Source organism: Eurytemora carolleeae, unplaced genomic scaffold (assembly GCF_000591075.1).
Source record: "Eurytemora carolleeae unplaced genomic scaffold, Eaff_2.0 scaffold513, whole genome shotgun sequence".
Taxonomy (NCBI): domain Eukaryota; kingdom Metazoa; phylum Arthropoda; class Copepoda; order Calanoida; family Temoridae; genus Eurytemora; species Eurytemora carolleeae.
The window spans coordinates 105,221-177,309 of record NW_019396987.1 but is presented as its reverse complement, the minus strand read 5'-3'; the positions used below and the strand labels follow the sequence as shown (position 1 = coordinate 177,309).

At 31.4% G+C, this 72,089-nt stretch overlaps 2 protein-coding genes and 1 long non-coding RNA gene across 3 annotated transcripts in view; 1 reads left to right on the top strand and 2 right to left on the bottom strand.

Annotated features, from left to right (window-relative positions):
• Positions 1-601, bottom strand: part of LOC111710810 (uncharacterized) — a 3,007-nt gene extending 2,406 nt beyond the window's left edge. Inside the window, exon 1 of the mRNA XM_023484954.1 lies at positions 378-601. The gene's annotated coding sequence lies outside the window, so the exon portion shown is untranslated. The remainder of the gene's footprint in view (positions 1-377) is intronic.
• Positions 602-13,679: 13,078 nt separating this feature from the next.
• LOC111710808 (lachesin) lies at positions 13,680-62,302 on the top strand. Its single transcript, XM_023484953.1, has 11 exons — positions 13,680-13,939; positions 20,625-20,710; positions 25,831-25,967; positions 33,845-33,887; positions 37,952-38,025; positions 41,259-41,364; positions 45,418-45,536; positions 47,285-47,377; positions 56,869-56,953; positions 61,949-62,000; positions 62,054-62,302. Exons 2-11 carry the CDS (start codon positions 20,644-20,646, stop codon positions 62,103-62,105), a joined length of 828 nt encoding a protein of 275 aa, XP_023340721.1. The 5' UTR covers positions 13,680-13,939; positions 20,625-20,643; the 3' UTR covers positions 62,106-62,302.
• On the bottom strand, positions 41,396-44,576 carry LOC111710809 (uncharacterized). Its single transcript, XR_002767135.1, has 3 exons — positions 43,200-44,576; positions 42,457-42,493; positions 41,396-41,465 (listed from the first exon to the last, which is right to left on the bottom strand). It is a non-coding gene; the product is annotated as an uncharacterized LOC111710809 (long non-coding RNA).
• Positions 62,303-72,089: the final 9,787 nt, after the last annotated feature.

Here is a 72,089-nt window from a genome sequence, read left to right as displayed (position 1 = left end):
GAGGTACTTCGAGATAAATATTGATTCCTGGCTCCGCATGAATTCTCTCATTTTCAATGCATCAATTAATCAAACTTGCAAAATTATCAGTTTTCGGCTTCAAGATCGGAGAGAAATTGGTTATAGAACGGAATCAGACTACGAAACAGCCTCTGAGGGTTTACGCTCGGCTTGAGAAGCACGGATCGACCATCCAAAAATCTAAACATGTAGTGGCCGTAGTCCGAGTGTTCTGTAACCAATCTCGTCCTATCTTTACGCCTGACCGTCAAATGATGGCTATTATGGGCTAGAGGGCAATAAATGCGAGGTATTTTCTTTGAAAAACTGATGAACTAAAGCTATTGATAATTCTGATAGCAAATCTGATCACTAACCCCGTAATTAACTGTAATAAATTCAGTCCTTGTTCCTCTGCTCCTCGCTTTTAGATAACTGCGGTTTCAACCGGAAAAAGTACTTTGAGAGCTAGGAGCTGCAGTGAAAATTGACCGCGGCAAACTGCGCAAACCGGAAAAAGAACTTTTGGGGTGATTGCGGGGAAAGCATATTTGGACATTGATTTAATGACGAAAAAGAATTGCTGGGCAATAATTGGCAGTTTTTGAGTGCTGTCGTTTGCTTAATTTCACATTGATGGAATTGTTCGAATTCAAACTTCGCCTGAGAATCGATATATAAATTTGTACAGAGTACAAATATACTTGCCGCAAACCTTTATATCAAATGTACTGTATGTCAGTAGCTAGTCCATATATAGCTAAATTGCTATTTTCAATTTCAACTGTAACCCTCCGATATGGTGAAGACGACATGAACAATCTATTCTAATTTATCTAGGGTCCGACGTTTGTACCAATCCGACTGTTGTACTAGTCCGACGTTTGTTCCAGTCTGACGTTTGTACTAGTCCGACATTTGTACCAATCCGACTGTTGTACTAGTCCGACGTTTGTTCCAGTCCGACGTTTGTACTAGTCCGACGTTTGTACCAATCCGACTGTTGTACTAGTCCGACGTTTGTTCCAGTCCGACGTTTGTACTAGTCCGACGTTTGTACGGGTCCCACATTTGTACTGGTCCCACGTTTATGCGTCCGACGTTTGTACTGTACGACGTTTGTGCGTCCGACGTTTGTACTAGTACCATATATTTGTATGAGAAACCCCTTTTTCAGTTTCTAAGAGGAATGTTAGCACACCTAGTTCTACTGTAAAGGGACTATAATCGATATTTCAAGGGATCCTCCATGGAAATAAGTCAATGACCGATTAACAACAAAACCCTTGTGCAAATATTTAAAATTTAAAAAATGACTATTTTTATTCGTGGTTTCTCTACAAAATAGACTAGCACATTTCTTCTGTAGGGAAACATATAGAAATATAAAAATCAAACACGTTTTAACCTAGAAAACAACAATATCTTCCACATTATTGATCAGATAAAGGTTTAAGTCACTTTAGCAGAGGTATAAAAAATAATAGTTATCAGTTCAAAGAAACAAAAACATGGATATGTAATTCATACTTAATCAGACTTTTAGGGGTACCAATGTAAATCGGCCAATATCATCTTAGAATGGGGAGTCACTTGAAATTACCATTCGAACTGAAAGCTGAATTTAGTGTGAATATTCTTCCTTGATAAGACTAGCTACATACAGGGTGTCCCAAAAAACATGGGAATTCAGTGACGAAATAGATATCGTCTTTGTTATGAATTAGCATTGTAATACCTAATTTCAAAAGCCATAATATTATTATGTCTGCTAGAATTTATTTAATGAAAAGGGTAAACGACTGCAAAGATGTGTCTATAATGTCTCCGCAAGATGAACAGTGAATACGGACAAGTTTACTCTGTTTGTATACTGTAATTTTCTTGTTTTACTAAGTACAACCGGTTGCAGTCAAAACATAAACAAACAAAATGTAAACATAGCAGACGAAACTCTTACCGATTACAGCTTTCTCAGTAGGTATCACTATACTAAATCAAAGAATTATTTGAAAAGACGATATCGAATTCGTCACTGAATTCCCATGTTTTTTGGGACACCCTGTAGATCAGTAAAACATAAATTGTGTTATTGTTTTATATTCATGCCTAATCTATTTCTTAATTCAGCTTTTTTGTTTTTTCATCAAGTCTTCATCTGAACAGAAAGAAACTTACAAAAAGATTGCTATGTAAACTTTTCAAAAACAACAACAAGCATTTAATGAGTTTTGGAATTAACTTCAATGGACTCTCCTTTATTAAGCATTTACAATGATACGGATAATTTCAAGAAAGAATCGTCTGTTTATTTATCTGCTGCAAAATCTAAATTTGAAAGGATCCATTTTCAAATAATAGGCAAGGATGTTGCCATCTTTTTTATCTAAAGCGTACGGTTGTATTTTGGCATGGGACTTAAATAAATCCTAAAAAATTTATCCACAATAATCCACTCTCAGTTCAACTTCCATACATTGCCTTTAGAGAATACCTCAAACGGCTGAACCGATTGGGACCGGATTTTGTAAGCCCTGACATGGTTATTGCCAGATAAATGCATTGCTTCCCATAATACTGTATTTTTGCAAGAAAATGTTTTGATTTGATCCTGCACAGTTGCAACATTTTTGGGATCAACATTTGTTTCTAATAACTTTCACAAGCTAAAGGGGGGGGGGGTAACATGTTTCCCCTTTTCAAGTTGCCTCTTCACAATTTTAAAAGGAATCTGAAAAAATCTTGTTTTATTGCCAAAAGATCTGTAAACGTAACTTCAAATGACCTTCTATTTAAAGAAGAACATCCCTGATTAAAAAAAAACTAATTATGGAGACCAGTGAAAGCAGTGTTTATATATCTCTTAATTGCTGTGTCAAATGTGGTATAAATACAATGGACGCTAGGGTGTCGTCAAAGGAATTGAGTTTTTGCAACAAACTTAAATTTTCTAACCCCTATATCTTTGCAACCTGATGGCGTAAACCTTTGATATTTCAAACTTAGACTATCTGATATACCAGAATTACTAGTTTGAAATATCAAAGGTCTAGGAAAACGGGTTGCTAAGTTATAATAATTAGAAAATCTGAGTTTGTGGCAAAAACTCAATTCCTTTATTGCTGGAAAATGTTTAAAAATTCAAATGAAAATATTTATATTATGCTGGCCACTCCTAGAAAGTAAATATTAATATTTCTAAAATTTAAAACAGCTTTCAAATATAGTGTTCAACAAGTGTAAGGGTTTCTGTAGATAAATAAGGAAAATATTGTCATCCTTGATCAGTCAAAGGTTTCCATGTGAATATAGGATACCACTCTTCAGATGAAATGTCACTTTAAATTGGACTTACAGTCCCTTTAAATGCTATTTATTCTATTGTAAATTTTTAGTTTTGCGTGTTTTTGTTCTGTCAAGAAATAATATTTTGTAGTTTTATATTTCCAAGTATCGTACACTTCCGGTTTACATTCTAATTGAGTATCCGATTATAGTACCCAAGTATCGTACACTTCCGGTTTACATTCTAATACTATTTGCATGAGAGATAAGCACACAGAGTTCTCTGATTCGCATTATAGTACCCAATTATCGTACACTTCCGGTTTACATTCTAATACTATTTGCATGAGAGATAAGCACACAGAGTTCTCTGGTTTCAATGATCAGTCAAAAATTTAAAAAGGTTGAGGAAACCCTCGAAAGAAGATTATAAAATTCGCAGATCAGTAGCGTCGGATTCTGGAACCAGAGAATACCTACTCATCTTCCTCTAATTTAATACGCTCGTTATTCATTGTGTATTTGTATCAGAAGCAATATATGTACATCTAAAGGGTACTGTTAAAGTCGGGTATTGTCATCTTTAAAAACATGGTCACCAGAAATTACACTTACAGGCCCTTTAATTTCTTCGATGTTCTAAAATTGCTGAATAATTAATTGCTAAAGTACGCATGTTGTGTGTACTGTGCACTGTATGGAGTGTGTTTAGTGAATTTATAAAAAAAAACATTTAAAAACTTTAACTAAAGAAGTTTCTTTATTAAAATATATTAAGTTTAATGTAAGTAAGTAAACGTGGTTAATTAAAAGATAACAAACTCATAAACTTGAAATTATCTGGCTGTAATAAATGCCTTACTCCAATATTTCTCTCAGTGTATATTTTACCCACACACAAAGCTATCGAACTCTATCCCCTCTACCGAACACTGGTGGGTCAAAGTGTGTATTTATCCACAAACAAAGCTATCAAACACTATCCTCTCTACCGAACACTGGTAGGTCTAAGTGTATATCTGTCTACACACAAAGCTATCAATCTCTATCCCCTCTACCGAACACTGGTGGGTCTAATGTGTATTTACCCACACATAAAGCTATCAAACACTATCCCCTCTACCGAACACTTGTAGGTATAAGTTTGTATTTATCCACACAAAGCTATCGAACTCTATCCCCTATACCAAACACTGGTAGGTCTAAGTGTACTCTCTACCGAGCAATGGTAGTTCTATAAACCGTCCGTAAATAGCGTCTATATTCAACTAACTATATTTAGGTATAAAGGTACAAGGGTACAGGTAAAGATTATAGGTTAAGGTTAAGGTTTGAAAGATAAGGGGGTTGTTACCAAGGCACTAATGCAAGGAAAGTTAATTGCGGTCGCGTATACTCTGCGTATATATTGAAACCAGTTCTTTCTGGGCGGAATTTGTAAACAAGAATAGATCCATCAGTGTTCGTCTAGTATCCGGGGAGGATAAAAGCTTTTAATTTTGATAATTTTGAAAATTCACATAATAGTTTCCTTTGACCAGAATATTTCATAGTTTATTTTTGTGAAAATGGATTCCACGTCAGGCTGTGACATCCGTCTTGTTTACTTTTCCGCCCAAAGACAGTACACTGCAGTCCAAAAAAGGTGTGCACCTCTGAAATAACTTTCCTTGTATTAGTACCTTGGTTGTTACTATATTTATTACATAGCTGATACAGGGGGAGCCACAAAGAATGAGACTTCAGAGAAGACGCGATTGTCTTCAGTCTTTTTTCTTACACTCACCATAGTTCCTGTTTCTTTCTTTGCTAAATAATTATGTATGTATTTATATTGTATACACTGAAACAATATACAATTGTACAATGAAACAATGAAAACTGTACAGTAAAACAATGAACAATTGTACAATAAAACACTGAACAGTGTACAATGAAACAATCAACATTTGTACAATGAAACAATTAACATTTGTACAATGAAACAATTAACATTTGTACAATGAAACAATTAACATTTGTACAATGAAACAATTACCATTTATACAATGAAACAATGAAAATTTGTACAATAAAACAGTTATCACATTTGTACAATGGAACAATTAACACATTTGTACAATGAAACAATGAAATAAAACTAGCTGAATTCTCGTACATATTTGCAATTTGATGGTGTAAACCTTTAATATTTCATATTTCAAACCTAGACCATTTGATCTTATATAATTAATAATTTGAAATATCAAGATAACGTGTGTTTAGGACCAATATCGACCTTTTTATCTATAGTTTTGGGTCGACATTATAAACTCATCTTTACTGGGTACCCTTAATTCTTGAGAATATAAACATATTACAGAATTTGAAAACACTTCATTTTCAGGAAGTACATTAAGAGTGCAGAACAGTTTTCTATCTAAACCAAACAGGTTCCTTTCCTCTTGAAGGATTAATAAAAACAGGTTCCTTTCCTCTTGAAGGATTAATAAAAAAATTACTAAACATTTAATAAATAAATTCTGGATTTGGCGATTTTTACGTCGGAACTGATTATTCGCCTCAAACTTTTCTAAACTTAATATTCAAAAATTAGATAAATTTACTTATAAGATAAGCATTCTTATCTATTGAAGAAAACTTATTTTAATGAAATTTTAAATCCTTGCTCTATGAAAATGTTTTTTTTTTTTGAATATTTATTAAGGCCAAGCAGAAAAAGGTTGATTGAAAAATGACTAGTTTTAATGTTTGCTAAAGATTACATTTTCGGATTTAACAAAACATTTAAAACATTTGGTTATTCAAAACAAGATTATTCCAGCCATAAGATATACCACGTTGCAAACTAGATACATGTAAATCCAAATCATAAGACAAGCCAGGCGGATATTGGAGAAAATAACTTTTTTAATGTCGTACTTTTCCTGAAATATTGAAATATAGCCAACCATGAGGCAGATTTTCCCCGTTTAGTACGAGTCCGATATGGTCGGTTTGGTTAGCAATTAGTAGAAATCTGTCTGTGCTCTGTTCAGTTTACTCGCCTGATTTTTATGTACTGTATGTACACTTTAACTTTAACCCTGCAGCACCCAAACCTTCACATTTTCATCACTTAATCTGATTGCTAAATAAAATTTGTCTTGCTAGTGAGAGCAAACATTTATTATTAAGATTATTTTATAGAGTGTGTATGTGAAACATTTTGACAACCCCTTCAATACCTAGAATAAATGAAAAGTTGCTTTCTTCCTGCATCAGAGCTATCATGCATTTGACACTAAATACTAGTATTGAGCTTTTTATTTTCAGCTTTACTGCAGCATGTAATTAACAGAAAGCCTTGTATAGTTATAGGTTATTAAGTCAATCAAATTACCCCCCCCCCCTCCAACACCAATCAAATTACTCCCCCCCCCAACACCAATCAGCGTCACTGAACTCAATCAATCTTACGGAGTAATTAGAAAATAAGCGGGAAAAGTAGAGAAAACCATTTTTTTAGGTTCCCATCATTAGAATAGGGTCCCATCAGTCTAGAATAGGTTCCCATCAGTCTAGAATAGGTTCCCATCAGACCATTAGACATATTAATCATACAACACAACAAAGAATAAAAATTGAATAGTTTTTATTATTTTTTACGTTTTAATGACACACTGGTCTCTAGCTGTAATATAAAATGTTTAGATATATCATGCATTAATCTATCTCTATATATATACGAAGAAAGATTATATAAACTATATATAATACTTTGCTTGTATGTTCTGGAGTCTGTTTTATTGTTTGTATCCAAAAAACGTCAAAACGGCTGAACTAGTAGGGTCCAAAACTTGCATGGAATGAAGGTTAATTGTTTATTAACATTATTATTTTGGCATCTAACATGACCCCGGGATTATCTTAACAGTCAAATCCATGAAGCGTACTAAAAGCCTAGTATACATATATAAATATATGTAATATATTCGATCATTTATACTAGCTGTATATCGTGTGAATAAATTTTATAAAAAAAAACTAAAATAACTGAAACTTAATTAGCTTATTTCTGTTTCTGTAACTACCATCATTAGCACCCTGTATTTTAATTTATCTCTACATAAAAATCCCGCTGATCTCACCCTGCCACAGATCACCTGACAATCTCCTTCCTTCCAATCAACTCCTTACCTATCCAAAAACATCTCTTGATATGTGTAACCAATTATATTCAGTATCGTTAATTAGCTTCGGGCCAACCACTCAAAACAACCAACCCTGGTTAGGCGGATCCAAACTGCATAGCAAATTGTGATTGCTTTTTTGTAATATCTCATGCTTTGTAGTTGAATAAATATATGAATAAAATATATTAATACTTATTTTTCTATTATAAAGATTTCGTCAATATGCATTAAACACTTTATTTCTAAATAAAACCTTAAGTGAATTGGTAGATTTTCTAGTTTTAATGTTTATGAGCATTCTTTTGTACTTCTCATTATCTCTTGAAAAAGAGGAGCTTTATAGTTATTGAAATAAAAACGTTAGATCTACTCTAACTCGACGTGAATACATGTAATAAGTACATTGTTGTGTTTTCACTGTATGAAGAACTAATCATACCGTTTCTGCAACTTTGTCCTGCCTTCGTAATTCTCAGGATCTATTTTTATATACAATTGGCTTGTCTATTTTACAAATAAAACGTGAAACGAATAAAACGATTAGAAAAATCTGAACAAAATATTCCGCAAAATCGTTTTATGAAGAATGAATGGCGGCTAGAAAAGCAGTATATGAAAAGTTGAAATGTTTATTAAAAAAACCTAGCATTCTCTATAAAGCTCAAGATAGTTCTTTTTTATTTAATATTTTTTATTTATCTATTAAGTATTCTGCTTTAAATTTATTAACACTAAAGAATATTCCAATTTTTATATTTTTCCCAAGGAAGATGCATTTTCTTCATTATTTATTCATTAAAAATAGAATAATTATTCGCGAGGAGTAATTATAGAAGAGTGTTGAGAAAGCGAACTTGTGCTTGACATACATAAATAATAATATTAATGAAAATGAAGGAACTGAGTTTTTGCAACAAACTCTGATTTTATAATTCTTTTATTTTTTCAATTAGATGTTGTAGACCCTGATATTTCAAACTTTATATTCTGTTAGATAAAATATTCTAAGATAGAAAAACTAAAGGTTTTTACCATCAGGTTGCAAAGATGTTTGAATTATAAAATTTGAATTTGTAAATTGTTAATTTCACACATTTTCGTTCTTTTTTATGACCGTGATAAAAATAACTTCTTAGTGGATTTTCTTAAACAATCAAGTAAAATTAAACAAAGAGTATAAATCGTAAGACCTCACTTCATTATTGATTTAGTATAGTCACTTCAATTTCCTAAAAGCATGATTTGATTTGATTTGATTTGTAATCCTTTATTCAATATTTGTATTTTTATAAAGTAGTAACCTCTGTTTGGGGGCCTGCAGTTGGTTTGTATGTCCGATCATAACTCAGAACCCCTTTTACCGATTCATCTCAAATTTTAGATTGGGATCTCGGTAGAACCACGGAAATATATTTAGCTTGGTTGACAAATTCTAAGTTGGGAATTTTCCTTTTACAGACAAAGCCGGGTGTCCAACGATTACGTTGGTAACATGCAAAGGAATTGAGTCTTTGTCACAAACCCCGATTTTCTAATCGTTATATCTTTGCGAAGATATAGGGATTTGAAAATTTTAGTTTGTGGCAAAGACTCAATTCCTTTGACACAAATTTATGATTACTTGATTATGTGATTAAATGACCAATTTACAAAGGTTCTTTTCAACAATTTCCTAAGAAACAATTTAAAATATTATTGGTTTCCTATCTGGGATTTTTTAAATTCTGGTCAATCTATCTCTTTTGCCTCTACTGCATTAAACTGCAAGCCACTTCTATTGAGAAACTGCAATTGAAAACAATAAATTTTCAGATAGTATCTTATCTCATGTTTACACAGACATGGTTTAAACTATAAAAGGGACCTTTGCAAATTAGATATCTACATTTTTAAATAACTAGGCACTAGGCAGAGAGCACTTCGCGTCCATCTTTCAACTTTTGATTGTTGCTCTATTTCTGAGCATTATCTATTCAAACATATAAAACAAAAATATAAAAGAATTGCTTTCGTGTATTTTCAAAATAAATTTTTTTGAGTGAGAGATGTTTAAAAACTAGGAAACAAATCCCAATTTTCTAATACCTATATCTACAACCAAATTATGTAAACCTTAGATATTTCTAACTTTGATTGTTTTATATAACAGAAGTCATAGTTTGAAATATCTAAGGTCATCAACATTGGGTTGTTAAAATATCGGGATTTGATAACTAAGAGTTTGTGGCAAATACTCAATTCCTTTGGCGGCTAAAAAACAACATTAAGAAAGCTAAAATTTCTACCAAGAAAATAAACCTTTTTCAAACATACATTAAAATTTCTTAGAAAATATATAATCGGTTATTGAATTTTTATATTTTTTCCTTCTATATTCTATCCTACTTTTTATAATGCATGAGAGTCAATAATTCCCAAATGAAATTCATATTGTTTTATTGATGATTAATTCTTTCTATAGATTAAACAAATCATGCAAAGAACTAGGATCATTAACAAAAATCATTATTTCATGGATTTTAGACAGTTTCATGCTCACAGGCAAAATCAGTTTTTTTTTCAAAGAAAGAAGGAAAGTTAAAATTTTCTAGATTAAAAAAACAATTTTTTGTTCAAAAATTATCATTCTTGCTTTTTTTGAATTATTCAACTTTAGAGCCAAATTTTTCAAAATTGTAAAATTTCAAAAATCAAATTACTCTACTTAACCAACAATTGTTTGATATTGATCGATATAAATGTTCTAGAGAGCCGGTTAGCAGTGTCGAACGAGTACATTAGAAATGCTTTACAAAATTTTTTATTTCCTTTTGAAAAATCAGCAACTGCAGATGCTTTTTAAAAAGTTTATAAAAATTAAAACAACAGAATTGACGTAAGCAGCAATGATAAGAATTTTAACTTTAAATAAGTTTATGAATGCAATTTCCTGGTTTGATATTTTCCTTTCATTAATCACATGTTTACAGAAGGGTGAGGAATATATTGACTTGAATGCATGAAACAATCTGAAGAATATTCTGGAAAAGTGTGAAATGTGTGAAAACTTTTTGCATTTTCTTCTCCTGTTTCCCGGATTTTCAGGCTGAATAAAGAATATCTTGTAATTGGCAGAAAAATGGCCAAACTCTGCCAACTGGGGCTTTCAACCTACAACTAACCTTAGTCTAACGGAAAATTACAAATTGAATTTTCAAGATTAAAAGGAAAATAGGTCAACTGAATATTCTTTAACCTGGCCTCTGGGTTCAAACATTCTCATTTTTATATTTCTCTTTTTCTTGGATCCTTTCAAACCTTTTTGTCATTTTTTCTTTCCAATCTGTAAACATAAAAGGCTGCTTATCATGTTTATATCTTCACATGTTCATAACCCATTTTTTCAAGGCCTCCTGACAAAAAAACTCCTAAGCTCCTTATCTTCTAATTTCCTATAATCTCCAAATATCCTAATCTCCTAATCTCCTAATCTCCTAATCTCCTGATCTCCCAATCTCCTAATCTTCCAATCTCCTAATCTGTTAATCTCCCAATCGCCTAATCTGCTAATCTGCTAATATCCTAATATCCTAATCTGCTAATCTGCTAATCTGCTAATCTGCTAATCTGCTAATCTGCTAATCTGCTAATCTGCTAATCTCCTAATCTCCTAATCTCCTAATCTCCTAATCTCCTAATCTCCTAATCTCCTAATCTCCTGGTTCCTCGACTATCTCCAATATTCCTAGTAGATCATTTTTGCATAATCTCCTAATCTCCTAATTATTTAATCTCCTAATCTCCTAGTCTCCTAATCTCTTAATCTCCTAATCTTCTAATCTCCTAATCTCCTAATATTTTAATCTTTTAATCTCCTAGTATCCTAATCTCCTAATATCCTAGTATCCTAATCTCCTAATCTTCTAATCTTCTAATCTCCTAATCTCCTAATCTCCTGATCTCCTGGTTCCTCGACTATCTCCAATATTCATAGTAGATCATTTTTGCATAATCTCCTAATCTCCTAATTATTTAATCTCCTAATCTCGCAGTCTCCTAATCTCCTAATCTCTTAATCTCCAAATCTGCTAATCTCCTAATCTTCTAATCTTCTAATCTCATAATCTCCTAATCTCCGAATCTCCTAATCTCCGAATCTCCTAATCTCATAATCTCCTAATCTCATAATCTTCTAATGTCCTACTTTCCTACTTTCTTACTTTCCTAATCTCTTAATCTCTCAATCTCCTAGTATCATAAGCTCCTAATCTTCTAATCTCCTATACTCCTAATCTCCTAATCTCTTAATCTTCTAATCTGCTTATCTCCTAATCTCATAATCTCTTAATCTCATAATCTCTTAATCTCATAATCTCTTAATCTCATAATCTCCTAATATCCTAATATCCTAATCTCGTAATCTCGTAATCTCCTAATCTCATAATCTAAATTTCTTAATCTCCTAATCTTCTAATTATTTAATCTCCTAATCTCCTAGTCTCCTAATCTCTTAATCTCCTAATCTTCTAATCTCCTAATCTCCTAATATTTTAATCTGTTAATCTCCTAGTATCCTAATCTCCTAATATCCTAGTATCCTAATCTCCTAATCTTCTAATCTTCTAATCTCCTAATCTCCTAATCTCCTAATCTCCTAATCTCCTAATCTCCTAATCTCCTAATCTCCTAATCTCCTAATCTCCTAATCTCCTAATCTCCTGGTTCCTCGACTATCTCCAATATTCCTAGTAGATCATTTTTGCATAATCTCCTAATCTCCTAATTATTTAATCTCCTAATCTCGTAGTCTCCTAATCTCTTAATCTCCTAATCTTCTAATCTCCTAATTTCCTAATAATTTAATCTGTTAATCTGCTTATCTCCTAATCTCCTAATCTCCTAATCTCCTAATCTCCTAATCTCCTAATCTCCTAATCTCCTAATCTCCTAAACTTCTAATCTCCTAATCTCCTAATCTCCTACTCTCCTAATCTCCCAATCTCCTGGTTCCCCGACTATCTCCTATATTTCTAGTTTGCCTAGAGCTTTATAGATCATTGTTGCATAATCTCCACTTTACATAATGTGTCTTGTATCTACAGAACAAGAATATATGGTCTTCCCTCTCGCATACATTTTTCTTTTACGTAAACCAGAATAATATCCAAACCTTGTTCTTCATTTTTAATTTAAAAATGAATATTTTTGCCTTTCATGCTTTTATGAAAATAATAAATTTTGTCGTGGAATTTAACTTTTTGAAAATCAGCAATTTTAACGGTATCCAACTTTCAGTTTTAAAATAGGGGCAATAAGGTGAGAGGGAGGGAGGTATTGATTAGATTCTAAAGGGGGGGGGGGGTCAAAAAGAAGTTGCATTGTAATTGTAACTCAATGTGGATTGCACGAGATATAAACAACTCTGAATGTCAGCCATCAACTTTTCAACCTAGATTTTTTAGCGTCTCAACACCTTGGCCCTTGGTTTTACCTCAACCATCTTACTTTTTTACTTTTTTGTATCCCTAGGTATATGCATTTTTAAAAGTCAATGCGAATGTATCCAGCTCAAGTTTAAATAGAGTAATTGGCAAAATACTGCTTAGTTTTATTGGGAGAGCGTGCACAACTTGGTTTGCAGTGATTGGACGTTTGTAAAAAATAAAACATTCTTTTATAATTTTTTAAAAAATTTGCATAAAGAAATTGAGTCTTTGCCACAAACACTCATTTTCTAATCCCTATATCTTTGCAACCCAATGTCGTAGACCTTAGATATATCCATTTATGAATTCTTGTAGATCAAATAATCTAAGTTTGAAAACAGCTGTTTTCAAAAGAATGTCATAACTTGCATTGGTTTATCATTGGATTTCTTTGGGAGTTTATTTTTCCATTGCTTATTTTTTTTGAGAATAAATGATACATTCCAAGTTTTTATTTGTAAGAAAAAATATTAATGTAATTGCGCATTTTTTTGACATCTCCAGACAGAAAAATGGAGTGTTGTTTTTTTTGGTTACTTTTAATAACACATAATTGTTTAAAAAACGCCTTTGTTCTAATTTAATTCATTTTTATTAAAAAAATTTTACAATTTTTTGTTGTTGTTGATAATGTTTGTTGAACTGAGCCTGGTATCGAGGATAGTATCCGAGGTTTGAGAGCGTGGAAACGGTCTATCCAAGTATCCAAGCAGAGCCTTGATACCGAGACCCGTCCTTCAGTTCTCTAGATATTCCCAGCGGAGAAACCCGTCCTTCAAGTTCCGAATCCGGGGAGTCTAGTTTACACCATTTAATTCAAGCAGAGAACTAAATATAAGTGTTTTTGTATTATTTAGCCAGGCATTGATTGAAATGTATCTGTAGTGTATTGTATACTGTGAAAATATGGTTTCTCTTAAGCCTATAGTTTAAAGACGGTTCTGCATAGTTGTGGGATTAATCAAAATCAAACTTCTCCAACATCAAGATAGATCCTTAGTTTCAAACTTTAAGGTAACTGGGGTTTCTCAAAGTAAAAGTTTTGCATCAATGTATTTCATGTATTTGATATAATACATCTGTATGTAAACTTTTTCTTTTGTAATTTTATTTTCTGTTTGTACAGGCTTTGATAGTAAAGTAAATCTGTTTATTTACAAAGTAGATAAAGGAATTGAGTCTTTGCCACAAACTCTGAATTTATAATCCCTATATCTTTGGAACCCAATGTTGTAAATCTTTAATATTTCAAACTTATATTATTTGATCTAACAGAATTTACAGTTTGAAATATTTAAGATCTACGACATTGGAATCCAAAGATAAAGGGTTTAGAAAAGCAGAGTTTGTGACAAAGACTCCATTACTTTAATTACATTTAAATTGTCCTTAAAATAAACTTTTTTCTTGAGTCAATAAATGTAAAGACAGGGTCCAGTACCAGCTTGTGAAATATAGAGCAATGGCGGGAGTTTTTGTCACAAACTCAAATTTTCTAATCCCTATTTCTTTGCAACATGGTGGTGTAAACATTTTTTATTTCAAACTTGGACTATATAACCTAACAGAATTCATAGTTTGATATTTCCAAGGTCTACGACATCAGGTTGCAAAGATAAGGGATTACAAATTGGAGTTTGTGGCATGAACTGAGTTCCTTTTAGTCGGTGTTACCAACTAAAAGTTTTGCTTATATAATGGTTGACTAATACAGGCCAAATCTACAAATAAAAACAGAAAATCTTGCAAAATTTTCAAGTTTTACCATGTACGAAGAAAAATGATGGCATAGAAAAACAACAAACAGTTTTTATTAAAAATCGTTTTTGTTCGTATATTTGACTTTTCTAACTTTTTTATTTAAAAATTGTATTTTCTTTTTCTAACCGCAAAAAAACTTGAAAGTAAGTAGTAATTTTTTCGGTTGATTTTATCATTTTATTTAAGAACAAAGCAAACCTTATAGTGAACAGGAATTGATTTTTTGCCATAAAGTCAAATTTTCTTATCCCTATACCTTTGCAACCTGATTGCGTAAACCTAAGATATTTAAAACTTAGATTATTTAATGTAACAGAATTCACAGTATGAAATATCAAAATTGGGTTAAGCCGTTTTGACGTTTATCAGTTACAAACAAACAACCGAACAGACGAGCAAAGTATATATACAGATGGGTTTCATATGAAATAAAAACGTAGTTTCAAGTGGTCCACTGTGATCTAGACAGAAGGATAATTCGAACGTAAAATTCATGCCTCATTACTGTTACTACTTTACGACCCTGAAGCACATCTAGTTTTGATTTTATGAAAAAGTGTGAGAACAGCAAATTTATTCTGCTAAATACATATTCTGCTAAATACATATTCTGCTAAATACATATTTAAAATACAAAACATTTTTGTTCAATTTTTTATTAAAGGGACTGTAAGGGAAAAATGAAAGGGGGTGAAGAGTAAAACCTGAGAATCTCAGGCGTTGAAAGAGACCTACAAGAAATCTATATGATGATTCTGTCTCGAGAAATTGATATTAAGTCTTCTATTTATCATTCAACGCCTGAGATTCTCAGGTTTTATTCTATACCCCCTTTCATTTTTCCTTTACAGTCCCTTTCAGAAGAGTCTTACGTGCAATTTACCTTAGTTTGACGTGGGCCATTCTTTTTAAAGAATGGTATGTGTCCACTGCACAAACATAAACATAAACATAAACATAACATTTAGAGTTATTTTAAGTTTTTAAATACAACTTTAACGAAAGAAAGAAGGAAATATAATTAAAGTACGTAATGTTTATGCAGATATGGTTTTTAGCGAACAAAACCTTTCGCAAAACAATGCAAAATTTCACCAACATTTTCTTTCGTATTTCGCAGACTTTCGCGATTTCCTCATTTCACTGGAAACCTTTTGCAGAATGCATATCTTTCCATTAATTAACCAGTACACAAATTGAAAGGCTTGATGAAAAAAGAATAATGTAAAACAATGTTCTACTTGTACTCAAAACCCACAAATTTACACTGAATGATGAAAGAATCGAGTTTTTGCCACAAACTCAAATTTTTGCAATTCAATGTCGTAGACCTTTGATATTTACCATATTCTTTGCATCAGGTTGCAAAGAATATGGTAAAAGCAGCTCAATGTTCATAATGATTATATAGACCTTAAGTATTACTTACGGTTCAATAATTTAAGATTAGAATAAACCCTGAGAATAATGAGCTCTAAAATGTCTCAAGGATCGAGCCTTTTTTATTCTGCAAAGTCTTTTTTTTAATAATTTCGGTTTTTGAGAAGTAAAAATATTATTCCGAATCTTATGGTTTCTTGCGTTTTTTTATAACATAAAGAAGCCGCTTTTTTTACCAAAAGCATTATATTTTATGTCACGATATTTGAATATAGAATATTTCTAATTATCATGCAATAAAAAAGTAATAAAAAATGTTTTCCCGACCGAAGTGAGTGATTCAAATTCTTGAATTTTAACTAAAATAAGTGAAAAGCACGTACGTACGTTAGATTAAAATCTCGGGCGATATTTGAACTTTATGGGCCTGCTGTTAGAAAAGTTGAATAAAATTGATTAATATCTATTTATGTTATCGAAATAGGTATTATTAATTGCGAAAAAGTTTTTGGCCGAGATTTTTATTTTTTGTTTAAGATAAAAATGAAAGTATTTTCACACCGAACGAAAACAAACTAGAAAAATTAAAAATTATAGCAAAAACTTTTTCGCACGCATGATACCCATTTCAAAAACCTAAATAGTTTTATTCAGTTTTACTCAAATTATTTAAAAGCAGTTCGATAAAGTTACTTAATCACCCTGTTGTAGGGGGATTAAGTAACTTTATTACCCTACAATTTGAAATTTTAATAGCAAGGTGAAAAAGTAACTTTTTCGCCCTGTTGTAGGGCGATAACGTCACTTAATCACCCTACAACGGGAAATATTAGGTGTGATAAATTCCATCAAAATTGAATAAAAATATATATGCGAAAAAGTTTTTCTAGTTTGTTTGAGATTAATATGAAAGTATTTTCACACCTAGGCGTGAACATTATTTTATTTTGATATCAAACAAACTAGAAAAAGGAAGAATCCCGACAAAAACTTTTTTTAAAGTAAATATCCATTGCAATGAGATATATAGATATTGCATTTCTAATATGTAATCAAATAAATTTGATTTTCTCAATCCAAGATGAGCTACGACGAGGTTACACAGTCTCATCAGTATTGTCCCATAAAGGAATTGAGTCTTTGCCACAAACTGAAATTTTCTAATTCTTATATATCTGCAACCTGATGGTGTAAGCCTTTGATATTTCAAACTTTAGTTTTTTAATTTAACAGAGTTTATAGTTTGAAATATCTTAGGTCTACGACATTAGGTTGCAAAGATATCAGGATTTGAAAATCAGAGTTTGTGGCAAAAACTCAATTCCTTTGACCTTCTCCTTCTCCTTAGTGCAGTGTGATGCTTTTCTTGATTTAATTTAGAAATTGAGAATATTATGAATAATTACTAAATATTGTGTTAATAACATCCCTCTGTGTAAAATATGAAATATTTGCAAGATGGTGGTTTTTGTAATTAATGCGGTATTTGGAAAAATATTGTTCTGTAGTTTAAAATAAATTGGTAAAGAATAGATACTGTTGGGGGAAAACTAATCCCCCAACCCTCCAGGCTCCTTTCCCCGTCCCTTTCAACGTAATTATTAGGGAAGAGCCGGTATAAATTCTGTACAATCGTCTTTGTGGGTATACCTGTGTAAATAAAACTATCTTTAAGTGATCCTTGTAGTTTTCCTTTGAAGAAGAAGAAAAAAACACAGTTTAAAATTCACAGCTGATTCATTGATGTTTTTTCAATAATAATCATTTGAAATGTACAGAGGACTGTAAAAGTAATCTTCAGTAAACCTAAATTGGAACAGAAACTTTAAAAGATTCTTCTGACCATGAATCAATGCGCTACTAATTTTTATCTTGTAGATGTTTGATTGTTTTCTCTCTGAAAAATTGACTTGAGGATTTCTGCATACAGAAACAGAAGAGTTGATTGTCTGAATCAAACACTTTATTTTCAACATTATTGATCAGATTACGGTTTAAAGGGTTTCGTTTTGAATCGATTATGCCCCTCGTTTGATATTTCAACGACAGTCCCTTTTTTCTGACCTTTCATAAGGTTGTTTGATCCGATCAGATGTCTTTTGACGTTTTTTTACATACAATAAAAGCATTCAAATAGATTAATAACAGTTTTTGCATAATACTTAATCTGAAGTGAGCTGGGAACTTTTCTGGTGGTTACTCATAATATCGATCATTAGATATCGATATCCACTGTGGGCACTTTTAATTTGAGGATCAATGCTTATATCTCTTATATCAAGGGTACGATTACATATGCGGATATCGAATACAGATTGAATTAATCTGCAGATTAACAAACGATCGAGATCAAGCAATGATCTCGATATCTACATTCCAAAAGTTTCCAGCTCTGGATGTGTCCCTTTGAAATGAAATTCTAAGCATCCTAAGTACCAGAATTTTATTTCTGTTTATAAATTAGGATTAATTTCTCATCAAACAAATAGAGATTTATCTTCAGAAATATAGTTATATAATTGAATTTTGTAAATATCAAAACACTATAATATTTAAAATATTAGATATATATGTAGGCACTCAATTTTCAGGTAGGAAATTGAATATCTCAGTCTCCCTTTACCGCGGGTACCGTTGTGAATAGGACATATCATTCTACAAATATAAATTTCAACTACGGTTTACTTTAAGTATATATCAGAGTAACGTTAAGCTTTATATATCGGAGCATCACATACATTATATTTCAAGTAACAATTCTATGAAAGCACTTTAAACATTTTGCAAGATATTTGATCTAAAAGCATCAAAATACTTGAATCAAAAAGAAAAGATATTATTTCAAATATTAACGACGTATTTATGCGAAGGATGCAGGGTTGCCCACAAAGGATGCGACTTTAGAGAAGACAATTTCTCTTTCAAATTTCCGGATTTGAAATAGAAACACAGTCGATTCTATTTCCGACAGATGATTTGATATGCACCTTTTAATTTTTTTAAGTAAAAAAGTCCAAATTAAACTTTTAAACTATATTATTTTAACAACTTTAGGTCGCCATTAAAGTCTTATCCGATGTGGGTAACCCTGTTTGATCTATAAGATTTGGTTTGTTATAACGAAGTCTTGTTTGGTTTGGTTAGGATGAGGTATTTTATATAAGGTTTGGTTTGGTTAAGATAAGGTCTTGTGTACAAGGTTTGGTTTGGTTAAAATGATGTGTTGTATATAAGGTTTGGTTTAGTTTAGATAAGGTCTTTGTACAAGGTTTGGTTTGGTAAAAATGAGGTATTGTATATAAGGTTTGGTTTTTTGTTCATAAAAGGTCTTGTGTACAAGGTTTGGTTTGGTAAGAATGAGGTCTTGTATACAAGGTTTGGTTTGGTTAAGATAAGATCTTGTATACAATGTTTGGTTTGGTAAGAATGAGGTGTTGCAAACATGTATTATATTAGTACGGTTGACTTAATCCTGCCAAAAACACAGGGATAATATTAATGTTTATCCAGTCCCGGCAATAGGTACATATTTATTTATGCTGTCTAAGGAAAGATTAGATTTTTTTACATTATTAATTAATTGGGTTCAATCAATTTGAAAGGTTACGAAGATTTGAATGCCAAAAATAAATAATCATGAGATATGCAAGAACGGCTTTACCATGCATAAAAAAATAACTGTTTCAAGTTTAACGACTTAAACATATCTCTCTGTTGTCTGAAGGAACAAAAAAGATTTTAAGAGTCTTTATTAATGGGACTGTACACTTAATTTCAAGTACGCATCCATTTATAAAGTGGCATGTTCGTTTCAAAGTGAATACCCTGGAAAGCTTTGTCTGCTCTAGATGAATGAGATATCCATAATTTCTCTCTAAAAAAATAGTTTTCTCTAAGGAGAAAAGGAGAAAATTGTTACAAATTAAACTCTTGTTTAAGGTTGAAAAACGACAATATCTGCCATATTGGAATTTTAAATGGAACCATTGTGAATGGAGTATGTCCCTCTTTTTTAATGACAGGTCACAGTTCCGTTAGTGCTTGCTTCAATGTTTTTAGACTTATTAAAAGCCTGTGACAGATTAATATTTTTTATATTATTTTTCTAAATAATTTTCTCTTTTATGTAATTCTTTTTATATTTGAAAACAGACAGTTTTTCGCTGGTCGAGACATTCAATGCTATGACATTTGATATTTTCTGATCAAGTAGATGTTGGTATTTTAGCCCGGTCCAATCTATGACGTAAAGCAGTAAATTTTTAGATTAGTTTTTATTTTCTGGTTTATTGAATGATGCGGTCCAACCATAATCTTTAGAATCAGTTGTTTTACACATTTACAGAGCTTAAGTTTATCCAAAGTCTGCCCTTATACCCTAAGCAATAACAGTTTTTGCATAATACTTNATGAGGGTTTTATTAACCTTAAATCTTTTATTCTATTCTATTTGGAGTTCTGCAGGGTTTCTTTAGTTGAACCTAGTCCTAACCTGGAGAATATAGTTCAAACATGTTCTATAATTATATAAAGATTTATCAGGATTAATTTGCTCTAGGTTGTTTACAAGATACAGGATGATCACCTACTCTCCAGTACTCCTGACAACCATCTGGGTTCTCCTGGTTCAAACCACTACAGGAGGTAGGTTCATGGCAGGATTTGAGGAGAAAGGATTATGAGGACGAAGAAGGAAGGAGAAGGGACGAGAAGAGAGAAGAAGGGAGGAGAAGGAAGGGGAAAGAAGAAGAAGGAAGGAGAAGAAAGTAGAAGGAAGTAGAAGGAAGGAGAAGGAAGGAGAAGGAAGGAGAAGGAAGGAGAAGGAAGGAGAAGGAAGGAGAAGGGAGGAGAAGGGAGGAGAAGGGAGGAGAAGGAAGATCATCAGTATGATGGGAAATAATAAAAAGTAGAAACGTAGAAATATAAAATGTTTTGATAAATAAGAAAAACACTGAGTTTTTCAATCAAGACACTTGTTTGCTCAAGTTAAAGAACAATTGAAACAAAATGGTTTTACAATAAACTATTTCATTTTATTTAAAATGTGGAAAGACATATTGTACTGTTTTGGTGTAAAAACTAAATAAAAACATTTATTTGTTGCACCTCTAACCAATAATACCACTAATAGATAGTGCTGGGTTTAAACACACTTCATTAAAATAAAATCGATCATTTTGCCAACTAGTCGTTCTCGTATTAGTTTAATCAAACACCATTATTTATTTTTATACAGAGAGAACCAAAAATCAGTGGAATTCAAATTGTTTTATTTGTTTTATTTAAAAAATTTTGCGAAGGATTATGAAATTTGAAACTGAACTATTTCTTAAAAAAGGGCCCTGTAACCAAAATTAATGAATAGGAGATGTGCGTAGAACAAATTGAACAAGCTCTCTTGAGCTTGATCCGACGCACAAGAGAACTGGTTGAACCGGTGGTAGGTAGTTCAACTACTTCTCATTTTCATTTAAATTTCTAGAGATATAACAGTTTCATTATCAAAGGATGAACAAAGAATATAATCATTCCACAGTTTTCTGGTTCTCACTGTATTAAAATAGTGAACATGTGTTTACAAATAATAAAGTTTTCACTGTTTCCCAAAAGAACATGTAAATGGAGTAGAGTTTAAACATAGAAATGTCAAGTACTTTAAAGAAACCCCGCCCCATTGTATCTAAAATGACTCCTTCCTTCAATGTAAATACGATGGTTTGTAAAGTATCTTTTTGTTAAACCATGCTCTTAATCGATCCTTCTCAGGGTATACTCAGAGAATTACATCCAACATTCTCGGTTAAGTGGAAAGGAAGGAAAACTGTTTTTGTATCTAACATTGGTCGGTTGCACAGCAGAGAGGAGACAGATGGGTCGGAGAGGGTTGGAGTTGGATTAGGGATAGATCTGAAAGGGTTGGAATTGGAGTAGGTATGGATCTGAAAAGGTTAGAGTTGGAGTTGAAATAGATCTGGAAGGGTTGAAGTTGAAGTAGGGATAGATCTGAAAGGGTTGGAGTGGAGTAAGGATAGATCTGAAAGGGTTGGAGTTGGAGAAGGAATGGATCTGAAAGTGTTAGAGTTGGAGTAACGATAGATCTGAAAGGGTTGATGTTGGAGTAGGGATGGATATAAAATGGTTGGAGTTGGAGAAGGCATGGATCTGAAAGGGTTAGAGTTAGAGTAGGTATGGATCTGAAACTGTGGGAGTTGGAGTATGGATAGATCTGAAAGGATTGAAGTTGGAGTAGGGATGGATTTGAAAGGGTTGGAGTTGAAGTAGCGATGGATCTGAAAGGGTTGAAGTTGGAAAAGAGATGTATCTGAAATGGTTGGAGTTGGAGTAGGGATGGATCTGAAGGATCTGGCGTGGAGTAAAGATACATCTGAAAGGGTTGGAGTTGGGGTAAGAATAGATTTGAAAGGGTTGGAGTTGGAGTAGAGATAGATCTGAAAGGGTTAGAGTAGGGACAGGTCTGAGAGGGTTGAAGTTGGAGTAGAGATAAATCTGAAATGGTTGGAGTTGGGGAAGGGATAGATCTAAAAGGGTTGGAGAAATGGGAGGGGGAAAAGTAGGAAATACTTACTCCATAACAATTTTACTCAAGACGTATCTATCCAGGTCTACTCGTTAGCATGATCAACCAGGACTAATTCTCCGATTCTAAATTTCACACAGGCAACATCTCAACCAGGCTTAACTCTCCTGTTTTAAAGGGCACACAGTCCAAATCTCCAGTCGTATAATTCAACGAGGACCCAAGCAATCTTTCAAGTTATATTCGATATAATTGCCAATTATCAAGGCAAGATCTACGCTCGTATGTTTCAACGAGAACCCAGACTATCTTTCGAGCTAATTATTCAATAGCTTAGATTACAGGAATTTACGTAATTCAGTTCTACGATGTTATTGATATCACATGATTAAGACCACCGTATTGCGTATTTATCGCAAAGTTAAATTTTAAGGCATTATTTAAAGGTTTAAAGAGGTCTGAGTTAACGCAGTAAATCTATCTCTGCCCATATTTTATAGTGTAATTTAAGTATGTCGCATGATTTAAGCTAAACATGTTTATAGATATTCAATTAAAACGAAGTTTCAATGAATAATAATATTATGTTTAAGTTTAAAACATTTAATCATTATGATTTACAACGTAATGCAAGTTTACAGAATATCATGTTTACGCGCTTTTTGCTACTATACAGGGAGATCTCTTTTTCAGACAAAAGTTTGTTCGAAAATATACATACAGGACATTTGATGGAACAGTTGATAAAAAGACCAATACAAATCTATTATAAACTTTAATTGACTTCATGCATAATGCAAATGCATGACAAATTGGAAATTTTGACATTAAATAACGAAATTCACTAAAAATAAGATATTTTTGAATAAATTTAAAAAGGAAAGTGGAGATGATCTGAGACATTTCCTTAATTTTCATCAATTCATGAAGGTCTTGAGTCTTTACAACAATTTCAAATGTTCTAATTCCCATATTTTTGTCTCCTGGTGGCCTAAATAAAACTTTTACATTTCAAACTTTGATTATTTGATCTAACAGAATACACAGTTTGAGAAATTTATATAATAAAGCTCTTCGCTCATATGCTAACTATAGCTGGCCAAACGGCTTGACGGAATGGTCTATTTTTTTTGAGTAACCCTCGAGTACCCCGGGGGTAACATAGGTGAAAAAAAATCTTATTTAAAAATCGATTTTTAAAATTCCACGGGCAACTTCTGGCAATTCAGCTAGTATCTATTTCGGGATATTTGGTTAAAGCATAAAACTCTAGTATGTATAGTCTAAATTTTAAATAATCAAAAAATTAGCAAGCATACGTAACCATTTATCTTCCGATCCTGATGATGTACCCCTTTGTTTATTCACACTTCGATTTTTGATAAGATAGAACTCTCATAGTTTAAAATATCTAATTGGGTTGCACATATATTGCTTGTTATTAAATTGGGGTTAAATATCGGTCAGAATTTGCATTATGCCTAATTTAGTTAAACCCTAAATAAGCCATACATCAAAAGAATTTATCAAATGTCGTCTTGACAATTTTTCAATGGGTTTTATACTATTTTACGTAAATCTCAGTAAATAAATAAATAGCCATGAATATGCGGGAACAATTTAAAAGAGCTCCATATAATTATTTGATTAAAAAACTAAATATCTGCAACATTCTATCAGAAAGTGAAGAATACGACATTTGATGAATTCTTTCGATGTAGGGCTTATTTAGGGTGTGACTGTATGTTCACAACGACTTTAAGTTCCTTCCTGGAATTTGACTTCTCAGGACAATGAATAAAGTTTTCCAAATATCTAATACTAGGCTTTAATGCATTTTTTGCGTGTTTTGCTTTAACAACTGAACCCTTCCAAAAGAAAAAAACACTTAAAGGGAAAAATAGAAATTTTGTTTATTCCTTTTACAGGAGTGGAAAATTTAACATTTCTGAGAAATCTATGAGTTTATAAATTGAATCGCTGGGATGTATTCACTACAGTAAGTATATTTAAGACTTTATTCAAGATTCCGGATTCTTGAATAACCCCGGGGTATTTGATAATACATGGGTTCTCAAATTAAATATTGAAGCAAGTCGGTCAAATATAATAGAAAATTATATTTAATTCTAAAAATATCAGGAGAATTAAAATTGTTTATGATTGATGGAGCGGGTTAGAAAAAAAAAAAAAATTAATCAAAAGAAGGTGGTAGCTCGTGCCTTTGGTCTGTGTTTTTTTGTAATAATTATTTTCCTTAACTGTAGTTGCACTTTAACCCTATAAAGGCTGGGGTGGATCGTCTGATTCTATATTTGGACGGGGTGGGGGGGTTCCCACGTCCCACCCCTTAGAAAAAGGCCTTAGAGAATAGCCCAATTTTTCAAAGATAGATAGATAGATAGATAGATAGATAGATAGATAGATAGATAGATAGATATATTGAATGATAGATAGATAGATAGATAGATAGATAGATAGATAGATAGATAGATAGATAGACAGATAGATAGATAGAAGGTATATCCCGGATGGAATAAACTGAAATTCTTAATTAACTGAATAGAAATTTATAGAGCAGAGCTGAACAATGTTCAGAGTTTCTACTGCATTCTACTCTCTTACAAGAAAAGGAAACAAATATGCAATATTTCTAATTTTGATCTACCAAATTTTTGCCACAAACTCTAATTTTTTTAATCCATATCTTTGTTATCTGATGGTAAAAAACTTAGACTTAGAATTAAACAGAATTCATAGTTCGGAATATCAAAGGTCTACAGCATGAGGTTGCAAATATATCGGGATTTGTTGCAAAAACTCATTATCTTATCTTATCTTGAATTTATTCTATTTTCGCAGATCAAAACTGACACAATTTACATTCTTTTTGGTGATTAAAGAGGTAACATTCACGCTTTATGCAAAGGAAATATAGAACTTTAAGGAAAGGGGGATTGGTGTTTGTTTACATTTTACTCTGACCTATAAGGACAGTTCTAGATGTACTCTAGATGACTTTAGTATTCTCCAACTTGTATTTAGGTTCCTTGAGTTCTAGAGGCTTCTCGATTCTTGAACTCTAGTGATAACTCTACAGTTAGCTCTGTATTTAGCTTACCTAAATTCAACTATACCCTGAGAATCTCTATAGATAGCTCTGTATTGAGATTCCCTTAGTTCTGATCTACACCCTGAGAATCTCAATAGTTAGCTCTGTATTTAGGTTCCCTGAGTTCTGACCTGTACCAAGAGAACCTAGAGGCTCCTCTATTCTTGAACTCTAGTGAAACCTCTATAGTTAGCTCTGTAGGGCAGACTAGTTATCTCTATTGTGGAGTCAGCAACCTTGGAGATAGAGCGGTGAGTAGTTCCTATGTTCATTTTTACAATTAGCACGTCAGGAACGGGGATATTTACCTGAAAACGTACCAAGAACGACAAGAACCACAGATATGCCCAAAACCTGCTGTATTTTACCGATAGCACGCTAGGAACCCGATATATCCCTTAATAAGCGTCCTTATACTTTAATAATAGCATGTCAAGAACAGCGGATATAGGCCTAAAACGTGCTATATTTAACCTATAGCACGCTATGAACCTGATATATTCCAGAACATGTGCTAAATTTTACTAATATTATGCCAAGAATCGGAGATATGGCTAAAAAATCAGCTATATTTTACCGATCGCACGCTAGAAAACGTGCAATATTTTAATATTTTAATAGCTAGCTAAACACTGGAGATATGCTTAGATTCCTGATATATTTTACCAAAAGCACGAGAAGAACCAAATATATACCCCAAGCACCGTTTTGTAAACATACTTTTAATTTTAATCCATATTTCATATTTGTGTACAGAATATAGATATATTGTTATATAGCTAGCCGAGATATAAGATTGTATACGTTCTATATAAGAAAAATGCAGGAAAATAAAAAGTAGAATAAATGTAACTTTTAATCTAATCTTGGGACCGAATCCACATTCACTAAGATGTATACACGGTCAAGAAATGTCAATAACTCATCTGATTGAACAAGAACAAATAGAACAAAAATAAAGTTTCCGTATTCTATGTTATATATTAAAAAAAAAAACACTTCACATTTTTTTCTCTCAGAGGCTTATTTTTTACCCGATCATAATGAAATCAATATCACAATGTCTCTAGGGTGTTAGGACTACGTAATTTGTTTTTTTTTCTCTTGGGGATGGAACTTATAAACCTACGTGTAAAAACAAACATTTGCAAAGCTAAGAATGGTCAAGAACTATATATTTTTCATGACGAATTAATTTATTATACTAGCCTTAACATTTCGCAACAAAGCTGGAAATACTTATTAAAAATTCACTTCTAGAAATTAACGTTAAGAGTTTCTATAAATACTTTTAAAATTAATGAACTGGTGAATTTTATTTTGAAGATGAATAAAAGATAGCTCTTAAAGTACTGAGTATGCAGGCAAAAGATTCTAATTTATTGGAATTTAATATTAATGTTTCACTTAAAACTACAGTTATAACCAGAAAACTCTGGAATTGGAAGTCGACTTTTAAGCTCAAGTTATGGATTTGAATAGGCCAATAAGCATGAGACACAGCAAATGTGCAATTTAACCAGACCCATTTTACTCGATAAGTGATTTAATAACTTGCTAGTAAAGCTTTTAACTTTGAGACATCAAATGCTTTAGCGTCGTCTTCCTATTCTACAGTTTTCTGAATATCACTGTAAGTTCACCAATCCTTTAACTTTTTTAGCTTTTGGAATGAATGGCTTTAGAAAACGTAATGTCAAGCACTCCTCCCTGCAAAGATGCCAATGTTCGATTCACAACGTTATCCTTGAAAGCTTTGTCTGATCAAGTATGAACTAGACATCAACCAACGAGGTTAAAGTGTTTAGAGTGATGATGTACGCAAATCCTTTACAAATTGTATAGGCCATCAATTATACCGAGAGCGTACTTCATATTTGTTTATTATAAGGAGATTATGGCCTAACCTATAGTATATCAATATTAGTAAACAGTTGTAAGTGTACAGTACAGCTAACTGAGCACACAGGTAAGAAACTATCATGCCCCCTGATGTCAACGTATATGATGTTGAACACTCATTATTTTTAATTGTGACTTCTCTACAAAAGTGACTTACACATTTCTACTGCAATTAAACCTTGAAAAACGAAAATATCTTCAACATTTTTTATCAGATAACGGTTTCAAGGTTACGGTTGTGTATCAGGCATTGCCATCATTGAATGGAGCTTCACTTGAAATTAAGCTTACGGTCCCTTTAAGCTATTCCTAGAATAAAAAAGGCAAGAAACAAGCTTTTTTTATCGGGGTGACAAAAAGTCCTTCTGAAAACCAAGACAGACAAATTTGTACGTTTTTATTTTACACAATCTATTGAAAATAATTTTGTAAAATCAATCTGTTCAAAAATAAAAGCCCCGAATAGAAAGAATGAAGTCTACCTTGAAAAGAAAAAAAATAAGTTTACGATCAAGTCTGGAGAACCCATTGGAAAGGATTTAGAATGTCCATAAACTTTTAGTATTTCCAATTTTTTCTTCAATATTTTGATTATATCGGTCTCAAAATAAATTTAGGGCATGATTTTCACTTTTCTGCAATGTTGTAAAAACATATTTTTGGCGTAAGAAAGAAATGAGTAAAACTTTTTAATGCAAGATGAATTGTACTTTCTAATTGAGTGAGACCCATAAATCTGTGGAATAGAAAGACGATCTTTTGCAATCTTATGTTTATTTGATTTATTTTTTGTTTTATGCATTCTTGAAAATACAATAATTTATGTGTTTCATTTCCAGTGGACCTTTTCAAATCAGAGCTTTAATCAGGCTTTCAGACTAAAATCGATGAGAACTTTGCCAAAACCTTCATAAAAACTTTAAGTTAAACGTGAAGTGCGTAGAAATATATGTTTAACCCTGTAAAGGCTGGGGGGTCTGAATCTATGTATAGCCGGGGGGGGGGGCGTCCCAAGCCCCCTCTTGAAAAAAGTCTTTTAAGAATAGGTATAGAGTTGAAGTGCATGTTCATAGCCCAATTTTTCAAAGCCAACTCATTGAAAAAAAAATTAGATCGATAACTTTTATAGTTTGGGTGCTAGGGAGGGTTAATAAAAATGCCCTTTAAAAGCAAACAAATATCAAAGTTTGACACATGTTTCTACATTCAATTTCGAGGGCTTTTCAAAAATAAAGTTTTTAGATCTGTATCTTTAGTAATAAAAAAGTTATAGGCTATGCATTAAAAAAAAGAAAATTTTACAAAATATCCTTAAAATTTCTATTTATCAAAAGTAGAAATATTTAACAGTGATAGTGTCAAAAATGAGAGTGCTAGGACAAAAAAAGGGGGAGCGCCAAACGCCCCCCCCCCCAAGCCGTTTAGGGTTGTGACACTTTCGGAAATAAAATAACAAAATGCATTAATGTAGATAAACCTTTAAAATAATAAATATTTCTGTCTTTCTGTACATGTGCTTGTAACCTTAACCTTAAAAATTCATATCCTAAAAAGCATGAATTCTAAATATCTATCTTAACCTGGAATAAGAAATATATCCTATTTTCTATCAAAGAGTTACCTGGCTGTTAAGTGTTGAAGAAAGAAATGTAAAGCTAGAATTTTAAAAAGTATGAAAGAACTAAAAAGGATAAAAACTTTTATAGCTTAAGATTTTGACTTAAAAATCCAGATTTAAATCAATCTAAGATCAGACATTTTTTGATTATACAAATTACACAAATTTTCTTCTGGACTAAAAAATATTAAAGTCTGGGATGTCATGGCTGTTACGGTTGATAAAGTTAAGTTACAAAGTTAATAAGAATCAACGGCATTGCGACACTTTTTTTAAAGTCGACTAAATTATGCAACATTTGTGGCGACAAATCAAAACAGAGTGCTTGCAACGTAAATTGTCAAATAAAAAAAAATTTCACTGTTTCTTGATTAAAGTCAAATTATTAAATACCAATTTGCAGTCGCAAAATACAGTCAAAGATATTTTTTTAATTATTAGTTTTATGAATCAATTTACGGCGCATCTATTCCTATTATGGTTTATATTATAAATATCTAAGAATATTTATATTTTTATATGGAAACCATTATACATTCTTTTATCTTCACACTTGGATACACATATATTCTCTTTATACCTGGCTTGCTGGAAACTATCTATCTATCCATACATCTATCTATCTATCTATCTATCTATCTATCCATATCTATCTATTTATATCTATCTATATCTATCTATCTATCCATCTATATCTATCTATCTATCTTTATATACTATTTATCTATATTTCTATCTATTGAAATGTATATTTTTCAAGTAATTTGGAAATTTTTGCTGAAATATTTGAATTCAAAATTACAAATCCTTCCTTAGCGACATTTTATGATTAAAAGAAGGACAAATGGTTCCCTGTTTTCTGATTTTCACTGTAGTTCTTGATAAGCTGTAAACCATACTCATGGGCCTCGTTTTTAAACATTTCATGTTATTGGATATTTTAATATTTAAGGTTATTGGATTTTTAAAGGCTCCTCCAGAGTCTCAGAGGTTTAACCTATGATTCAAAATTGTATGCTCGACAAGTTTGCATCTTTTATTACATTATTCAAACTTTTTACACTAGCCAAAGATATTAAATAACGCGATTTTTCAAAACAATTAGCAAAATCGTTTTAAAAAATCGTTGTTGTTAATCATATCTTTGGTCAGAGAAAAAATTTATGAAATAAAGGCAAACTTATATAAAATTGGATTTTGGTGTGTATTTAACATCTAATTTTTATTGAATAAAATAACCTTTGAATATGTAAAAACAGAGTTCTTCCCTAGACTAGACTCTAGTGTATGAGACAGCAGTTTTATCTGAATAGGAACCGTCAAATCGAATTTTGAATATTGAAAATGGCCAATAATGCCCGCCATAAAAATCCCAATCGAACATAAAAAAGAAATAAAATGTAAAAATTATTCAGAAATGAAAAAATAGTTACTCCCATGAATTGAACTATAATATCCATAATTTAAAACTTCAAAAGGACTGCTCATGATCCCCAAAAAAAATCGGGTAAAATAATCTAAAATTCCTTTTCTATTTGAGCTCTAGTCATGGTTTAACCTTTCTTCATATTAGTATTAAATATCTATTTATTTGTTCTTTTATATTTGTCGGTTTTATGAATGTCTCAAGCTAGAATTTCAATTTTAAGATTATTATTATTACAACTAAACCGCCAATTATTTTTTGTATTTTTTTACAAAGCATGGATAGAGGAGCCTATATTTTCTATCGATGAAGGTAATTGAATTAAAAAAGCATTTATTAATTATTAACCTTTTTTCTTTTCGTTTAAGTGTTGTATACTATACAGTTACGGTTAAAAAAGTACATAAATGCCGTGACGCGCCATGGTGTACCACGCGCGCACCAGGGTGTACACTGTACACTGTAAAGGACACAGGCCACGCCAGAGCCGGATATTTAAGAGTATTCTTGAACGAAGGCTTTTGTGTAGATTTTGATTTAAGAAATTAGAAAAAATGGAGAATATAAAGAAAATAAATAATATAATATTTCGGAACAAAAATGTTGGTAGCTACAAAACTGCATAATCTCATTCATTAAACCGAGTTTCCGATACTAGGTTTCATTAAAATACCCACTTTTAAGTTTCGGGCTCCAGGGTTACATTTATGCCACTGAACTTCATGCACTGCGAATCAAGAACCCCGCTACCACTCAAAATCGAGCAGTATTTTGCCAATTGCTCCTTTTAAACTTAGGCTAGAAACAAGACCGTTGCAGTTTTAGAACGTACACATGCCTAGGAATACAATAAAGTATAAGTTGTCTTGGTGAGGTAAAGCAAAGGCAAAGTCAAGGCTGTCTAAAAAGTTTTACTGTAAAATCGGGCCTAAGCTGAAAACTTTAGAATGGTGGATATCAAGATTAATGCTTAAACTCCTGGTTTTACTAAACCCAAGATTATTTTAAAACACATTCGATATCCAAGAAAGGAGTTAAAAATTTAACCAATCAGCGTGTCATACTAAGTTGTACTCTTTAACTTTTGAAAAACCGGTTTTGAATTCCGGTGGTGATGGTGTCATATCAATTGAACTAAACATAGATTGAACGAACGTAAGTTTTGAATTAATGTTTATTAAGACTAACGTGCAAAATGACAATAACGTTCAAACACTGTATAATAAGAATACAAACAACCATAGAGAATAGAATATATAAAGAGGAATTAAAAGAATCTCTCGGTATGAATTTTTTCAGTCCCTTTCAGCCTGAAAGGGAGTTCAAAGTGTACAAATCATGTAAATGTTCACAAATTATATGCAGTAGAGTACATTAATACAGTATGTTCCCTAGACTATCCACTTCAATTTTGAATTTTTTAAACTGTTAAATAAACTTTATAATGAATTAGGTGAATAAAAACATCATTTGATTTATAGTTATAACGGAAAATCATCGTTTGTAAAGTGGAAGGCATAGAGTCTATGTGAAATGATCATTGGTCAATTATGAAACCAGCCTATTTCATAATTTGGTTTTCTTTTAACAATAATTTTAGATTTTCTATAACATGTTATATAGCATAAATATGTGAAGTACACCTGCAGTATGGAAACAGTACAACAAAATGGCCGTTTTACACTTTTTTCCAGTAAATTCCTCTCTATATATTCTATTCTCTATGCAAACAACCCTCGTTTTCCTTAGTTTACAGTTGGTACTTTCTTTAAGTAAAGAAATGGTGTTTGACAGTATAATGGTGAGTGAGGAGTTTAGTTATAATTTGTATACAACAATACAATATAGATACTAGATATACAATATATATACAATATAGATACTAGATATACAATATATATACAATATATAGATACAAGATATACAATATATATATAATACAGATACTAGATATACAATATATAAACAATATAGATACTAGATATAAAATATATATAATATAGATACTAGATATACAATATATATACAATATAGATACTAGATATACAATATATATACAATATAGATACTGATATATACAATATATATAATACAGATACTAGATATACAATATATATGTACAATATAGATAATAGATATACAACAATACAATATAGATACTAGATATACAATATACATATATACAATATACAGGGTGTCCCAGGAAACATGGCAGTTGGTGAATATTTTTGAATTTCTTCTTCCATATACTGCATAAGATATTGAAGACTTTTAGTGCAGTTTATTTAGTTAAAAAGTCTTACTAAAATATGTTTTATTTTGAAATCAATCTTACTATAATACGACTATCATATACTATGTTTTATTAGTCTCTTTACTATCAAACAGATTAAAAATCATGGAAGAAGATACTAGATATACAACAATGTTTTTAATATTCGTGACAGAAACAATCTCAAGAACTGACGAGGGTCAACCCAGACCGAAATATATTTTCAATAAATGTGGAACTAAAATTTACTTTTTTCACTCTACAGAGGTTTGGTCCATCAGCATCACCGAATATACTATTACTAGAAATTCAAGGCGCTTCGCGCCCTTCTTTCTAGCCTTAGAGGGCGCTTCGCGCCCATCTTCTAAATTAGTTGTGAACATGTTCTCTTTGTGTACATCGTAAAACAAAACAAAAATAATTCGCGGATTTTCACAAAAAATTTCGCGGATTTTCAAAATTTTTAAAAATTTAATGACGATCGAATTTTGATGGAGACAAATATTTGAAATTTTGATTTTTCATAAACCTTCCCTGGGGTCCCTAGATGTCCCACAAAAAATTTGGGCCCGATCGGTTCAGCCGTTTTGACGTTTATTGGATACAAACAAACAAACAGACAAACAGACATAAAGACAGACAAGCCAAATTTATATATAGATATTATATACTATATATAGATCCAACATATATACAACAATACAATTTAGATACTAGATATACAATATATACACAATATAGATAATAGATATACAATAGATATACAATATAGATACTAGATATACAATATATACAATAAAGATAATAGATATACAATATATAAAATTATTAAAAGTTGATATTATTTTGCACTCTTCTACTTCAATTTTTGTCTATCATTTTGGAAAATTAAAATATAAATATTTCGTAGGTTTCTTGGATACGGTCTAGAGATCTAACAATTCTCACAATAGGTAAGCTGATTTATTTTAAAAGGACGGGAAAAGGAGTTGAGTTTTTTGCCACAAACTCAGATTTTTTAATTACTGTATCTCTGCAACCTTTCTTGTAGACCTTTGATATTTCAAACTAAGAATTCTGACAGATCAAATATTATAAGTTTGAAAGATAAAAGGTTGCAGCGTCTGGTTGCACAAATAAAGTGATTAGAAAATTGGAGGTTGTGTCAAAAACTCAACTCATTTAGAAATTTGAATTTTAATCTAAGAGAAATGCATGAATTTGTATTTAAAAATTCTTGGGTAGGAAAATGTTATCAAGAATAAATGTAGTGCTTGCTAAAGTTTACTCTGATATATGTTTAAAGGTTATAGATTATAGAAGCCTAGTTTCTATCGATGAAGGTAATCGAATTAAAAAACATTTATCAATTATCAACCTTTTTTCTTTTCGTTTAAGTGTCGTATACCATACAGTTAAGGTTAAAGAAGTACAGAAATGCCGTGACACGCCAAGGTGTACCTCGCGCGCACCCTTGTGAATCTGACATGCCAGTGGATAAATGTTTGGTAACTTGAATTTACGTCCCTTGGTGTTAGTGTGTATGCATGAAATGCCAAAACGGCTGAACCGATCGGGCCAACATTTTTTGTGGGTACCCTCATATGACCCTGCAGGGAAGGTTTATGAAAAATGTTGGCCGGCAAAAGATTTCGGCATTACTATCTTTGAAAATGCAACAATTTAAAAAGAAAAGATGATTCCAGAGTACAAAATAAAAATGCGATTTACAAGAAAATAATTAAAAGCTAAAATTTTTAATAGAAAGGTGGCGAGAAATGTACTGAAAACTTGGTATTAAAGATTCCAGGATTTTAGAAAATTTTTAAAATGTTTCCATCTCGGTAAAATCTTGCCAATTTCATAGAAATATAATTTCAAATAATATTTCAAATTTTAAAATATTCTGTCCACATATTGAGAATAACTTTACACATAAATTGGAAAAACACTATTGGAATGTTTGTTTGTTTTTTTGAGGGGGAGGGGAAGGTAAAATTGTTCCATGTCGAATATTAAGAGGCACATTTTTTGGTAACATTTGGTCTACATAAAATTATTCTTTAAGAAAATTTCTCCATGATAACAATACTCCTTGATAACATTACTCCTTGATGTAAATTACTCCTTAGTAACATTAATTCTTGATAATATCAGTCCTTGATAATATCACTCCTTGATAACATTCTTCCTTGATAACATTCTTCCTTGATAACATTCTTCCTTGATTACATTAATCCTTGATAACATTACGTCTTGAAAGCATTACTCATTGATAGCATTACTCCTTGATAGCATTACTCCTTGATATCATTCATTCTTGATAACATTACTCCTTGATTATTATACCTCTCTGTAATATTTTATTTTAAAAAAAATTATATGTAGATTGTAGATAGATAGATATTTGAATAGTTTTGGCCGGAAAGGTTTAAAATAAAAAATGGCAGTATACTTTGCTTCAAGCTGTTGGAAATGTTCGGATACTGATATTATTTGGATAGATTGATTTCTGATAGAATTTTATCCTTCCTGTATATGCTTTCTATAGTTTCTACTCAATATTCAGGAAGGGAGGGGAGGGGGGTGAGGTAAACAAACTCTGTAGGGGGTTGACAGGGTACACGGCCATAGGGGAGGGGTTATGCAGGAACATGGGCCAACGGGCGTATAGAAAAATGTGTTTGAATAAAATAATTTATTGAAAAAAATACGGAAAAAGAAAAAGGACCCTCCCGCGGGGTGGGGCAAATCAGAAAGATTAAATAGATATTAAAGGGAGTGTTCGCGGAAATGAAAAGGGGAAATATGGATTCGATCGACATTTTTAATCAATTAATCGTTTTCCTCAACTTTTGACTCGAGCGCGTCTGATCGTTAATGCCGCGCATCAATTATATTTTGTAAAATTTGATTTCTCTCCTTTTAGCACTAAGCGTTTTCAATCATTTCCTCTTTCTAGATGCTTCAAATAGTAGTAAAATTTGTAATAATCGTATCCAAATTTGATGCTGTTTCAAACAAGACCATCTTCATTTTTTCCCGAAAAATCCCTTTTTAAAGGAGTACTTTAAATTCTTTTAGAGGAAGTTTGGTAGGGGGGGTGGGGGGTCAGCATATTTTATTGACAATTTTTGATTGAGGTTAGTTTCTTGTTTATTTATATACTTATATACTTATAATAAATGGTCTCCTATTTATTATATTTGTTGATGCATGAGAACCAAACAGTCGACATAATCAACATTTATAAAACAAATCTTAAAGGGACTGTAAGTTAATTGCAAGTGAACCTCCATGTAAAGATTGCAATACCTGATTTACAACGGTAACCTGAAGCGCTTTGTATGAATTAGATTTCAATGTTTTTTTTTGTTTTTGATTTTTTAAACTGCTCCTTCGCAAAAGTGTCTTGTGCATTTCTTGCTTATAAGAAACAATGGAGAAATTATCACAACTAAACACTTTCTGGGTCAGAAAAATGACGATATCTTCCACATTTTTAAATCAGATTAAGGTAACGAAATAAATCTAGAATTGCCATGGAGGACGTGGAGGGTCAGAGTAAATTACGCTAAAAGTCCCATTAAGAATTATAACCTGGAAGCAAATATTGTTTAGAAGAATTATATGATTTGCAATCATAAACAGTAATTATGCTTAGTAAACCAGGGGAATGATCTTACATAAGTATAATTAAAGTTGGGATACATTAAAAAGATTAAAGGGACTGTGATCGTGATTTTAAGTTGAGATAACATTGTGATTCTATCTGATAATAAGTAATTTCCAATTGTTATTTATATCTATGAAAGTGACTTGCCGGATTTATGAGCAGAATTTAACGAAAAGAAAAATTACGATAATTTTCTCATTTTTGGTAGATAAAGTTGAAAGGGCACAATTGTGAATCGCGAGGTGTGCAATTATTTCAATTTTGACAAAACGTTCAACTGGCTTTTTTATTCTTTTTATTTTAGGTTTACAATTTGTGTACTGTAAAAAACCGGGTTGTATGGAATGTGTTTTTGTAATTTACATTCAAACATAAATATAATATTTATGTCTGTTTAAACGTAAAATTTGTAGTTTTTCTGAGAGAAGAGAAGTCCCATAGCTTGAGTTTATTGTAAAAATACTAGAAATACACTTCACGTCTGTAGTGCAGAAAATGTTTATTTAAGTTGCCACTCATACATTCTCTTCATGGTCCGTTTTTTAACATTTAAATTTTTGACTTTGAAGTTAAACAAATTAACTGGGTCATTCTGTAAAAATTTTATTTTTGTTTTGCCCAAAGTAATTACGTCAATTTGTCACAAAATCTGATTTTCTAATCCCTATATTTTTGCAACCCAATGTCGTAGACCTTTAATATTTCAAACTAAAAATTCTTTTTGATCAAATAATCTAAATTTAAAATATCAAAGGTTGCAAAATTATAGGGATAAAAAATTTTGAGTTTGTGGCAAAGACTCAACTTCCTTTCCATGAAAACGACCAAATAATCTTGCAAAAGAGAATTTTTCAGTTAGCCTAGATCGGCTTTTTATTGGCTTTATATTTATCTTGATGGTTTTAATATGTAATACTACTAGCCGCCAAGGTTTGAAAAAGATTTTCGAAAATAAATCCCTTTAAAAATTCAGCCATTTTTTATAACCGTTTGGCAAGCTATAACGAACAATTATATGATATATATTAAAATATATAGATAATTTGAAAAACCCTGACCGAAATTCATTTAAAAAAAAGTGATTTTGTGGTTTAAATCTTTCTTCAACCCTACATGTAATTTTCATTTAATGTTCATGTAATGTTCATGTATTACAAATACAAGGGGTTTCTAAAAACAGTTTGTGTTTGGCTCATTTGATCGGACATTTTTCAACAAAATTTTGATGTAAAAAGAAAGAAAATTGGTTTAGAATAAGGCTCTTGCATCCACTAATGTAATGTTTTTAAGACACCCTGTAAATCAAATCTACTTATGTCTAACAAATCTCTTTATTTTCAGGAATGATTCGGTACACCAGGGACAACAGGTTCACAGCTATACATGCAGAGGGAAATAATTTCTGGGGACTAAAGGTAATTTGTAACTGAACTTTGCAGCAAACTGTTTAAAGAAATTGAGTTTTTGCCACAAACTCCGATTCTAATCCCTATATCTTTGCAACCCAATGTCGTAGACATTAAATATTTAAAACTTTGTATTCTGTTAGATCAAATATATTTGATCTATAGTCTAAGTTTAAAATATCGAAGATATGCATCTACAGGTTGCATAGATATAGGGATTAGAAAATGTTAGTTTGTGGTAAGGGCTCAATTCCTTTTTCAGCTAGCATTATATCTATGTAACCTGATAAGTAAAGTCACTTAATAATCCCTTTTTGCTGTATCCAGTGTCCATGATAGTAATATACCCTGTTTTTAAAAATCCATAAACAATTAAGAAGGGTTTCTGAACAATCCCCGTTATGATGAGTCCATGAAAAGAATATATGCTGTATTTTTAAATCCATGAATTAAGTTACCACTTCACAACTCCTGTTTTGCAGAGTCCATGGATAGATTATATCCATAACTTACAACCCTTTATATTTGTTTTCCATAGCCCTAGAAGAGAATATATCCTGTATTTCTAAATCCATGGATGAAGTAGAGTCGCTGTATAAAGTGTCCCCTTTGGGAGAATATATCCTGTATTTCTAAATCCATGGATGAAGTAGAGTCGCTGTATGATTCCTGTATAAAGTGTCCCCTTTGGGAGAATATATCCTGTATTTCTAAATCCATGGATGAAGTAGAGTCGCTGTATAATTCCTGTATAAAGTGTCCCCTTTAAGTGCCTCGTATTAAACTAACTTTTCTCATAAAAAGTTTAAATATTCAATGAAACACAATCAATGATTTTTTCCAGGAAATATATTTACACTTCCTTCCTTCCCTGACTGATAATGCAGGTTCTGATTTGACAAATGAAGACTAATATTTCAATGGAAAAATGTCAGAATAAAAGAAAATAAAAATGTGATTTTTGCAACAAAAATTCAAATTGTTGTTCAAAACAACAAATACTTCTAGTCATTACTTTATTTTTTTTTAACACAAATAATATTCTTAAATACTCATACAGAATGCGGTGGGTGAATCAACAACATAAATATCAATTCATCACTTTAAAGGGACTGTTACCGTAATTTCAACCTAAACTAAAGAGTTAAAGAGCATGCCCGATTTACAACGATGTCCTTAAAACCGGCGCTACGTCTTTTGTCCTACACATCATTTTTCCTGGAGATCATTTGTCCAACGGGCCGGGAATACTGCATTTGTCCTACACATCATTTGTCCTACACACCATTTGTCCTACACACCATTTGTCCTACCCATCATTTGTCTACACATCATCTATCCTACACATCATTTGTCCTACACATCATTTGTCTACACATCATTTGTCCTACACATCATTTGTCCTACACACCATTTGTCCTACACATCATTTGTCCTACACATCATTTGTCCTACACATCATTTGTCCTACACATCATTTGTCTTACACATCATTTGTCTTATCCTCATTTGTCCTACACATAATATGTCCGACATAGACGAATATAAATTTATTGGTACGCTAAAATATTCAATGAATCCCGCCAATCTGAAAACTTATTAATTACAGGTTCATGTTTGATTAAGCTCTTTACAAAGGAATACCATTTAGTTTTAGAATCAACGGAAATTATAACCCCCCTTGGAGTTAATGATAAACCCTTGAGTTTCCATTGGTTTCTAATATAAATTATACATTGTAGCAAAATGATTCTGAATTATCTATTATTGGAAAAAATCCAAAAATAAACTCATATACTTCCAGGAAATGTGTCACAGAAAACGTCATGTTTAATATTAATAAGAAATAAGACGGAAAACAAAAATTCCCCATTCTTTTAGTTCCAGGACATGAAACAGATAATTCAATGTACTTCCAAGAAATGATTATTATGAATAATGTTTTGTATTTATCCAGTGATATCATTGAAAACGTCATGAAAAAGAGCATACAATACTAACAATGGATATTAGTGTATTCAAGGGTGGTTAAAGGAGGGGGCAAAGGATATAATGCCCATTGCCCCATCTTAGACTGTTAAGACTGCCCAATGTTTCATTAAAACTAAAAATGATCAACTTCCCACAAGTGTTCTAAGGGTATCTTTTCAAAACGTTCAAAGCTTTTGTTTTTGTGCTTATTACGCATGAGAACGCTCTTTTTTTCAAATCTTGATTCTAAGAACTTTGAAATTAATATTTTGTTCGGATTTTCCTTTTTCATTACTTTTTGAAAGGAATATAATTTAATTTATTTAATTTGAAAGAACATTTGAATTTACTGTGTTTATTTTAAATTGGTCAATTTTTTAAATATCTTTTTAAAAAATCCGTGTTCAATATTAATAATGTAAAAGTAAATTGTTAAAAGTTGGTCCTAAGTTGTTCTTCTTGTAACAAAGAAAATTGAAAAATGTTACAAACTAATATTTAAGGAACACGTTCTCTACTTAGACATAGTTTAAAAACATGCTCTGCTTATTTTACTTATTTTTAGTTTCCCCGCTTATTAGCGTGCAAAAATTGGAAGATTCGGTTTCTTAAATTACGAAATATATTTTTAAATTATGTTTTCAATAAAAATTAAAAAAAATAAATAAAATTGCATCAAAACATTTTTTAAGTTCAATGTCTTCTTTATATAATATAACTTGCAATAGGTAGATTTCTGACTTATCAATAACAAATTTTAGAAATGTTTATTTCGAACACTGGCAAAATATTTAAAACTCAATTTCTTTGTGTGAAATTTCAGTGCCGTGTGAAATAAGTGAGAATTTATATATATATTGACAATTGAGTTTTAGAGTATTCAGGGGGTATTTTTAGTGTTATGAATTTAGTAATACAAACAGAACATTTTGTGTTAATAATAAAACATTAAAAAAGTAGTAAGACTTGTGGATTTCTTGCTACTGAAAAAAATAAGGAATTAGTGAGAACACTTTACACTTTATCTTCCACACTTTTAGCCTGATTAAGGTTTAAAGAATGCCGAAGTGAATCGGACATGCTCTCTTTAAACAGAGCACCACTTTTATAATCACAATTACGTAGTTCCTTTAAAAAACGGAAAACCTCGGAGTTTATAGTTAGTTTAGTATCGATCTAATTCAGAAAAACTGGATTATTATGTTTTATTTCTAAAAGGTGAACAGCGCTTTATTATAAATATTTAACGAAATTTTTAATTTAATTTTTAGATTTTGAGTCCCCGAGTAGAAGATTCTGGTTTATATGAGTGCCAGGTGTCCTATCATGATGATGTAGAGAAGAAGTTAAAACTACCCTTCACACTCACTGTTCTAGGTAGGGATACAGGGCACAGGTAGGGATACAGGGCACAGGCAGGGATACAGGGCACAGGTAGGGATACAGGGCACAGGTAGGGATACAGGGCACAGGTTTTTCTAAATAAACAGAAAATTCCGGAAATGAACGGAAGAAATGTCTAGCAAAAAGTTAATAATTTTTATAAATTTAAAGGGAGTAACCAGCTATGTAAGGTAGTTGAACTGAGTATGCAGTGTTGTGGAAAACTTCTTTCGGATTCATTTGAGACATACTAAACTTTTTAAAGATCTGTAAATCCTGAGTTTGAGCGCAAATTCGACGTTCTAAACTCCTACTTTGGGGGTGGATACGTTTTCAGAATTAGTTTTTTTTTAATCATTAAATAACGAAGACATACAATATAAAAAGTTCTTTAATAAACTACAGACGTCATGTATCGGAACAGGTTGAAAAAATAAAAATTAACTGTTATAATTAAAATAAATATAATATATTTATTTTAAAATTATTTTTAGTCATGAAAATGGTTCCTCATTTTCCATGTGGTTTTCTGCAGATTTTCTAGAATTATTATTGAAAAGACGACATTTGAAGAATTTAAAGAAATCTGCGAATAAATTCAAAGAAAATTAGAAATTCAATATAATGATAGCATTGATTTATTGACAAATTTCTTTTGAGAAATATGTTCCCAACCATCTATATAGATTACTGTGTGATTTTTACTTTATTTTTCTTCGTCGTTATATAGTAATTTTAAAAAAACCGATTCTGAAAACTTATCCACCCCCAAAGAAGGAGTTTTGAACGTCGAATTTGCGCTCAAGCACAGGATTTACAGATCTTTAAAAAGTTTAATATGTCTCAAATGAATCCGAAAGAAGTTTTCCACAACACTGCATACTCAGTTCAACTACCTTTCATTGCCAGTCACTCCCTTTAGGCAAAAAATCCTTTTAATTACAATTTTCTAAAAGTCAAGACATTCTAAGTTTATAGTGTAAAATTAAGGGTGCTTGGGAAAACAAGGCTAGAATTTTGATTAAACGGAATAAAAAAAGTACTGATGTGCACTGGCCTAGATTTATTTCTTTATTTAATACTTACAGCTGAAGATATGTGTTCCTACCGCGGGGACAATTTGCTAAAAGGAAAAGGGTGAAAAAGAGAAAAAGTGTCAAATATCATTTATTGATTGTTTTCAAGGAAACTAGATTTCTGTTTACACAGCTCACTCAAATAAATCCTTTAATGTTATGAAAAAAAGAAAATCATTCCTAGAAAATTAAGTTTGAAAAAAGGAAAAATGTATGTTTTAGAAAAAAATATTCACTTCTTTATCAAAGGTTACAGAATATTTTGAATGTTGAATAATAATGTAGTCACAGCTGCCAGCCTCTGGGCTGTCATAATCTTTCTGCACATAGTTCTTTGTTATGGACAACATTTCTTAAAAATAGGAATTGAGCCCCACAAAGTCAAATTTTCTAATCCCTATAGATCTTTGAAACCTGATGGTGTAAATCTTTGATATTTCAAACCTAGATTATTTGATTTAACAGAGTTCGTAGTTTTTAATATATCTAGTCTATATATAAAGTCTATATATAAGATATAGGGATTAAAAAACGGAGTTTGAAGCAAAGATTCAACATCTTTCAATTTGCCATATTAGAGACCAAGTTCAATTATAAAGAATATCAATAGACGACAAGTAAAATTTGCATTGGAGAGAGACCCAATTGACCATGTCTAAGAATGATGACAACGGTCCCCAAGAGACTGGCAGCAGTGATTACGAAGAGAAAAGAGAAATTATTTATAATTTTCAAAAAAGTTAAAAAGGATACCGTTAGGAATCGAACATGCCATTCATGAAATCTAGCAAAGAATGTTCAGAAAATCAGGATTATTTTTCCTTCTCAATTTACTTTCTGCAAAGAATTAATTAGAAGATCAGAAATATGAGAAGAAGCAAGTGGAAATATTATATAATTTGCAAGAGCACTTTTTATATTTAATATGAACATGAAGTGAGTACTAGAACACAGCAGAATTATATTTAATATGAACATGAAGTGAGTACTAGAACACAGCAGAATTATATTTTTTTCTCATAAAATGTTGCAGCTTCATGGAATAAGCACTTTGTAACTGAAGTATGTCTAAAATTGTGCCTAAAACCTTTTAGAAAAAAATATAAAAACATCCGTTGCAACAAATTCAAATTACGAAATACTGCAATACATAATTTAAATGAAAGAAAAAACGTAGACGACGTTCCTACAAAGATTTTCTGGTTCCCAATATACATTTACACTGGATTAAGATTTTCAGCACTTTTTGTTGTTAATAAAGGTTGATGTATTAATTTTTTTAATTTTCGAAAGGGTCTTGTAAGTCATTTATTTGTGATCCGATGCTTCCGTTTAGAGTAATACTTCAATGTTCAATGTGTACAGCCACGATCTATTCCGTGTTTTATACATAAACAAAAAAAAATTAAAAATTAAAAAGAATTGTTCCAACCACCAAGTATTTTCTTCTAAAAGAAAAATGTGAATGTAAGGTCTTATATAAATATGGAGTCCCTACACAGTGCAGAGTGATGTATTATGAAGTATGTTGATATTCTTGCATATCAATTTCCATTAAACATTAGAGATTAAGTGCAAATTGAATTAAGCTGCAGAAATCAGCGTCGCTTCGAGCAACTTCGGAATTTTGATTTTATCAATCCAGAGTTTACATAAATTCAGACTGCTTATAGAAAGTCTCATCAATTTTTAAGACAGGGTCGACTTTGAAGTGTCACAACGCCTTGTACTTTGATTTTAACGCTCAAACTCGTTTATGCTTTTCTATAGCCCTTTACATGTACAGTTAAGCAATACAAAACACTTGTTGTTAGCTTTGGTTTTTAAGAAGTAATTGGCAAAATTCTCATAAATTTTTGTTTGAGTGGGGGAGACCTTTAAATCAAAGTGACCTGCTCAAGAGACCTTGAAATACAGATCAAAACTGTTACCTCCATATTCGGAAATTAAATCTTAAACAAATTTATTGACCAATTATTCATGATCTGCAAACATGTAAAACCAATAAGTTTCTAGCAATTGTTTCTGAAAGAAGAATTTTTGTAACCGGACTCCACGAATTCATTGACTATGATGCCCATCAGCCGGTAAAATAAAGACAGACGAGTCCAGATGGCCCCGAACCAAGATATCTATCTAGAATCTAGAGCACGGATACTTGGGAACCAAGATATGTATATCTAGAATCTAGAGCACGGATACTGCGGATCCAAGATATCTATAATTATAATCTAGAGCACGGATACTAGGGAACCAAGATATCTATATTTAGAATCAAGAGCACGGATACTAGGGAACCAAGATATCTATATTTAGAATCTAGAGCACGGATGGAACCAAGATATCTAAAATTAGAATCTAGAGCTCGGATACTAGGGAACCAAGATATCTATATTTAGAATCTAGAGCACGAATACTAGGGATCCAAGATATCCATATTTAGAATCTAGAGCACGGATACTAGGGAACCAAGATATTCATATTTAGAATCTAGAGCACGGATACTAGGGAACCAAGATATCTATATTTAGAATCTAGAGCACGGATACTAGGGAACCAAGATATCTATATTTAGAATCTAGAGCACGGATACTAGGGATCCAAGATATCCATATTTCGAATCTAGAGCTCGGATACTAGGGAACCAAGATATCCATATTTAGAATCTAGAGCACGGATACTAGGAAACCAAGATATCTATATTTAGAATCAAGAGCACGGATAATAGGGAACCAAGATATCTATATTTAGAATCTAGAGCATGGATACTTGGGAACCAAGATATATATATCTAGAATCTAGAGTACGGATACTAGGGAACCAAGACATCTATATTTAAAATCTAAAGCACGTATAATAGGGAACCAAGATATCTATATTTAGAATCTAGAGCACGGATACTATGAAACCAAGATATCTATATTTAGAATCTAGAGCACGGATACTAGGGAACCAAGATATCTATATTTAGAATCTAGAGCACGGATACTTGGGAACCAAGATATCTATATGCGGGAAGGAAGTGCTGTAGAACTTGAATGTGGAATTGAGAATATACCTGCTCCTCCAGCCTATATATACTGGTATAAGGTAGGAACACAACTTATATATATTTAAAGTTTCTATTTACAGGGTTAGACTGAGAAAGACTTTAATGAATTGAAAGGAACTGATTATCTTTCCCCATATCTTTCAAACCCAATGTCGTAGACCTTGATATTTCAAACTGTGAATTCAGTTTTAAATTATACAGGTTTACAGCCTCAGGTTGCAAAAATATTGGGTTTAGAAAATTTAAGTTTGTGGCAAAGACTCAATTCCTTGGGTCTTTCTGGATAACCCTTTACAAATTTGTTTTCAAAACTATAGATCTCTACCACATCTCTTATGTACAAAATTATACGTCTCTACCACATCTCTTATGTACAAAATTATACATCTCTTCCCCAGCTTATGTACAAAATTATACATCTCTACCACATCTCTTATGTACAAAATTATACATCTCTTTCCCAGCTTATGTACAAAACTAAACATCTCTACCACATCTCTTATGTACAAAATTATACATCTCTACCACATCTCTTATCTACAAAATTATATATTTCTTCCCCATCTCTTATGTACAAAGTTATACATCCCTTCCCCAGCTTATGTACAAAATTATACATATCTACCACATCTCTTATGTACAAAATTATGCATCTCTACCACATCTCTTATGTAAAAAACTATACATCTCTACCCAATCTCTTATGTACAAAACTAAATATCTCTACAACATCTCTTATGTACAAAATCATACGTCTCTACCACATCTCTTATGTACAAAGTTATACATCCCTTCCCCAGCTTATGTACAAAATTATACATCTCTACCACATCTCTTATGTACAAAATTATGCATCTCTACCACATCTCTAATGTAAAAAAATATACATCTCTTCCCAATCTCTTATGTACAAAACTAAATATCTCTGCAACAGCTCTTATGTACAAAATTATACGTCTCTACCACATCTCTTATGTACAAAATTATACATCTCTTTCCCATCTCTTATGTACACAATTATATTTCTCTACCCCATCTCTTATGTACAAAATTATACATCCCTTCCCCAGCTTATGTACAAAACTATACATCTCTACCCCATCTCTTATGTACAAAACTATACATCTCTACCACATCTCTTATGTACAAAACTATACATCTCTACCACATCTCTTATGTACAAAATTATATTTCTCTTACCCATCTCTTATGTACAAAATTATATTTCTCTAATACGATCTTATGTACTAAATGATACATTTTTGCCACCTAGCTTATGTATAAAGTAATACAAATACAAGTATAACATATCCCACATATATGCCTATGTAAAAACAATACAAATCATTCATATTTCATATATAACATAAAAAGTAATACAACTACCACATAGCATGTAATGCTATTTCATATTTCTTTTGTATTTCTAAAAATATTCAGTTAAATGTTTGAAAAAAATCATCAAAGGAATAATAATTTCTGCATACATATTCAATATGAATTTGAATGGAACATGTTTATAAACTTTTAAATTTTCTTCTGCCCCCCCCCCNTATATATAATCTCTCTATTCTAGGAGAACTCTGTAATCAGCTACTCTACTCCTCTATGTAGTGTGTAATCTATATATATAATCTCTATTCTAGAAGTACTCTGTAATAAGCTACTCTACTCCTCTATGTAGTGTGTAATCTATAAATAATCTCTATTTAAGGAGAACTCTGTAATCAGCTACTCTACTCCTCTATGTAGTGTGTATTCTATATATATAATCTCTCTATTCTAGGAGAACTCTGTAATCAGCTACTCTGCGACCCAGGGTATAGTTCTAAGCTTACAAAACTCCAACAATACACTCATCTCAAAACTAACCATAAAGGTAACAATTATATCCTTATTTACACTTCACAGACACTATACTAACTAAAGTCATGCCAGGGGAGTTTAAAATACTGGAATAAAATTCGAATTTTGAAGAAAAAAATTTTTAAGTTTTTTAAAAGCCGGATTTGTTACCCCCAAGGTATCCATGGGTGTTCTAAAAATCATCCAATTTGGTTCAGTTGTTTGGCCAACAATATCCAACATATACATAGATATACATATATATACTAGTATTTTCAACTTTTTCAGTTTAAATATACATTTTAGATGTTTAAATACTATATATATATATTAGCAAAGAGCTTTTTTTTATATAGATAGACAGCGCTTTTACTAAACAGACTAGAAACTAATCAAAAATAGACAAAATATAGATGACCAACGAGTAAGCAGACACCTGAAAAACTGATTAATGATTATGCTGCATGATAACTAGTGTCCAGGTTAAAAGTCAGGAGGTCTGAACATTGGAACCTATTATATTGTCACGCGCTAAATGAACATTTTCCATATTTGATAATTCATAACTTTTTGTTGTGCTATGTATTTTGAATATTTAAGTAAAGGTCGATTTTGACGGATTTTGTGTGAGAGATTAAGTTTTTCGTCTGTGCTTTTACACTATTTTGCTGCACTTTTTAGCAAAGAGTTGTGTTCGCTCCAAAACAGTGACAGAAACTGTATAAATTATTTACCCTGGTGCAAAGTCCAACTTATATAAGACGTCTACAGGGTGAATAAAAAAGTCGGTTTAGTGTCGTCTCCTTCAAAACAATTTTTTGCATGAAATTCTCATATATTACTTTATTATTTGATAAAGAATTTTTTAAATTTGTTTGTAACACAAATGGTCCAAAAAAACATCAAAAACTTTTTTTAACAAAATTAAAAGAATAAACTAATATTTTGGATTTTCAAATAAAACTTTTGCGCCTCTCGGTTCTCACATGTTTCATTAATTCCATATACAGGGAATTAATTCCATATACATGGGAATTCAGTGACGAATTCGATATCGTCTTTGTTATGAATTAACATTGTAATACCTAATTTCAAAAGCCATAATATTATTATGTCTGCTAGAGTTTATTTTATGAAAAGGGTAAAAGACTTTAAATATGTGTCTATAACGTCTCCGCAAGATGAACAGTGAAGACGGACAAGTTTACTCTGTTTGTATACTGCAATTTTCTTGTTTCACTAAGTACAACCGTATGCAGTCAAAACATAAACAAACAAAATGTGAACATAGCAGACGAAACTCTTACAGATTACAGCTTTCTCAGTAGGTATCACTTTACTAAATCAAAGAATTATTTAAAACGACGATATCGAATTCGTCACTGAATTCCCATGTTTATTGGGACACCCTGTATGATACTAAATAATACAATGAAAATGAACACTGTAGTTGTTCCATGTAAATATATTTGCTTTATAACAACATCAAAACCACATAACATTATTGTAATGTCGTCTTCCTAATTACACAGATTTATTGGTCTCGCTGTAGATTGCAGGAGAAAAAAAAATGTAAAATTTAGGTAGATTTAAACTGTAGTGTACTGTATAGGGTATATTTACATATTTTAAACAGGGGTATAACAGGCTTGAGGCTTCTAATTCAAATTCAAATTTAATATTCATAAAGTGACGGTTCACAATGATTTCCCCTGGGATCAACTTTCAAACTATATTATTTAATAGAATACAATTCAGGTTGAACACGGTAATTAGTGGATCTTTTTAATCTGAAGTCGGAACTGTTAATCCTTTCAGACGGATTAAGTATAAAATCCTTTGAATATATCTTGAAAAGTTTACAATCAGAGGCCACAACAAATCTGCAATCGCAAAAATCAAGTCTAACGTTCAGATTAAAAGTTTGTACTGTAGATATCAAGAGTTAAGGTGTTGTATTCAAAAGGTCCGATATCACTGATCAAAAAGGGCTTTTTTTGTTCCCTCATAATTTTGATAAAATGTTTTAATTTCATAAACTTTATTAAGGATCAGGTTAAAAAAAAAAACAAAAAAGAAATAGAGACTTTCTGGGTTTTAGCTTTCAGCCTAATTTCGAAAAATGAATCAATGAAATTTAAAAGTAAATATTATACGAAACCTATCTTGAAATATTTTATTTTCAATTTTAGAAATTGAATCCGAAATATTCAATATCAATTCATCTTTCGCTACAGTATTTTGGCATTGAATATCCGGAGTGGAATTTCCACATCTAACAATAAATAGTCTGATGTAAATAAATGTCTCGAATGAATCAATCTATTTGGAAAATATTTGCTATAATTCTCATTATTTTGTTCAGTTAATGTAAATTGCTGAGTCTAGTCTCTCTCTCTCTCTTTCTCTGTCTATATTCATCATTTATATTTGTCTACAGAAAAATTACATTAAACAATATAAAAGTTTACAATTTAATACTAATACGCTTTTCTCTGGATATCGCATTTTATGATTGACAGGGTTTGCCAAAAAAAACAGGTGCAATACAAGACTTTTAGCATGAGTATAGTTTAGTTATTCAGATGTGGTTTTCAGAAATGGAGTTTCTTGGTCCCAATCAGTGTCTTTCGTCTTCTAAAACTGTGGCATATGATGACAGCACTGCCAGGCTTGATATATTTTTGTACATTGCTTTGAAACTAACACTGGGTTTGCTTGCGTCATAGTTGTTTTGTACAGGGTGGATATATTTATCATATTGTTGTCTATATATATATATATATATATATATAGATAAATAATATATGTATGTTTTTTTGGTTTGTTTGTTTGTATACAAAGTTAAATGACATACAATGATCATTTTAACATTTTGAAAATCCACCAGAAAAAACTATAAAATGCGTAAAATTTTCTGATGTTCGAAGAACGTAATGGCGACATCGAAAGCTAAAGTATTTTGATAAAAGAATAATTTAGTTTTGTATATTTTCTCAGAGAAAAATAAAAGTTTTCCTTTTTGTTCATAGTTGGCCAAGATTTTCACTAATTATGCACATTCATGCTAATTAAAAACATGTGTCCCTTTTAACGGTTTAACCCTAAACAGGCTGGGGGGGGAGTTTGGCGCCCCCCTCCTGTAGTTTTTTTTTGTCTCATTTTTGACACTATCACCGTGAAATGTTGTGACTTTTAATGAATAGTAATTTAAAGGATTTTGTGTTAAAAAAATATTTTTTTAATTTATAGGGTAGGTTACAGAACGAAAAAAAGTCCGGTCTGTGAGAAAAAAAAATCTTTTTTTTTTACCATTTTTTGGACATTTTTTTTCCATTTATTGGACATTTTTTTTCCACCCACCCTAGCACCCAAACTATTAAAGTTATCGGTCTATTTTTTTTCTTCGAGCTGGCCATAAAAAATTGGGCTATTAATTTCAACCTATTCTCTAAGGCCTTTTTCTGGGGTGGCGCCAAACGCCCCCCCCCCACCCCCGGCTATACATATATTCAGACCGCCCAGCCTTTTTATGGTTAAATATGGGGAAACATTTGTCTAAAATATAGAAACATTTGTTTATCTAATAATTCATAGTCTTTGATTCTATTTTTTATCAACACATATAAAATGAACATTTTTCTTTATATTTTGATCGAATCCAATGTTTTAAGAATTAATTTGAAAAGGAAGTTTAGAAGGAGGAAGAAAGAAGTAACAAAAGAATAGAAAAAATTGCTGATAAAATAAAAAAAGGAAAAAAATGCAGAGTTAAACGGAAGGTGTAATAAAATAAACTGAAGGTATGAGGAAAGTAAACTAAACGCAAAGTTTAAAACCTGATAAAAATGTATTTCAAATATATTTATTTCTATACAAAAATGTTCAAAAAGTTTATAAAAATTATTTTTTTTCATTATATGCAATTAAAAACTCTGATACTTCTGATACTCTGATATTTCAAACTATGAATTTTGTTAGATCAAATAATCTTGGTTTGAAATATTCAAATTTTACACCATCAAGTTGCATAGATATAGGAGTTTAAAAATTTGAGTTTTTGACAAACATTCATTTCTTTTGCATCATTTAGTTGATCCTTTAGAAATAATCAAATTTATAGAAAACAGATTTAATAATATTGCAATGTATAACACTCGGTTGGTAACAGCTTGGATATAGATGAGAAAACAAAGATTTGGGAAATAAAGGTTTTAATAGAGGGTATATTCATCCATACTGTATGCAGGATATATTCATCCATACTGTATACAGGGTAAATTCATCCATACTGTATACAGGTATATTTATTCATACTATATACAGGGTATATTTATTCATACTGTATACACTGTTTAATTCATTCATACTTTATATACTGTATATTCATCCATACTGTATACAGGATATATTCATCCATACTGTATACAGGGTATATTCATCCATACTGTATACAGGGTAAATTCATCCATACTGTATACAGTGTATATTCATCCATACTTTATACAGGATATATCCATCCATACTATATACAGGATATATTCATACATACTGTATACAGAGGTTATATTCATCCATACTGTATACAGGGTATATTCATCCATACTGTATACAGGGTATATTCATCCATACTGTATACAGGATATATTCATCTTGACTGTATACAGGGTATATTCATCCATACTGTATAGAGGGTATATTCATCCATACTGTATAGAAGGTATATTCATCAATATTGTATACAGGGTATATTCATCCATACTGTATATAGGATATATTCATCCATACTGTATACAGGTTATATTCATCCATCCTGTATAGAGGGTATATTCATCCATACTGTATAGAAGGTATATTCATCCATATTGTATACAGGGTATATTCATCCATACTGTATACAGGGTATATTCATCCATACTGTATACAGGGTATATTCATCCATACTTATACAGGGTATATTTATTCATACTATATACAGGGTATATTTATTCATACTGTATACACTGTTTAATTCATTCATACTTTATATACTGTATAATTCATCCATACTGTATACAGGGTATTTTCATCCATACTGTATACACTGTATAATTCATCCATACTGTATACAGAGTTATCATCTATACTGTATACACTGTATAATTCATCCATTTTGTATACAGAGTTATCATCCATACTGTATACAGGGTATATTATCCATACTGTATACACTGTATAATTCATCTATACTGTATACAGGGTATGTTATCCATACTGTATACACTGTATAATTCATCTATACAGTATACAGGGTATATTATGCATACTGTTTACAGTATCTAAGAAAGCTCCTGTAATATGTCTCTGGCATTGTCCTGAAGAATGCAGAGATTAAAAGATATCTATTTACAAGAACTCTGACAAGAAATCTGACAAGACCATAAAATCTTGATTTTAAAAAGAAACGGACATTTTTTCACATACAGGCTGTGGAATTAAAAAGATAAATTATAATCAACTTACAAAAAACTTATAAAAAATTATAAGATTTAACATGTGCAGACTTACGTTTTAATATAATGTAACAGGTGGGGGCTCAATAGCTCGGATTGGAAGTAGTCCGGCCTATAAACAGGACACATATTAGCTCTTTTTTATATAGCAATAGGTCGGACAGAAAGTGGGGTGGATGAACGTGGAGAAATATTTGCCGTTAGAAAATGCCAACCCAGAAAACATGCTTTGAACACATGTTTGAACGCGTTGAAACCGAAGCCATCAAGGTCCTGGTTTAAATTCAAGCCAATAGGCATGAACCACAGCTTAAAAGGAGAATATAGGATCAGCCGGGGGTAAAACCGAAATAAGTCAATATTCACGATCGAAGAGTCTGAAGGCGGAAGATTAACACGTCGTACGAGGCAAATCAAAGTTGGAGAATATTTCAGAGAGATCCGGCTTTCCATGATTCATTAGTATCATTTTATTTGTTCATTTTTCACTTGTAAATCCTTTTAATTCTATACTCATGTAGATTTACTCACATTAGTTTTAAGGCTTTATATTTCCTTTATTTCATACCACCTTTTTATGATAAATCCATCATTTATATCCTTACAGAACCAACTTTAATTAAGGAATCAAGCATTGATCCTTTATCTTAAAGTTCCTAGATTGTATATCGAGATCAAGCGTTCTAAAATAACAATATCAACACAAAAATTCCAATATAAAAATTGAAATATTTCAATATCCTGAAACAAATTGATATTAATTAATGATATTAAATTTATATCGGGGAACTTTTCTGATAGTCTCCCGCGGTGTGAGCTAGGACATTTTTTTAGTTTTAAATATCAAAGGCATCAGGCTGCAAAGATATATGATAAGACAATATTTCTCCATTTTTGAAATAATATGTCGTATTTTGCGTGAATTTTTGGCATAAAACTGAATTTTACAACAAATAAGACATGTTTGTGAATTTAAAAAATATCTCAGAAAAACTCTGATGATGACTTAAGTTTGTAAAGGTCCGATATGTTTATCTGAAAACTACGTGATTCCTTTGTGTTTTCCATGTTGTTGGAAACTTTGCTAAGAAAAAGATAATTCCTGTGTAGACGAGGAATCCTGCGGGTACTGATAAGAATTAGTGTTGGTTCAAGATGCATCAACTTAATTTAAATTTAATTCATTTAGAAGTAAATTATGAACAGTGGGAAACTTTTCGGTTCTATTAATAAACTCAACAAGTTCTGTGATCACGTTAAACTATGTAAATAGTTCTGTGATCACGTTAAACTATGTAAATAATTCTGTAATCACGTTAAACTAAGTAAATTTCACGTCACATTTAAATTCTTAAATGTTTGAAATAATTAAGAGCTATTGAAAAGAACTAAAGAAAATGTAACCAAAGATAAATGAATTTTTCATAAAAAATAGTGGAGTGACGAGGCTATAAAGTTGCACCGTAGATATCGTATAGATTTGTCTAGTTTGCAGTGTTTTTAATTTCTTTTACAATCTTTGTAATCTGATCTCGTTACTTTGACAAATTCCTAAAAACCAAACTCCTGAAAGACAAACTCCGAGGTATCTATCTATCTATCTAATCTACCTATTTATCTATCTATTTATCTATCTATCTGTCTATCTATCTATCTATCTATCTATCTGTCTGTCTATCTATCTAACTATCTAATTTATATACAACATACATCTATGTATATTGTACATATACACGGTATATGTATATATAAAATAAACTCGAACTGTTTTCTAAAGAAAGGTCTATCAATAAAGAACTAAAACAATCCAATTGGATTTTACTATTTTAGAAAATAGAATAAAGGCGAATGTTTTGCAATAAACCGGACTATACACTATATACACTATATATACACTATATACACTATATATTTTATATACACTATATATACACTATATATACACTATATACACTATATATAGAAGTACAATTTGTAACCAGGGTGCGGAAACGTGTTGTATGTGTGTCTGTGCCAAAATGGTGTGTGTAAGTAATAACGAACCGAAGGCGTGTATTGTAGGTTTATAAAGTACATATGAATTTTGGTAGGAGAGTACATTTGATTATTGTTAATTGTTTAATTAAAAATAAGTTTAATATTCATGTAATATATTATATGTATTTAAGTCAACACTATAAGCCAAATTGTCATGCAAAGAATATAATTTGATTAAAGTGTACAATAAACTACTCGTTATTCAAGCTAAATTATAATTACAATTATAATCATAACATTTTTCTGCAAATTCATTGACTGTATTCATGTTGTGTGCCTGTGCCAAAAGAGTGTGCGTGTGTTACAACGAACTTGTCTGCAAAGGGTGCTACTGGCTTTCTCATGCCAGACCAGCGCTATTTCCCTTCCCTTTATTCCTATTCCCTGTTTGTAACATGCAACTGTTGAGACCGGGAAAATTTTAAAGTGCCGTAAAACTACACAGGGGTCTCCCATTACATGGAGTTTAGAAGCAGATCAAGAAAAGAGAACTGGTTGAACCATGTCTGTGAGGTTCAACCATGGCTCACTGTTCTTTAAATCTGGGGCCAGGTTGCAAAGATTTGGAACGAGAAAATTAAAGTTTGGGCAAAGAAATTGAGTTATGCCACAAGCTTTTATTGTACAATCCCTATATCTTTAGAACCCGACGTGTTAGACCTTTGATATTCCAAACAATGAATTCTGTTAATCAACTAATCTAAGTTTGAAATATCATCAGGTTGCAACGACATAGGAATTGGAAATTTTGAGTTTCTTTAGGCCATAATAATATGAAAATGTTAGTTTGGCCTTTAATTAACTTATTTGAATTGAATTTATCTAAATTTATTATTTTCTAATTACAAGATGTCTTAGTTAGCACTGTGTACCGTCTATTAATATTCTGCTGAATTCAGTATTAACCATAAAACTGATCAAAGGATTACTTTTAAACTCAAATTATGATTTTAAATTTAGTTATATAGACATGAAAAACAGCAATGTGCAATGTACACAGACCAATTTGGCGTAATGAGTTGATTTGCACGCTTACAAAAATGCAAAAGTGAAGTCGATCCTATTCCAGGGTTTTATTAGTTCAGTCAATCCTGATCAAGTTTTAGATGAAAAGATTTTAAATTTTTTTGATAAATGGCATTTTCAACTTCATTAATCGTTCTTGAGTTTTGACATTTTACATGATTAATATCAAACCTTAGAACCAACAGTTAGAGACAGAGAGGGTCTCCTCTCACAAATAAAAACGAATTTTTCAAATCTTGACATTCGATATCACACTTTAAAAAGATTTAATTAGAATAAAAAACTATATTTCCAAATGTGGTCTCACCCGTACACCGTCTCACATAACAAAGTCAAGCTTAATCATAATCTTTAATCAAAAATTCTGATCTTATGAATCATATTTTCGACTACAGATATTTTCTAGTTTTAGTTGAATAAGAGCAATTAATTAGCAAAATGCAGAAAGATCTTTTCGAATGATTGTTTATATGTTGGATCGCTGTGTAAGGAGAACCAACAGTAGAAACTAATAAGTTCTCTGATACGAATATCAACTATTTGAAAAGTTGACATTTTATCACAAAAAAAAATATATAATTGGATGCAGACAACTTTATGGTATTTTCCTAAAAAATAAATCCATGAATATATAACACAAATACACACGAAACATGATCATTTCAACTAGAGCAAGTGACTTAATTTCCCAATTGTCAAATTTTCCAAGCCACAGACTGAAATGGGGGCCTAGGATGGGCTTGGGGGGGTCGAGCGCTGCGGCTAGAATAGACTAGTGAGCCGAGCGCTGCGGAAACGACTGACATGGTCCGCTTGGGAAATTCCACAGTTGGGAAGTTTCCACTTGGGAAAATACACTCGGGAAGTTGCCATGCTTTGGGAAAAGCCTTTGGGAAAGTACCTAACAACAAATAGACTATATAGCAAATATAAAGGGACAGTGCACTAAATAAGATTAATATCTGTTTAGTCGGCTTCCCCAGCGGACTCTGGTAACTACACGTGTGCACCGGCCAATGCACTTACAGACTCTGTATTCCTAAATGTTGTGAAAGGTAAGTGTTCATTTCCATTAAAGGGACTGTAGACGTAATTTCATGTGACCCTCCATATAAAGAGTGATGTCCACACTTTTAACTTTTTTTGCGAATTCATGGAAGTGAGACAATGTAGGAAATTGGCAGGATTTAATACGTTTGAAGAGAGAAAAACGACGTTATTTTTTATTGTTAAAGGGAGCATAAAGGTAAAATGAAAGGGGGTGTAGGCTGAAACAGATCTAGACCTGTTAGACATCTATCGGATGTTCCTGTCTCGAGAAATTGACATACAACTGTGTCAAAATCATACCAAAACGCATATATGTAAGATATACGTCCGTATGACGTGCCCAGAACTCCCTCCAATAGCAATGCAGTATACTGGTCACGTGATACAGACGGAGACATTTGACAATAATACTGCACTGCCATTGGTTGGAGTTCTGGTCCAATGATCCGGACGTGTAAATAATATTATCAAATATATCTATTAAAAATGAAAAATTATTAAATTCAAATAATAATAGGAGCAAACCTGAGTTTCTCAGGCTCCTCCGGGATATTGTCGTTTTCAGATAGGTTACATATTTGTTGAATATGATCTGTCAAATACTACGAATCTTATACAAAATCTTACATGTATACGTTTTGGTATGATTTTGACACAGTTTTATATCAATTTCTCGAGACAGGAACATCAGATAGAACTCTTATTATAGGTACCAATCAACTCCTGAGATTCTCAGGTTTCAGCCTTAACCCCCTTTCCTTTTTCCTTTACATTTCCTTTAATCGGATAAGACTAAAGGGCACCCTTGTAAATCATACATGCAACTCTTAAAAAGTAGAAATTAGGTCTATACAGCTCCTTATCAATCATTTATAATCGTATTTTCTGATCCCTATATCTGTGCAATATAATAATGTAATTTATACAACATTAGGTAAAAGAATTAGAAAACTAGAGTTTGAGGCGCGTAATCCTTTGGAAAATTTTGAAAATACTTGGGCTAAAATTAATAGTTATTAAACATAGTTGAGCTGCATGGACTAAGTTAAACAACTTCTCTTTTGCACCGAGTAATATTAAACAGAAGTGGTTTAACTTGATCTACGCGGTTCAACTATGTCTCAATACTTCATAAAATGTGGTCCTTAAACAAGCTTTTGATAAATAATTTTTCAAATTTCTTTTTTATATATATTTATTTGAAGATCACGTTTTCCAGGTCTACGTATGTTTATCTTTTTTAGGAAAAACCAGTTTTTAAAAAAATCCATTTAAAATAAGATTGAAGAAAGCGCAAAAATTGTGTTTTCACCAAAACATGTTTATTTTTAAAAATGTCAATATGTGTTATTGTCCAAAAATGTCAATAGTTTTTTGTCGCAGACAAGAAAATCTAAAAGATGAATTGAAAGCAAAACTATTTCTGAACTTTATGTCTCGACTTTAAAGGGACTGTAAACTAAAGTTCAAGTAATGTCGCATGCCCCATTCACAACGCGACACCTTTGTCTAAGCAACACCAATGAATTTTTTATCATAAAACTTAATAATTCTGATCATTTCCTCCGTTGTCTCTTCTGCATAAATCATCAAGTTACTTATACAGAAAAAAAAACACAATTTAAAACTATTAATTTCTTAGATTACTAATATTACTAATAGTAAAACTTGCTTTAAAATAAAGCTCATATATAATTATAAAAAGTGCTTTTTCGTAACAAAATCTCTTGTAATTATAACATGTAAATCTTGTAAAATTCAATAATAACCTTACGAAAATAAAAATATTTCGTTTTAAAAATTTCTTAGATTAGAAAAACAAGAATATCTTTATAAATTTTGTTTTGACATAGGTCNCAATAAAAAAGATTATTATAAAATATTTCATAAAAAAGTTTGTATAAATTACAAAAGTCTATAAAATTAGTATTTTGTCAAAAATAATAAGTCCAGCAAATTGAGTCAGCACATTTGATTTGATTCTGTTGCGTAATTTTGCAGAGGCAACAGAAAATTTATTTTAATTTAATTGTATGACAAATGTACATTCTTATCAATAAATTAGCTGAAGTGCCCGGCGTTGTCCGCGGAAATTTTTAAAATCGAATTTTAAAATTTGATTTTTAAAGGAAAAAAAATACCCTATGTTATCCCTGGGATGCTCAGGGGTTCCTCTAAAAATACATTTTACTTTTGTATACTGAAAACGTTCTTATTACAGTTGCAAAAAGGAACTGAGTTTTTTGCCACAAAATCTGAGTTTCTTACCGATATATCCTTGCAATCTGATCACACTGGTGACACGTCTGCTGCTAACTGTAAATTGAAAATTAAAATTAAACTGAAAATTTGAGCTTGTGGCAAAAACTCAGTTCCTTTGTTCGCAGATTGTGAAATTCCAAAAACTGACAGAAAAATAGCTGTTAAAAATTATCAGAATTAATGAGACACCCTGTATTATACATTTTATATATATTGTAGTATGTTCTCCTATCTAAACTCTTTAATACCATTTAAACTGCCTCTAACTCTTTATAGACCTGAAACACAAAGATACAAAATATATAAAACTTTAAGCTTCCATTTTTCCCAAAACATTTCCCGCTTTCAACAAAATCAATCGAAACTGCACCTTTTACACTCTCACCTATTAAAATAAATAGCTTTAATAACACTGACAACTAAACATTCTGAACTAGAAAGTAGGAGAAGGTCAGTAAGATTTATTACGGATTTGTTACCTCGTAGCTCCTCTAGTTTTGATTATACATTAAGCATTAAGCAAATGGAAATGTATACGGCCGGTGACATATTGGATGTTCGAAACATTTGTGTTCTTCAAAATAGTCCTGTACGTCTACAGTCTACTGCAGTCTACAATGATTAGTTTTTCACCAAAAAAATTGTTTCGCAGATTTATTTTTCTACGTAGCAAAAAATAATATTGAATTTGGGTTTCTTTATTCAATATTTTTCCACCTGAAAATATTTTTTATAGTTTTTTTTAAAACGTTAATCCCGTTTTAACTCTGCAATCTGTATATTTTGCGCCAATCCCGTTTTTTACTCACTCTGTATATCTTGACAAGACAGAAAAATAATTTTTATCTAAGTTTTATTGCCTTTATACTAATTGTTCTTTGAATATCGATAATCTATATTTTTGTCCGACATTTTTTATAAATCAAATTAATTCATTCCCAAAATACATTATTTTTTTACTGACCCCGAATAATTGATTCGATATGATAAAATTAAAAATTTTCCTGAAAATCAAAGACTTATTTTTAAGTTCTTTTGTAGTTGAAATTATGCCCATTCTCTTAATTACATAGTGAAAATAGTAACGCATTTAATAGTAAAAATGTTTGTGTTAAAATATTTAATATCTAGCAATATATAGATTTTTCTTTCTCATGCCAGTCAGTGCAAAATGCCGATATTACAATAAAGAAGTATAAATAATGTTTTGAATTTATGCAAAACCTTTTTGCAAGATGAATTTTGCAATACTTTTCGCGTGTCGTAGCTATATTTAAAGGGATCAAAAACAAACGTGTTAAAACGGACTCAAAGAAGTTCGTAGTAAGATTTCGATTCTACTGGAGACCTACGGAGGGATTTTATTTTCACTGGAGGGGTTTGAAAAAATGCTTTTTACGACTTAAAACTTTACACAGGGTGATTTACATTCCACTGGAGGGATTCAGATATCTTTCCAGGGGGGTTATAATTCCACTGGAGGGATTCAGTTATCCTAACTAAGGGTTTATAATTCCACTGGAGGGATTCAGATATCCTTCCTGAGGGTTTATAATTCCACTGGAGGGATTCAGATGTCCTTCCTGGGGGGTTATAATTCCATTGGAAGGATTCAGTTATCCTTCCTGAGGGTTTATAATTCCACTGGAGGGATTCAGATGTCCTTCCTGCGGGGTTATAATTCCACTGGAGGGATTCAGTTATCCTTCCTGGGGGTTTATAATTCAACTGGAGGGATTCAGAAATCCTTCCAGGGATTTATAAATCCACTGGAGGGATTCAGAAATCCTTCCAGGGGGTTTATAATTCCACTGGAGGAATTCAGATATCCTTTCAATGGGTTTATAAATCTACTGGAGGGATTCAGATATCCTTCCTGGGGGTTTATAATTCCATTGGAGGGATTTAGACATTTTTCCAGGAGTTTATAATTCCACTGGAGGGACTTAGACATCCTTCCTAGGGGTTTATAATTATAATTTCTTACAGAAAAAACTATTTAAACCAAATAAACGACTCGTTTTGTAGAATCAAATTTAAGAGATTAAAATATTTTATAATTAAACAGGCCTAGATGTCTCGCATTAAGAACTTCATAGACCGGGTGTCCAAGAGAAATCAAAAGACGACTTTTTAATGAGCATTGACTTAAAATAGTAAAAAATGAAGAAAAAACGTAGAATAAAAAGGTTCTAGTTTGTTGAGTTCTTTTATATATTACATATCAAACTCGGATTTTCTGATCCCTACATCTTACTAACCCAATGTTTAATATTTTAAACTATGGAGTTTGGATAAATTATTAAAATTTGAAATATCAAAGCTTTACACCATCATAAATTAGTTCCTTTCCGAAAATATTCACAATTTGCACGTATAAAGTAGTCATCTCTGTAAGGGTGTTTGTATGTCCGATCATAACTCATGAACCCCATGACTGATTTGCCTCATATTTTGATTGAGGAACTCGATAGAACGAAGGAAATTTTCTTAGCAATTACAGGGAATGTTTTGTTTCCATGCAAATCTGGGTTTCCAAGCTAACTATAACTAGGTTTAGCTCAAGCATCCAGTAGATGAAACATGATTTTAAAGTTTCCCCAAATATATCTGATCATCCACCCTGTTCTGTCCCTATAATTGTTCTTACCTGGATTTAAACTGACACCACCTGGTGGCGACTCTAAGAACTATAATTAGAATTAATATCGTTAAATTAATTGTAATTTATCTTCCAGGAGAAAAGCAGGAAGGACTCAGAGAGAGCTCAGACTCTTCTAATCTTCAAAGGTAAACAAAAAGAAAATTTTAAATATAAAAAGTATTGAATGTTTTTATTTCAGGTTGGGTCCCGCCATTCTTCTTTTTATATGCTTTGTGCCAAGCCTATGGTAGACTAACGATGTGTATTATAACATCCTGAATAATATAATTTTTTTAAATATATTCTTTTCTGACAGATCACTTAAAAAGCAGATTAGACCTTCCCCCCTCCACCTTCTATTTAATTGTATGAAAGTATTAATATTTGAATGAAAAAATGTTTTAAAAATTTGAATGCTTATTGTTGTACAAAGGAATTGAGTCTTTGCCTCAAACTCTGAATTTCTAATCCCTATACATTTGCAACCGAATGTCGTAGACCTTGATATTTTAAAATATGAGTTCTGTTAGATCAAATAATCTAAGTTGACATATAAAAGGTTTCCACCATCAGGTTGCAAAGATATAGGGGTTAACACATTTGAGTAGTGGCAAAGACTCAATTCCTTTAGAATTATTCGCAAACTTTTTAAAATTTTTTGCGTAATTTGTAAATATGTATGTGTGTAACATTGTTATGTTTGTTATGCTAAAGGGAATGTAGACGAAACTTTATTTTTAGAGCAGTAAATACGATTCACATCGGTACCCTTCAAAAATTGTCGGATCTAGAATAACGGGGATACCCCAATTTTATATTTGTAGGTAACGGTGTTAATCTGACATGGCATTATCTTCACAGTTACGTCGACAGTCCATAAAACATGAAATTTTAGTTTTCTGAATCATCTATGAAAGTAAAAAAGTGAGAAAAAAAAACAATGAAAAAAGCGCAGAACAATTGGCTGAATGTTAAAGAAAACTTGAGTTTTGGAATTGAGTTTTAGCAACAAACTTTAAATTTCGAATTCCAATATCTTAGGGACCTGATGTTGTACACATTTGATATTTCAAACTTAGATTAGTTGAGCTAACATAATTCATAGTTTGAAATATCCAAGGTCTACGACATTTGGTTTGAACAATAAAAGGACTAGAAAATCAGAGTTTTGTTGCAAAGACTCAATTCCTTTGTGAAAACATGTTAAACTGTTTCAAAAGTTAAAAATCTTGTATTATATATTTATGAATGTTTGTGTAAATACTATAAATACCAAATTATATAATAAAAATAAATTTTATTGTTATTTTTCGTCGAAAAACCCATTTGTTTCTGAATTAGTTAATCAGCTGATTACATTAAATTATTAAATTTAGTATGTTTTGGAATACAACTTCCTTAGCATGCTGAAGAGCCAAATGATGATATAAATGTTAAAAACAATATATTTATCCAGCTATATGTAAATCTAGGTTTATAATATTACTTATAGTTAATCCCGCCGTTTACCCGTGCTTGCCAGTAAATCGTGATTTTAGCTAAAATGCCTGGTGTTGCCCGTGGAATTTCGAAAATTAAAAAAAGAAATTGAACCTATGTTACACAAGGGAAGCCCAATGGTTCCCTAAAAAAAGTCAGCCAATATTGCCCGGCTATATAGCTAACATATAGAGCTTTATTATACAGATTAAACCTAGATTTTCCTATGTTTTAGATTATAATTAATACTAAGCATCGGGATGGAACTTACTTTTTTAGGCTTAGATGAACAAATGCTTCTAAGCTGTTAACTAATAAAATAATAGAATTAGTTAAACTGATTCTTTTCCTACAAGAGATCTTATTGGTTCAAACAATATGAATAAGTTCGTGGGGGGGAAGAGGGATCTTGATTTCAGTGCTGAAACGGTTTCTATCCCCCCCACTGATATATCACCGAATGTGACCGAATAAATAGTGTATTTTAGCTGAGAGAGATATAGACAACTCTAAAAGAATTAGTCATATCAAACTTTGAGACAACCACGACTTTAAAGTGTCGCACCGCCTTGGCCTTTGGGGTTTACCTCATCCTGCACATTTTGCTTTGCAATAAACCCTCAAATCCTTTTTTTCATTATTTCTCGATGGATATCTCAATCAAATTTTTCTACCTCAGAGCTAGGACAAACGCGACAAATCTCGCTGATTCGACTTTTTGAACGCAATTCTTAGAACTCTAAAGTTTGAGGATTTTACTGAGAATCTAAAGCCTCAAAATCCATCACATAGTCGGAGCTAAGCTCGTTTTTACAATTTACAATGAATATCTGAAGTTGAAGATTATTCCAAAACTTGTATTGACCCTGTCTTATAAATTAAAGGGACTGTATTCGTAATTTCAAGTGACTCTCCATTTATAGAATATTTGATTCAATTGTGGTTTCTATTCAAAGGTGCGTTTCTGCTGCAGAAACAATGGCGAAAAGTGGCAGAATTCAACACTTTTCAAGCTGGACAGACGACGATATCTTCCTCATTACTGATCAGATTTAGAGAGTAGCGTTGTATCTCTTGAAAAGAAGTGTAACTTGAAACTACAAAAACAGTTTCTTTAGACCACCGAATTTGATTCATCATTTACATATAAACCTTTCTTTAGTCAAATGCCTTGTTTTTTAAAGAAATTTAGTCTTTGATTGTCTAATGCCTATATCTATTCAACCCAATGTTGTAGATTTTAGATATTTTAAACAATATATAAATACTTAGAGTTTACACCATAAGGTTGCAAAGATATATTGATTAGAAGATGTGAGTTTGTGGCAAAGGCACAATTCTTTTTTTCGGTTTAAAGTTTTTCATGTTTTATTTTAAAAAAGCTGATAAAAATGTGTTTCTTCTGAAACTGTCGGATATTGAACATACATAGCTTTCTTTCATCTAAACCAACCCCAAGGTCAAATAGTTGCACTTCATTGACAAACTAGATCAAAAACAAATTCTTCAGAAAAAATTTCGTTTTCAAAAACTTTGTGGAAACGGATTTAATTGAAGACAATTAAGCTGTTTATTCGAATGAAAGGTTTTAACAGTTTTAATAAAGTTTATATTTTAACATTTAAACCATGTTAACTATGTAATGAGCTTGTTCTACTGTTTTAAAATTCTCAGGTGTTATGCGGAACTTTTCCCGTTTATAAAATAAATTAATTTTAAAATATCCTTTAGATCAACCTACATTGCACCTGGAAGTTGGAACAACTGTCGGTTGTATTTGCAAAGGTTCTAATTTATTTTCCTGCAAAATAGAAATTTTAAAAATAAATCTTTATTTGAGAAGATTCTTCTGTTTTAAAGAGACTGTAAGCATAATTTTAAGTGACCCTCCATAGAAAAATGGCAACGCCCGATACACAACGGTACCCATTGAAACCTTAATCTGATCAATAATGAGGAAGATAGCGTCGTTTTCTGACTCGAAAATTATTTACTGTTGTGAATTTTTCCATTGTTTCTTATAATCAAGAAATGCGCATATCACTTTTGCCAAGAGGCTTTTAATGAAAATAAACAATTTAAATAAACTAAAACATGGAATTATAATCCTATATTTGATCAGACAAAGTTTTTAATGGTACCGGTTTTATTTTTAAATTGCCATGCTTGCATGGAGGGTCACTTAAACTTACGTGTACAGTCTCTTTAAGGAAATACGGATTGAATTTGGCATCAGATATATCTTAAACAGATTGATGTTTTTATTTTAAACACAGGATATAGGATTTGGGATACATCATACAGGATATAGGATTCAAGGTATAGGATACAGGATACAGGATATAGGATACAGGATAGAATACAGGATTCAGGATATAGGATACAGGGTATAGGATACAGGATATAGGATACAGGATATAGGATACAGGATACATGGATACAGGATACAGGATATAGGATATAGGATACAGGATACAGGATACAGGATACAGGATACAGGATACAGAATACAGGATACAGGATACAGGATACAGAATACAGGATACAGGATACAGGATACAGGATACAGGATACAGGATACAGGATACAGGATACTGGATCCAGAATACAGGAAACAGGATTCAGGATATAGGATACAATATACAGGATACAGAATTCAGGAGATAACGGACTACAGGATACAGTGCACAGAGTAAGAATGCACGATTAGGGTTTCCAACGAACGAAAACTATCGCGAAAATTTCTTTCGTATTTTGCAAACAAGCTAAATTTCACATTTTTTCGCGAAAATGAATTTTCCGAAAAAAAGCTAAAACAAGGAAGAATTTCGTAAAAGAAAATTAAAATACGCGACCATTTAGCGAAAATTGGAAATATTTCTGTTTTTTTTAGCGAAATATCGAATTAATCTGTTTCGCAAAAATTGAAACATTCTGGCTAAACAAATAATGCAAAATATCTCGAAAAAAAATGTAAAATATTTGCCATTTTTTAGTATGCACAATACAGGATTCAGAACATAAGGAAATATAAAGATAGAGACAATAAAAAACAAGATACAGGATAGGATACAGAATACAATTGAAAGGATGCAGAAAAAGTAAAATATTAAAGAAACGTAATATGGATACAGAATACAGGATGTGTAACATTAAATGCAGCTTAATGTTCCCTATAAGAACAATTTCTACAATGTTAGTAGGTGCAGTACATAGGATTAGTTTATTCATTCAGTCATTTATACAGTGATAACCAGAAACCTCTGGAATATGAAGCCGACTTTTAAACTCAAATAATAACTTTAAATAGTCAAATGTGAATAAAACACAGCAATTGTACAGTGCAAACAGACCCATTTCACTAAATAAGTGGTTTAATAAGTTACAAGTAAACCTATATGCTTTGAAACAACACAAAATCATTTCAGTATTCCTTTAATGTCGTCTTCCTATTCTACAGTTTTCTGGTTATCACTGTAGATTTTTTTATCCATTCATATATTCTTTCATTCTGTTATAAATACTTTTATTCTTTTATTCATCCTTAGGTTCATCCTTTTATTCATCGAAAAGTTCATTCTTTTATTCATCCAATGGTTCAAGCTTTTATTAATTCATAGGTTCATCTTTTTATTTAATCATAGATTCTTTTATTCCTCCATATATTCATCCTTTTATTCCTCCATATATTCATCCTTTTATTCATCCACATATTCATCCCCCTATTCATCCATAGATTCATCCTTTTATTTATCCATATATTCATCCTTTTATTCATCCATAGATTCATCCTTTTATTCATCCATAGATTCATCCTTTTATTCATCCATAGATTCATCCTTTTATTCATCCTTAGATTCATACTTTTATTCATCCATAGGTTCATCTTTTTATTCATCCATAGATTAATCCTTTTAATCATCCATAGATTCATCCTTTTATTCAACCATAGATTTATCCATCTATTCATCCTTAGGTTCTTTTTTCATTCATAGATTTTGAGCTTCAAACGTTTTCAATTTTTTCTCTCTTAATAAGAGAAACCACAAATAGAAAAAAATCAAATTTTAGCTATAAATCAAGAATATCTCATTAAACTAGATATCCTTGATATATAAATTGTACTGTAGGAATCGAACATGCCTCTCTGCACTTAAATTTACGACTGCAATATCTTTCAAACAGTTCAAAGAAAACGAACCTTTTAAATTAATTTTTTCATTGATTTATTTGATTAATTGATGATTTTATACCACAGTTACGGCAATTTAGTCATATCAACATCTATTCATCTTGGTTATGATGCATTTAGATCTTAAAGGAATTGAGTCTTTGCCACAAATTCAGTTTTTGCAACACCTATTTCTCTGTAACCTTATTATGTAAGCCTTTGATATTTCAAACTTACATTATTTGATCTTATAGCATTCATAGTTTGAAATATAAAAGGTCTACGACATTGGGTTGCAATTATATTGAAATTGGAAAATCAGAGTTTGTTACAAAAACTCAATTCCTTTCCGATTGTTTGAAATGTTTATAATTTGATATTGGAATACGTTCATGAATCTTTGAGCGGTGAAATTCTTTTCTCTAACTTTGCAAAGGTTTCAGTAGCAGGCTGATGGATCAGGCAGCGGAGGATTTAACTTTATATTCTTAGATAGTCTCAATACAGATACAGAGATATAGATATAGATACAGTTATATAGATATAGATACTAGATACAGTGATATAGATACAGATACAGTGATATAGATATAGTTAAAGATATATAAATATAGATATCGATATATTTATATATAGATATAGAGATATTGATATAGATACTAGATACAGAGATATAGATATAGATACAGATATATAGATAGAGAAACAAAGATAAAGATATAGAAACAGAGATATAGATGATACAGTATATAGATATAGATACAGAGCTATAGATTTAGATACAGAGATATAGATATAGATACAGTATATAGATATAGATACAGAGAAATACAGGTATAGTTACAGAGATATAGATATAGATACAGTATATAGATATAGATACAGAGAAATACAGGTATAGTTACAGAGATATAGATATATTTACAGAGATATAGATATAAAAACAGGGATAAAGATATAGATACAGTTATATATATATATATATAGATACAGAGATATAGATATAGATACAGAGATATATATATAGATACAGAGATATAGATATAGATATAGGTACAGAGATATAGAGATATAGATACAGATATATAGAGATATAGATACAGATATATTTATATATAGATACAGAGATATATACAGATACATATCTAATAAAATGGAAAAATAATCTATGTTTTACTTATCGGAGATAGATAGATATAGTTATATATACATATTTATAAAGATACAGGGATACATAGATATAGATATATATATACATATTTATAAAGATACAGGGATACACTAAACAGGAATACAGGGCTAGAGACAAAGGTAGAGGGATACTGGGATTTATTATCTATGTATGTATATATGTAAGTGTAATGTTAGCAGCTTCCACTATATATCTTCTATCCTTCCCACCTATCCCTAGAAAGGGAGGAACTTAAGTGTCTTAATCAGTCTTGACGTGTCACAGATCTAATAGTACCACATTATATCTACTAGCTTGATATATACAACCCCCCCCTTCTTCTCCCGTTCTTGACGTGTCACAGATCTAATAGTACCACATTATATATATATGTATATACTACCTTGATGATATATACTTAGCCACCCACCCTTCCTCTACCGTGCTTGTCCTTCATCTTCTTCTTTTGTTACTCCTTCTCCAATATGTCCCCCCTCTCTTTGTTCTTGGTTCTTCTTACCTTCTCTTATTATTTCTTCTCTATCCTACTCCCCCCCCCTTCTCTCTTTATTCCTTCTCTATAATATATTACCCCTTACCACCCTCCCCCCAATTTTCTCCTAGTGCACATAACTCCTTCTCTTTTTTATTAACTCTCTATAATATGCCCCCCCCCCACAACATTACATGGATGTTCTTTAATAGCACTCTATTGCAGATTCTATATTCCACAATCTACAATGAACTCTATGGGTGACAATTATTATTCATTACAATATGCCAACTAATAGAAATTAATTCTTAATGACAATAGGAAAACAGGCTAGAACTAGAACTAGAACTAGAACTAGAACTAGAACTAGAACTAGAACTAGAACTAGAACTAGAACTAGAACAAGAACTAGAACTAGAACTAGAACTAGAACAAGAACTAGAACTAGAACTAGAACTAGAACAAGAACTAGAACTAGAACTAGAACTAGAAATAGAACTAGAACTAGAACTAGAACTAGAACTAGAACTAGAACTAGAACTAGAACTAGAACTAGAACTAGAGCTAAAACTAGAACTAGAACTAGAACTAGAAGTGCATAATATAAGTAAAGGGGGTATTTGCGACAAATTTTAGAGAGTATATTTTGATACTTTATCCCATATATATTTATATATATATTTTTTGTGGCAACTTAACCGACCTAAGGGAAGGTTTATTTTTGTTCGAAATTGAATAATGTTTTCTAGAAAAAATAAATGAAAAATTTTAGAAATCCACAAATGTAATATTGGCGGCCTGAAAGGCAACATTTATTTACGAAGTGCCCTTTAATCTATAGTTAGAATAAATCTACCCGATATTTCTGTAAAGAAATTGATATAAAACAAATAGATTTCATATGATGCCCCTTTTTCATTTGGATAGAACACTCCCATTAATGTGAAATTATCAATGAACCCCTCCCTTTTAAAAAGTTTTTTTTTAAACGGAAAAGATTTTTTAAAGTTTTCAACAGAACACTTGATATGAAGTTAACCAAGCAATTTTATGCCCAGTACCCTTGCCATAGAAAACTTGATCATAAAAGAGATTAACGCGGTTTGATAGATTAACATTAAATGATTTAAACAGAAATTTGGGGTTTGTCAAAAAAAATTTGTTTGGAAGATTTAATAAAATCACATACAGCGTGCCTGGAAAGAAACAATGAAGAAGGAAGATAACAAAAACAAGAAATATACAGAAAAAAAGAAAAAAAGAGTTAAGTTTGAAAAGTAAATTTAAATTCTTCTACGAAATATGGTATCATTCTTTCTTCGTCTTGTAAATCTTCCTGAAAATGTAACATAAACCCTTTTAATCTTATTTCATTCTTTTAAACCTTTGTTCTTTTAACTAAATAGTTTAAATTAAAAACAAAGTTCAAATGTGAGCGATGGAAGTTTATATGGGGGTGAATCTATTCATACATACATAATAGTGATTTCTTTTTTGGTGTTTGTTCCTATGTCCGATCATAACTCATAAAACCCTGGACCAATTTGCCTCAAATTTTGATAGCGAGGTAGATACACTGGTAATACATATTGTTTGTATACTTTATATTCCTCAACTTATAATTTGCCTCCATAACTATATTGCCCAGTATTTTTCCACAGTGTTTCCCAATTTTTTATTACTGAACCCTTCAATCTTCATAGCTGTTTATCCTACTTTATGTTCTTTCTGTAATTCTATATCCGGCCATGGCGGTAGCTCAACTTCCTCTAGTTTATGTCCTTCTAATTCTGCACTTTATATCCCTGTGGATAGCTCTACTTCCGCTACGTTATATTCATGTGGTTATCTCTCTTCTCCCTGCTTTATATCCATGTGGTTGGCTCTATTCTCGCTGCTTTATATCCCTGGGGTTAGATTTGTTCTCTTACATTATATCTCTGTGGTTAGCTCTATTCCCCCCTACTTTATATCCCTGCGGTTAGCTCTATTCTCCCTACTTTATATCCCTGAGGTTAGCTCTATTCTCCCTACTTTATATCCTTGTGGTTAGCTTTATTCTCCCTACTTTATATCCATGTGGTTAGCTCTATTCTCCCTGCTTTATATCCCTGTGGTTAGCTTTGTTCTCTTACTTTATATCCCTGTGGTTAGCTTTGTTCTCCTACTTCATATCTCTGTGTTTAGCTCTATTCCCCCTACTTTATATCCCTGCGGTTAGCTCTATTCTCCTTACTTTATATCCTTGTGGTTAGCTCCATTCTCCCTACTTTATATCCCTATTGTTAGCTCTATTCTCCCTACTTTATATCCCTGTTGTTAGCTCTATTCTCCCAACTTATTTTCCCTGTGGTTAGCTCTTTTATACCTACTTTATATCCTTGTAGTTAGCTCTATTCTCCCTACTTTATATCCCTGTGGATACCTCTATTCTCCCTACTTTATATCCCTGTGGATACCTCTATTCTCCCTACTTTTTATCCCTGTGGCTAGCTCTATTCTCCATTCTTTATATCCCCGTCGTTAGCTCTATTCTCCCTTCTTTATATCCCTGTGGTTAGCTCTATTCACCCTACTTTATATCCCTGCTGGTTATCTCTATTCTCCCTTCTTTATATCCCTGTGGTTAGCTCTATTCTCCCTTCTTTATATCCCCGTGGTTAGCTCTATTCTCCCTTCTTCTGTTTTTTCTCCTTGTGTGTTCTCTTGTTAATATATATATAACTAAACCTAAGTGGAAGGTTAAGAGGGTGGTTATATGAAAACTCTTATTCTATTATTCATCTTGTAACCCTAAGCTATATTTACGTATATATAAATATGTAAAATGTATATATGTACTATGTAGGTCATGGTATATATTCATTACGCATAAATAAAAATAAATAAGTATTTGTATATAAAATGATAACTCTATAGAA

Bases quoted from the DNA above. Each gene is read 5' to 3' on its own strand.
- LOC111710808 (XM_023484953.1), top strand. From the start codon at position 20,644: ATGATCACCTACTCTCCAGTACTCCTGACAACCATCTGGGTTCTCCTG. The intron at 25,968-33,844 runs GTGAGTAGTTCC...AATATTTCGTAG, and splicing joins GCAACCTTGGAGATAGAGCG to GTTTCTTGGATACGGTCTAG. The intron at 38,026-41,258 runs GTAATTTGTAAC...TTTAATTTTTAG, and splicing joins ATAATTTCTGGGGACTAAAG to ATTTTGAGTCCCCGAGTAGA.